Source organism: Carcharhinus amblyrhynchos, unplaced genomic scaffold (genome assembly GCF_965287045.1).
Source record: "Carcharhinus amblyrhynchos unplaced genomic scaffold, sCarAmb.v2.hapA scaffold_52, whole genome shotgun sequence".
NCBI lineage: Eukaryota > Metazoa > Chordata > Chondrichthyes > Carcharhiniformes > Carcharhinidae > Carcharhinus > Carcharhinus amblyrhynchos.
This window is the reverse complement of record NW_027649793.1, coordinates 2,164,536-2,233,577: the sequence shown is the minus strand read 5'-3', so window position 1 is coordinate 2,233,577 and position 69,042 is coordinate 2,164,536. Positions and strand designations below refer to the sequence as shown.

Sequence of the window (69,042 nt, the reverse complement as noted above, 5' to 3'; positions counted from 1 at the left end):
GAACTTTTTATTTAAGGTGCTCACTATACATTCTACCTCCACCTTCAGCCTTCCCAACTCTCAATTAAGCCATCTTTATTTATATTATTATTTTGTTAGTGTCAGAAGTAGGCTTACATTAACACTGCAATGAAGTTATTGTGAAAATCCCCGAGTTACCACACTCCGGTGCCTGTTCGGACACACCGAGGGAGAATTTAGCATGGCCAATTAATCTAACCTAACCTACAGCCTTCCGGACTGTGAGAGGAAACCGGAGCAACTGGAGGAAACCCACGGAGACACGGGGAGAATGTGCAGACTCCGCACTGACAGTGTCCCAAGCCAGGAATTGAACCCAGGTCCCTAGGGCTGTGAAGCAGCAGTGCTAACCTCAGTGCCACCTCGTGCTGGGGAATTTCAATAGGAGAGGAAGATGGGCAATGTTTAATAATTAACTTTACTGGAAATGAGCTTCTTTTGCCCAGATGGCAGAAAGTACTGAAGATTTTCTCATCAGCTTTCAGCCTGTTTCCATTTCACCTGTTTTGAGCAGGGGATTTCTCTTGACAGTAACATGATGTGAACAGGAGGTGGCAACATTTCCTTTGCCCTCCAGAGGATGGAAGGCCTCAAACCTGAGGAGATTTGGTGGTGGAATTTATTAAGCAGAAGATTTATCTAATGAATATTTTAATTGTTTCGTCTTCTACAGAAGAACAAGGTCAATTTCATGAATAATGTATTTCTTTTCCTAATTACTTATGTCACTCCCTTTCGAGACTCTAATTATCCTGAGCTAATAAAGACTAACAAAGGCCAAAGAACAGCACAGCTCAGGAACAGGCCCTTCGGCCCTTCAAGCCTGTGCTGATCACATTTACCTAGCTAACCAACCACCTATATTCCTCTACACAGTGGGTTAGAACATCTCCAGGGTCCTGGGTTCGATTCCCGGCTCGGGTCACCGTCTGTGTGGAGTTTGCACATTCTCCTCGTGTCTGCGTGGGTTTCCTCCGGGTGCTCCGGTTTCCTCCCACAGTCCAAAGATGTGCGGGTTAAGTTGATTGGCCGTGCTAAGAAATTGCCCCTTAGTATCCAGGGGTGCATAGGTTAGAGGGATTAATGGGTATAATATGTAAGGATATGGGGATAGGGCCTGGGTGGGATTGTGTTAGGTGCAGACTCAATGGGCCGAAGGGCCTCTTTCTGCACTGTAGGGTTCTATGATTCTATGCTCTATTCCCCATCATATAGCACCTTCAGATCAGGGTATGCTAAAGCGCGTTACAACAAATGAAGTTAAAGTGTAGCAATTTTTACAAAGTGCGCAGTAAGCGCCCACATTTAGCAGTGAGATAAAGACCTGCGCAGTAATTCTCCATCTGTTCTCCAGTCCTGCCTGCAGCGCACCACTATCCATGGGTTTCCCGCCAGCCTGGGGTGGGATTCCCATGGACAGGGACAAGACCAGAGAATCCCGCCGCTAGCAAATAACATGCCACCTCCCTGCCAGCAGGAAACACAGAGGCGGCAGGGAGGCTGGAGAATCTTGCTCCTGATCATCTGTTTCAGTGAGCTTGGTTGAGGAATAACGGTTCTCCGGTTCGTACACAGGATTCTTTTTTCACATCCATGGGAGAAATCACACAGGGGTCTCAGTTTAATAGGCATTACATTTGGCAGTGCAGCACTCCCTCAATGCTGCATTACAGCAGTTCCCAATCTATAATATGTCATGGCAAACCTATATTCTATAAAAAATATTATAGTATCGAGGTGTGCCTTGACAGATAAAAGGTTCCCTCTCTTCTTCCTAAAGTGGGAACTTGCTTTTAACTTCTCCCTGTCCTCTCCACTGTATTTTTTAACCTCTCCCTGTCTCCCTGTCTCTTGTGCTTCTTACCTGTAAAGACCCTCATTCCAAACTTTATCTTGTAAATTGAGTTTGTGTCTGTATAATGCCCTGTTTGTGAACACAGCTCCTCACTCATCTGAAGAAGAAGCAAGACTCCCAAAGCTTGTGTTTCCAAATAAACCTGGTGTTGTGAGACTTCTTACTGTGCTTTCGCCAGTCCAACGCCGGCATCTCTAGGTCTCTCGCTTCTCCCAGAATGTTCAGTTTTTTTGCTTTTTGTGCAGGTGGGCACGGACCTTTGTCTTCAGCGCCAAGTCCCGTTGGTCACAGGCATGGGTCTGACTGACATTAAAAATCTAAAGCACGCATTGGCAGCTCTTTTCCAGCCAGTGCGCGCTTAACAGGCCCAAAATTCATTGGGTCTTGGAGATGTTGACCACAGAGCTGCAGATGAAGGTTAGTTTTAGTTTAATTACATGAATTTTGAATCATTTCTTTTCGCAGGACACTTGGGGTGATTGGGAACAACTGCACTAGCATATTAGCTCATGCTAACATGGCGCGGTGGCACAGTGGTTAGCACTGCTGCCTCAAAGCGCCAGGGACTTGGGTTCAATTCCCAACTTGGGTCATTGTCTGTGTGGAGTCCGCACGTTCTGCCTGTGTCTGCGTGCGTTTCCTCCCACACTCCAAAGATGTGTGGGTTAGATGGATTGGCCACGCTGAACTGTTCCTCAGTGTCAGGGGGACTAGCTAGGGTTAATGCATATGGTTATGGGGATAGGGCCTGAGTGGGATTATGGTCGGTGCAGACTCGATGGGCAGAATGGCCTCCTTCTGCACTGCATGATTCTATGTGCTTGAGTGGCTGGAGTATGACTTTGAACTCACAACCTTCTGATTCAGGCATCAGGAATATCAGCACTGACATCAGTATTTCGTCCCACTTTCCAACCCAATCATGAGCTGCTTCAGAATTATTAACTTTTAATCGATGATTTTCAAATCAACCATTGAATAAACACAAAGGGAGATGAAATAAATCTGAAATAAAAATATAAGTGTTGGAAATTTTCAGCAAGTCTGACAGATTAAACGCTAATAGCATTGTGTTGCAAGGTGAAAGGGAATGGTAACGGGATAAGTTTAAGAAATAAAAGATATGTCTAGAGAAGTGAACGACAGTGATGGAACACATAGAAAGATAGGAACATAGGATTTATTGGATTTGTTATTGTCACAGATATTAATAAATAGTGAAAAGTATTATTTCTTGTGCACTAAATAGACAAAGCATACCACTCATAGAGAAGGAATGGGGAGGGTGCAGAATGTAATGTTACAGTCATAGGGTGTAGAAAAAGATCAACTTAATGCAGGGTAGGTCCATTCAAATGCCTGAAGGCAGCAGAGAAGAAGCTATTCTTGAGTTGGTCAATATGTGATCTCAGACTTTTATATCTTTTTTGCGAAGGAAGAAGGTGGAAGAGAGAGCGTCTGGGGTGCTGGCTGCTTTTCCGAGGTAGTGGGAAGTGTAGACGGAGTCAATGGATGGTTTGCACGATGGACTCGGCTACGTTCACAATCCTTTGTAGTTCTTTTGTAATCTTGGACAGAGGGCAGAAGTAGGTAATCCAGCCCTTCGAGCCTGCTCCACCATTCAATCAGATCATGGCTGATCTCTCCCTTCCCTCAAATCCACCTCCACACCTGTCCCCCACATCCCCATATCTGTTTTTTCAATCAGAAATATATCTATCTCCTTGAAACCATTCAATGATTCAGACTCCACCGCGCTATGGGGCAGTGAGTTCCACAAATTCACCCCCTCTGTGAGAAGTAGTTCCCCCTCAACTCAGTTTTAAATCTACCTCCTCTCAACCTATACCTGTGACCTCTTGTTCGAGATTGCCGCACAAGGAGAAACATTTGGTTTACATTTACTTTATCAATCCCTTTTAAAATTTTATATATCTCAATCAGATCCCCTCTTATCCTTCTAAACTCCAGAGAGTACAAGCCCCAAACTGTTTAATCTCTCCTCATACATCAACCCTTTCACTCCTGGAATCCAAAATCCTTCCAATAGTGAGGGCAAGGTGGAGGAATAAAGTGAGAAACACCTGGCAATTTTACTTGCAGACTGAATGGGGATGTTCTACAAAGTGATGACCCAGTTTGGGGGCCTCTGACAGTGAGAAGGGAGAGGCAGATGGGAGGTGCTGTGTCTCCTCTATGTGCGTAGAAAGCTGCCCAAGGGTGTTTGGGCTGGAGCAGGGTGTCAGGGAGGAAATGGTCACTTCAGAATGCTGAAAGGAGAGGAGGGGTGGTGGGGTTCAGGAAAATGGCAGAGGATGTTCTGTTGAATATAGAGGCTGACAATATCGAGAGGAATGGAAACCCTATCGTGGTTTTGGGAGGGAGGGAAAGAGATGAGATTGAGGAATTGGACGTGAAAGGTCCAGGACTCGGTTGAGGGAAAAGGAAGACCTATCAGATGTACAGAGAATCCCTACAGTGGGGAAGGAGGCCATTCAGCCCATTGAGTCTGCACCGATCACAACCCCACCCAGGTCCGATTCCTGTAACCCCACGTATTTACCCCACTGATTCCCCCCGACACTCAGGTCAATTTAGCACGGCCAATCCACCTAACCTGCACATCTTTGGACAGTGAGAGGAAACCGGAGCACCCAGAGGAAACCCATGCAGATACAGAGATAGTGTGCAAACACCACACAGACAGTGACCCAAGGCCAGAATCGAACCCGGGTCCCTGGCACAGTGAGGCATAGATCAAAGACTGCATCGTCAGATCCCATGCAATAGAGGTGGGAAAACCAGAGGAATGGAAGACACTCCTAACCGGAAGAAGATTGTGAAGAATTGTATGGCACAACCAGAAAACACTGGAAACTCCCAGCAAGTCTGACGGAAGCTGTGGAGAGAGAATAGAGCCAATGTTTCGAGTCTGAATGACCCTTCATCAGAGATCAAATTGTGAAGAATTGCCATTGAGATAGCTGTGGACATCAGTGGACTTGTCATAAATATTGATAGATGACCTATTTCCAGAAAATGGATTTAGAGAGGTCAAGGAAGGGAAAGGATCAGTCAGAGATAGACCATGAGAGAAGGGTGAAAATTTCAGGGCAAGAGCGGGAAACAACACTGATAGTCATTGACATACTGAATAAAGAGGTGAAGGAGGAGACCTGAGTAGGACAGGAACAAAGAACTTTCTACGTATCTCTCAAAATGCAGAAACAGCTAGGAGCCATGCAGATACCCATAGCAATTTCTTCCATTTGGAGGAAGTGAATGGAGTTGAAAGGGAAGTTGTTGAATGTGAAACAGGTTCAGTCAGGCAGAGGAAGAGAGTGGGAAATGGGACTGGTGGGGCCTCTGTTCAGAGGACGAGTGGAGAGCCCTCAGATTGTTCCGGGGGGGTGGGGGGGGGGGGCGGAGATAGTGGTAAAGATGGATTGGACATCCAAAGTGAAAAGGAGATGGTTAGGGTCAGGAAATTGGCAACTGCTGAAGTGACTAGAGATCATCTGAAGAATCATGGACATCGGTGGGAGAGACTTTCCATGAGCTGAAAATGTTAATGTTGAAATAGGGAGGCATCATTTCAGTGGGGCAAGAACTGACCAAAACCTTTGAATAATCTTCATTATCAATTATTTTATATGATTTGTTTGATTAAGAACATGAGAATATAAGGCCTAGGAGCAGGAGTGGGCCATCTGGTCCCTCAAGCCTGCTCCGCCATTCAATAAGATCACGGCTGATCTTTTTGTAAACTCAGCTCCACTTACCCGCCCACTCACCATAACCCTTAATTCCTTTACTGTTCAAAAATTTATTTATCCTTGTCTTAAGAACATTCAATGAGGTAGCTTTAATTGCTTCACTGGGCAGGGAATTCCACAAATTCACAACCCTTTGTGAGAAGAAGTTCCTCTTCAACTCAGTGCTAAATCTGCTTCCCTTTTTTGAGGCTATGCCCCCTAGTTCTAGTTTCACCCGTCAGTGAAACTTCCCTGCTTCTATTTTATCTATCCCCTTTATAACCTTAGATGTTTCTATAAGATCTCCTCTCATTCTTCTGAATTCCAATGAGTATAACCCCAGTCTGCTCAGTCTGTCCTCATGAGCCAACCCTCTCAACTCAGGAATCAACCTAGTGAATCTCCTCTGCACCCCCTCCAATGCCAGTATATCCTTTCTCAAGTAAGGAGACCAAAACTGTACACAGTACTCCAGGTGTGGCCTCACCAGCACCTTATAAACTGCAACATAACCTCGCTGTTTTTAAACTCCATCCCTGTAGCAATGAAGGACAAAATTCCATTTGCCGCCTTAATTACCTGCTGGACCTGCAAACCAATTCCTTGTGATTCCTGCACAAGGACACCCAGGTCCCTTTCCTCAGCATCATGCTGCAATTTTTTACCATTTAAATAATAGTCTATTCTGCTGTTATTCCCACCAAAATGGATGACCTCACATTTACCAACATCGTGCTCCATCTGCCAGACACTTGCCCACTCAGTTGGACTATCTGTATCCATTAACAGACTTTCAGTGTCCTCTTACACTTTGCTCTGCCACTCATCTTAGTGTCATCTGCGAATTTTGACACACCACACTTGATCCCAAACTCCAAATCATCTATATAAGTTGTAAAAGATTGCAATCCCAACACTGGTCCTTGAGTCACTGATCGCCAACCAGAAAAATACCCATTTACCCCCATTCTTTGCTTTTTGTTAGTTAACCAATCCTCTATCCATGCTAATACATTACCCGTAACAACATACACTTTTGTCTTATGTAGCAGTCTTTGATGCAGCACCTTGTCAAATGCCTTCTATAAATCCATATACACCACATCCACAGGTTCCCCACTGTCCACTGCACATGTGATGTTCTAAAAGAATTCCAACAAATTAGTCAAACATGACCTTTCCTTCATGAACCCATGCTGCGTCTTACTAATGGGACAATTTATATCCAGATGTCTCGCTATTTCTTCCTTGATGATAGATTCAAGCATTTAACCTATTACAAAGTTAAGCTAACTAGCCTATAGTCTACCTCCTTTTTGAAACAGTGGCATCACATTTGCTGTTTTCCAATCTGCGGGAACCACCCCAGAATCCAAGAATTTTGGTAAATTACCACTAGTGCATTTGCTATTTCTCCTGCCATCTCTTTTAGTACCCTGGGATGCATTCCATCAGGACCAGGAGACTTGTCTGCCTTTAGTCCCATTAACTTGCCCAGCATTACCTCTTTCCTGATAATGATAGTTTCTAGGTTCTCACCTGCCATAGCCTTCCTGTCATCAATTTCTGGTATATTATTTGTGTCTTCCACTGTGAAGACCGACACAAAGACCGACAGTTCAGTGCCTCAGCCATTTTCTCATTTCCAGTTATTACATCCCCCGTTCTCATCCTCTAAAGGACCAGTGTTTACTTTAGAACATAAGAACATCAGAAATGGGAGCAGGAGTAGGCCATCTAGCCCTTTGAGCCTGCCCCGCCATTCAATAAGATCATGGCTGATCTGTCGTGGCTCAGTTCCACATTCCCGCCCTCTCCCCATAACCCTTAATCCCCTCTCTTATCAAAAACCCATCAACCCGCGTCTTAAAAATATTTAGCGAGGCAGCCTCCACCACTTCAACGGGCAGAGAATTCCAGAGATTCACCACCCTTTGAGTGAAGAAGTTCTTCCTCAACTCCGTTCTAAACCGCACCCCCTTTATCTTGAGGCTGTGCCCCCTAGTCCTACTGTCCTTTCTGAGCGGGAAGAGTCTCTCCACCTCTATCCTATCCATCCCATTCATCATCTTATATGTCTCAATGAGATCTCCCCTCATTCTTCTAAACTCTAACGAGTACAAGCCTAGTTTATTCAGCCTCTCCTCATAGCTCAACCCCCTCAACTCCGGTGTCAGCCTAGCAAACCTCCTCTGCACTCCCTCCAAGGCCAAAATATCCTTGTGTAAGTACGGCGACCAAAACTGCACACAGTACTCCAGCTGCGGCCTCACCAATGCCCTATACAGCCGCAGCAAGACCTCCCTACTTTTATATTCAATCCCCCTCGCTATGAAGGCCAGCATCCCATTAGCCTTCCTGACCACCTGCTGCACCTGCAGGCTGGGCTTTTGCGACTCATGCACAAGGACCCCGAGGTCCCTCTGCACCGCCGCCTGCTGCAGTTTTTCGCCATGTAAGTAATAGTCCTTCCTACCATTATTCCTACCATCAGTCATAGTCATAGCCATTGTCAAAACTAAGAGTTTGATTATACATCCTAGGCAGAATGCTATGGGAATGGTATGCAGTTATATCATCCACTCCCTGGGATGCTCTGTACACTTGTACAAGTGGGAGATGCAATATTGCTAACAGGTTGGCCTCATAGAAAACTGAACATACTTGCCAGTGTATGACTACCACTTCCCTGGAGCTCACCCTCTGGAACTGGCGAATGCAATACCAGGAGGCACAGGTTTAAGGTGCAAGGAGTAAGGTTTAAAGGAGATATACGAGACGAGGTTTTTACACAGAGGGTGATGAGTGCCTGGAACTCACTGCTAGGGGAGTCGTGGAAGCAGATACGATTGTGACTTTTAAGAGGCGTCTTGACAAATACATGAATAGGATGGGAATGGAGCGATATGGTCCCCGGAAGGGTAGGGGGTTTTAATTCAGCTGGGCAGCATGGTCAGTGCAGGCTTGGAGGGGCCGAAGGGCCTGTTCTTTGGCCCTCAATTTTAATTTTATTTCCAGCTGAAGTCAACAGAAAAAAAGAATTGGGCATGGTACAAAATAAGCTTGCATTTGTGATAGTCCTTTGTGGTTATTCACTAAAGATTTATTTCATTCCAGTCGGATCTCACAGTGCAGCAAGAAGCTATTCAGGCCCTATACACCTTGCCAGTTCTCTAAAAGAACTCCATATTTAACCAAACCCCCTATATCTTTTCCTATACGTTTTTAAATTTCTTTCTGCTCTAATTATTTGTGTATCTCCCTTTACAAATGTATTCTGGATTCTTCTTCCACCACAGTTTTTGATTTGATTTATGTATTAGCATACGGAGAAAAGTATTGTTTCCTGCGCTATACAGACAAAGCATACCATTCATAGAGTACAAAGAGGGAAGGGAAAAGGAAAGGAGAGGGTGCAGAACATAGTGTTGTAGTTACAGATAGAGTGAAGAGAAAGATCAACTTAGTGTGGGGTAGGTCCATTCAAAAGTCTGATGACAGCAAGGGAGAAGCTATTCTTGAGTCTGTTGGTACGTGACCTCAGAGTTTTGCATTCCTGATGGCTGTTCCATGTCCGAATGATGGCACATGGATAACAGCGATCCTCAAACTTCCATCTCCTTCAGGTGACAGACTGTCAGAAAATCAAACCCACTGAAGGTTGGGTATCCTCATATGGAGCATATTGGCAGAGGGAGTATCTGAAGGAGATAGGTTCCATCAAATGTGCCCACATTGGTGTCTACTGCTGTGACATGATTGTCATGGTGGCACATGGCAGTCCACATGTGATGTCTCTCTCCTCTGGTTCAGGATTTCATGTCCCACCTCCAAGGGCCCACATTCGGGTACACTGAGGGAGAATTTAATATCTCTTTCGGAGTGTGGGAGGAAAGCAGAACACCCAGAGGGGATCCATACAGACACGGGGAGAACATGCAAACTCCACAGAGACAATGACCCGAGGCTGGAATTGAACCCGGGTCCCTGGCATTGTGAGGCAGCTGTGCTAACCACTGTACCACCGTGCTATTTGGGGACTTGGCCTTCTCTGAGTCAGGTTTGATGCCCAGTTTGGATCACTGTGCAGAGGCTGCATGTTCTCCTCTTGGATTTCCTCCAGCTGCTCAGTTGGGGTCAGTGTATCCGAACTGGCTCCAGAGTGCTAAACTCTCCCACAGTGTATCCAAACTGGCTCCAGAGTATGGCGACTAGGGGATTTTCACAGTAACGTCACTGCAGTGTTAATGTAAACCTGCTTGTAATTTATAAGTAAACTTTTAGCCATTTTTCGTTTTGATTAAGTCACCTCTTATTCTTCTAAACTCACATTGGAAAAAACATGCTGGTTATGTGCATTGGCCGTGTTAAATTCTCCCTGGGTGTACCCGAACAGGCGCCGGAGTGTGGCGGCTAGGGGATTTTCACAGTAACTTCATTAATGTCAGCTTCTTGTGTCACTAATAAATACATTTTAACGAGGTGTCCAGAGTGTGCTGCATGCAGATGAGAACTACATGGATGAGAGTGTTAAGACTATTACTGAAGTGCCTACCCATGGTTTAATTCTGTAATCCACTTTCTGTGTGAGCTGAATGGCCCGTTAAAAGGGGAACCTTTGATTGCATGCTGAGTTTCCTTTCTGCTTTGATTACAAAAGGGGTTGAGGACGAAGTTTTTTTGTGTGTCAGATGAGGCATTCTCCACCCCTCAATGGGCGGTCATACGACGTAATAATCCGGCCCCAGCACCAAGCAGTGTGGGGCTGGAGCGAGTGACGGCTCTGCGATAAAGCAGCGGCTCCCGGACACACTGGCAGTCATCGCCTTATGGGCACCGAGGAGCCGGGACATTGCAGCCGAGGCTGAGGATGGCCCCCCTGCTGCTGCTGCCGTCCCTGCCCTGCTGCCAGAGGAAGGGCTTGTCTCAGAGAGCTGCCTCTGCCTTCCAGCTGCATCTCCCCGGCCTCTTCCTGCTGCTCTTCTTCCTGCAGCCTGGCACTGCACTCCCTGCTCAGGTAACCCACACTGCAACATTTGGAGGTGGGGGGGGGGTGGTCCGAGGGGCTGGGAGGGTGCTTTGTCCTGGGAAGAAGAACTGGGGGAAGGTGAGGGGTAAGGCAGGAATTAGGGGCCTGGGCACTGAGAAGTTTAAAGTTTATTTATCACTGTCACAAATAAGCACAACACTTCAGTTAAGTTACTGTGAAAATCCCTGTGTTGCCACACTGGTTACTGTGAAAATCCCTGTGTTTGGGTATACCAAGGGAGAATTTACATGGCCAGTGCATGTCTCAGCACTGCTGCCACACAGTGCTGGGGTTCCAGGTTCAATTCCAGCCTCGGGTCACTGTCTGTGTCTGGAGTTTACACTTTCTCCCCCGTGTCTGCGTGGGGTTTGCTCCGGATCCTTCCACGCTCCAAAGATGCTTGGGCCGTTAAAAGGGGAACCTTTGCATGCTGAGTTTCCTTTCTGCTTTGGTTACAAAAGGGTTGATGCTTGGGTTAGGTTGATTTGGCCATGCTAAATTGATCCTTAGTGTCAGTGCGATTCAAGGGTAAATGTATGGGCTTATGGGAATAGGGCCTGTGTAGGATTGCGGTCGGTGCAGACTCCATGGGTCAAATGGCCTCCTTCTGCACTGTAGGGATTCTTTCAGACTGTGGGAGGAAAGCAGAATACCTGGAGGAAACCCATGCAGACATGGGGAGAATGTGCTGCCCAGAGTCTGGGGGAACAGTGATTGAAAAAACTGGGTAGAGGGTCTGGGACTGGGAGGTTTGAGAAACATCTGTGCTTGGCTATGAGTTTTGAATTGGCTGAAAGTTGGGGCTGTGGCTAACAGATGTATTCACAGCAACTGGGTGCAAAAAATGTGGCTTCTGTAGCTCTGGTGAAGCCGGATATAATAATATTGCTGGCTTTTGTTTTGCACTGCTCCAGATACCTGTGAGGAAAACGTGGCGAAAAACTGCAGCATGCGACGGTGCAGAGGGACCTCGGGGTCCTTGTGCATGAGTCACAGAAACCCAGCTTGCAGGTGCAGCAGGTGGTCAGGAAGGCAAATGGGATGCTGGCCTTCATAGCGAGGGGGATTGAATATAAAAGTAGGGAGGTCTTGCTGCGGCTGTATAGGGCATTGGTGAGGCCGCAGCTGGAGTACTGTGTGCAGTTTTGGGCGCCGTACTTACACAAGAATATTTTGGCCTTGGAGGGAGTGCAGAGGAGGTTTACTAGGCTGATGCCGGAGTTGAAGGGGTTGAGCTATGAGGAGAGGCTGAATAAACTAGGCTTGTACTCGTTAGAGTTTAGAAGAATGAGGGGAGATCTCATTGAGACATACAAGATGATGAATGGGATGGATAGGATAGAGGTGGAGAGACTCTTCCCGCTCAGGACAGTAGGACTAGGGGGCACAGCCTCAAGATAAAGGGGGGGGCGGTTTAGAACGGAGTTGAGGAAGAACTTCTTCACTCAAAGGATGGTGAATCTCTGGAATTCTCTGCCCGTTGAAGTGGTGGAGGCTACCTCGCTAAATATTTTTAAGACGCGGGTTGATGGGTTTTTGATAAGCAAGGGGATTAAGGGTTATGGGGAGAGGGCGGGAATGTGGAACTGAGACACGACAGATCAGCCATGATCTTATTGAATGGCGGGGCAGGCTCGAAGGGCTAGATGGCCTACTCCTGCTCCTATTTCTTATGTTCTTATGTTCTTATGAAACTTTAAGTGCCCCATGATTATCCTTCCACTCAATTGGTTAAAGTCCATGACGAGATGGGAGTTCTTAAATGGACATCTCCAGTCTCTGCCACTGGGTGTTGGTGGACCACATCTGGAATGCTGTGTACAGATTCTTCCTTATTTAAGGAAAGATAGAAGTGTGTCAGAAGCAATTGAGTGAAGGTTCATCCAGAGGGTGGTGAATGTGTGGAATTCACTACCACAGAAAGTAACTGAGGCCAAAACGTTGTGTGATTTCAAGGAGAAATTAGATATAGCTCTTGGGGCTAAAGGGATCGAAAGATATGGGGGAAGCGGGGAATCAGGATATTGAATTCGATGATCAGCCATGATCAGAATGAATGGCGGAGTAGGCTCGAAGGGCCGAATGGCCGATTCCTGCTTTTGTATTTCTATGAAGGTTCACTCAACTGATTCCTGGGTTGTGGAGTGGGTTATTTGATGAGCAAAGTTCAAACAAGCTGATCCTGTACTCACTGGAGTTTAGAAGATTGAGAGTTGACATTATTGGTACACAAATGGTGGGATGGTGGCACAGTGGTTAGGGCAGCACATTGGCACAGTGGTTAGCACTGCTGCCTCACAGCTCCAGGGACCTGGGTTCGCTTCCTGGCTTGAGTAACTCTCTGTGTGGAGTTTGCATATTCTCCCCATGTCTGCGTGGGTTTTGTCCGGGTGCTCCAGTTTCCTCCCACAGTCCAAAGATGTGCGGGTTAGGTGCATTGGCCTTGCTAAATTGCTCCTCAGTGTCCTGGGATGTGTAGGTAGGTTAGAGGGATTTGCAGGGTAAATATGTGGGGTTATACGAGGATAGGGCCTGGATAGGATTGTTGTCGGTACAGACTTGATGGGTCGATTGGTCTCCTTCTGCCCTGTAGAGATTCTATGATTCTATAAAAGCTCCTGAGAGGATGTGACAGAGTGGATACTGAAATGATCTTTTCCCCCTCATGAGAAAGACTAAAACTAGGCGGCACAGTTTAAAAATAAGAGGCCTCCTATTCAATTATGTGGAGACATTTTTAATGATAGGTTTTGTGTGCTTACCAGGAAAGTGAACAGTTGAAACTGTGGAGTTTCAATTCTGTAGGTAGTAAAGCTGGAGTTGCTAAATTTAAAATATTAAATAATTCTGTGCCTTTTTCCCCCTCCTCTCTTCATCCAATCTTTCATTTCATCTTTTTATTCCTCTCTCTGCCTAATTTGACTCAAATTCAGCTGCCTTCCTTCTCAGTTATTTGTACTATTTCTTCCCCTGTCCATAAGTTTAATTGTTTTAAGGCATTTGAATACCAAACATAACTACCAAAATTGTTTAAATACCAAACATAACTTTCTGCGGCAAGTTCAGTTCCTATTTATTGTGATATCTTGAAGCTCGAGGGGGTTGGGGTGGGGTTGGGAGGAGGATAATGAAGTGGGGGGATGGGTGTTGACAGCAAGTTCTGGTGTCCATGATGTTAATGGCGGAGTCATGCGACTTGTCAAGCAATTTATGCCGATTTGCAGCTCACGGCAATTATCGTCCTCACCACCGTTCTGTGGTTGTGGGAACATGTATACGAATCAGGAATGTGCCATTCAACGCCTCAAGCCCATTCCATGGCTGATCTGATTGTGGCCCCAACTTCCCATCCTTGTTTTTCCCTTTAACCTGCTCACTGAGCTCCTGGGTGTCCTGTTATCCACGTTACACCATAATTATACCATACTTCCAGCAAGTTGCAACACAAAACATTCTGCGGTAAAGGAGGGGAAGGAAACTAATGGCAGAATGAAACCACGACTCCAGCAAGATCTGGTCCATTAATGTCCCAGCTTTTGCAGAGAAGTTTTCTGACCTTGAATAAGTCTTTGCTGAGAGATCTAGTGATCTTTGTCACGGGAACTCTATCTTTTGACATGTAATTGATGATAGCATTAATGGGGACTTCCCAAAGTGATATAGGGCCTGGGTGGGATTGTGGTCGGTGCACACTCAGTGGGCCGAATAGCCTCACTCTGCGCTGTAGAGATTCAATGATATTATCCAGCAGCCAAAGACATTAACTTGTTCTCGTAGACAATCCCAACCAGTCGGCAGTGAAAAGACTTCATAATCAAGTCACCTTTACAGAGCAAAATAAAGAATGAGGCATACAATTGGGCTATTAGCTTCACAAACACCAGCACTTGCTTTCAACCTCCCTGTGAGCTTCAAGATACTGTTGCATTGAAAGTTGAAATATCTCAAAACTCACCGAATCAAAATGGAAATGTTTTAACAACATTCCACAAGGGTGTTTTTTTTTTAAATGCCTGACCTGGTACTCAGCACTAACTACGCAGATCACGATTAAAAACTCACAGAACAAGGTTTCACTTTTCCTGAGGTTTCTAACAGTGATATGAGAGTGGAAAGGAGTGTGAATTTTGATTCGATTCATTATCGTCACATGGATTAGTATACAGTGAAAAGTATTGTTTCTTGCGCACTATACAAACAAAGCATACCTTTCATAGAGAAAGAAACAGAGTGCAGAATGTAGTGTTACAGTCATAGCTAGGGCAAAGAGAAAGATCAACTTAGTGCAAGGTAAGTCCATTTCTTGAGTCAGTCAGTACGTGCCTCAGACTTTTGTATCTTTTTCCTGATGGAAGAAGGTGGAAGAGAGAATATCCAGGGTGCGTGGGGGTCCTTAATTATGCTGGCTGCTTTGCCGAGGCAGTGGGAAGTGTAGACAGAGTCAATGGATGGGAGATTGGTTTGCATGATGGATTGAACAAAAAACAAAATCAGCCCGGGAAACAGGCCCTTCGGCCCAACAAGCCCACGCCGCCATCTCAACACCACCAGTCCCCCTCTCCACCCACGACCCCTGTCAAATGTTTTATGGCCATCCAGATTGAGGGAAACTGATTTAGGGACAATTTATTCCTGCCAATCAGCCTAACAGCACATCTTTGGGGTGTGGGAGGAAACCGGAGCACCCGGAGAAAACCCACGCAAGCACGGGGAGAATGCGCAAACTCCCACAGACACCGGCCCAAATCCATGTGTCTGCACAGCAATCAGCGATAGTCACCGAGCTGTCGTCTTGCCCAGTATCTTGTCCAGTTTAGGCACACACTAACGACATGGGTATACTATAGGCCACCCAACAGCCTGAGGTCAGTGGAGGAAGGCATTTGCAGGGGCATTTTGGATAGGTGCGGGAAGAACAGGGTGGTTGTAGTGGGTGACTTTAATCTTCCTGGAGTGGATTGGAGGGGGCCTCGAGCTGGGGGTACGGAGGGAGAGGAGTTTGTAAAATGTGTTTTGGAAGGGTCTCTAGAGCAGTATGTAACTAGCCCGACTAGGGAAGGGGCTATACTGGATTTAGTGTTGGGTAATGAGCCGGGGCAGGTGGTTGAGGTAGAGGTAGGCGAACATGTGGCTAACAGTGACCACAAGTCCGTCTACTTTAGGATAAAAATGGAAAGGGATGAGTGCCGGCCAAACGGGAGTGTGCTGAACTGGGGAAAAGCGAGCTATAGCCGGATTAGGAGGGAGCTGCAGGACACTGATTGGGAGGGACTGTTAGCTGGCAAGTCCACGGTTGGCAAGTGGGAGGCTTTTAAGGGCAAAATGAAAATGTTGCAGGAGAGGTATGTTCCGGTTAAGCGGAAGGATGGGAAAGGTAGGATTAGAGAGCCGTGGATTACAGGGGGTATCGAAGACTTGGTCAGGAAGAAGAGGGAAGCGTATGTTAGGTCGAAACAACTGGGTGCGGAGAGTGCGCTGGAGGAATATAGAGAGAGTAGGAGGGAGCTAAAAAGGGGAATTAGAAGGGCGAAAAGAAGGCATGAAATGGCTTTGGCTGGTAGGATTAAGGAAAATCCAAAGGCATTTTATTCCTATATTAGGAGCAAGAGAGTAGTTAGAGGGAAAATTGGTCCTCTTAGGGACAAAAGTGGGGAGTTATGTATTGAGTCGGAGGAAATGGGGGAGCTCCTGAATGAATACTTTGCGTTGGTATTCACGAAGGAGAGGAGTTTGGTGTCGTGCGGTGTCTTGGAGGGAGCTGTGGATCAGTTGCAGGAAATATCTATTACGAGGGAGGAAGTGCTAGGGCTTTTAGGTAGTGTAAGGACGGATAAAGCTCCGGGGCCTGATGGTATTTATCCCAGGCTGCCTAGGGAGGTGAAAGATGAAATTGCTGGGCCTCTGGCGCAAATCTTTGTCTCTTCTTTGGACAGAAAACTGGAGGGTAGCAAATGTGGTACCGCTGTTTAAAAAAGGTAGTAGGGATAACCCTGGAAATTATAGACTGGTGAGTTTGACATTGGTGGTAGGGAAATTAATGGAAAAAATACTTAGGGGTAGGATGTATGAGCATTTGGAGCGTTGCAATCTGATTAGGGATACGCAACATGGCTTTGTTAGAGGGAGGTCTTGCCTTACGAATCTGGTAGAATTCTTTGAGGAGGTGACAAAACGGTTGACGATGGGAGATCCGTTGATGTCATCTATATGGATTTCAGTAAGGCGTTTGACAAAGTCCCTCATGGTAGGCTGGTAGAAAAGGTTAAGGCGCATGGGATACGAGGTCAGGTAGCTAGGTGGATTGAGAACTGGCTGGGCAATAGGAGACAGAGGGTAGTTGTGGAGGGGACCTTTTCGGGCTGGAGGCCAGTGACCAGTGGTGTGCCACAGGGCTCAGTACTGGGACCTCTCCTCTTTGTCGTATACATAAACGACTTGGAACAGAGAGTAAGTGGTGTGATCAGCAAGTTTGCGGATGACACCAAGATGGCAGGGTTGGCGGATACTGAAGTGGAATGTGAGGTGATACAACAGGATATAGATAGGTTGGTACATTGGGCAGATAGGTGGCAGATGGAATTTAATCCTGACAAATGCGAGGTGACAAATGGAGAAACTGGGACTTTTCTCCTTGGAAAGACGGAGATTGAGGGGGGACATGATAGAGGTATATAAGATACTGAAGGGAATAGATAGAGTCAATAGTGAGAGACTGCTCCCTAGACTGGGTACAATTACGAGAGGTCATGATCTAAGGGTGAGGGGGGAGAGGTATAATTTGGATGTGAGAGGAAGGTTCTTCACGCAGATGGTCGTGGGGGTATGGAACGCGCTACCGAGTAGGGTGGTGGAGGCAGGAACGTTGGACTTGTTTAAGGTTCACTTAGACAGACACATGAGCGAAACGAGGATGGAGGGTTACAGTAGGGGGTATTAAATAAGGTCAGAGCCTCGGGAGACACCGGAAATGCAGACTTGTATGTTAACGTTTTTGTCTTTTATTCCGCAGGTGGAGGTCCACCTTGTTGTCAAACAAGGGGCATGCACACGGTGGGTCGTGCGTGGGCTGCTCTTGGAGATTCCGGGAGTGGCCTAGTACTTCGTGTCGGTGTGTGTGCTTGATCCTGGACCGGTAGACGGGCGCCGCAACAGCTCAGTGACTAGCACTGCTAGCTGTGCAGATACATGGATTTGGGCCTGTGTCTGTGGGAGTTTGTGCATTCTCCCTGTGGTTGCGTGGGTTTCCTCCGGGCGCTCCGGTTTCCTCCCACACCCCAAAGATGTGCTCTTAGGCTGATTGGTTTACCAAATTGACACTATTCTCCCCGGAATCTGGCTAAGTTAGGGGTAAAAAGTCTGACAACACCAGGTTTTAGTCCAACCTATTTATTTGATAATAGACTCGCAAGCTTTCGGGGTTAGTCCCTTCGTCAGGTGAATGGAGAGTTCTGGCCTCAGACAGAGCATATAAAGCACAGACAGTTTAGAGATTACTGATTAGAATGCGAATCCTTACACCTAACCTGCTGTTCAAGACCTGAAGTGGCTGATAATGTGAGTGGAAGGAGCACTGATCACAGTTTAAAGAGATGTGTATTGTCTCCAGACAGTACAGTAAGTGAGGTTTTGCAAACCCAGGCAAGTCATGGGGGTTACAGATAGTGCGACATGAACCCAAGATCCCTGTTGAGACCGGAACTTCCGCACACATGAGGACAGTCTCAACAGGGATCTTGGGTTCATGTCGCACTATCTGTAACCCCCGTGACTTGCCTGGGTTTGCAAAACCTCACTTACTGTACTGTCTGGAGACAATACACATCTCTTTAAACTGTGATCAGTGCTCCTTCCACTCACATTATCAGCCACTTCAGGTCTTGAACAGCAGGTTAGGTGTAAGGATTCGCATTCTAATCAGTAATCTCTAAACTGTCTGTGCTTTTTATGCTCTGTCTGAGGCCAGAACTCTCCATTCACCTGACGAAGGGACTAACCCCGAAAGCTTGCGAGTATATTATCAAATAAATAGGTTGGACTAAAACCTGGTGTTGTCAGACTTTTTACTGTGTTTACGCCAGTCCAACGCCGGCATACCCACATCATAAGTTAGGGGTTCCATTCGTAGACACGCAGGGTAGAATAGGTGTAGGATGATGCGGCGGCGTGGGCTCGTTGGGCCGAAGGGCCTGTTTCCCGTGCTGGGTTGTTCTTTGTTCTTCTTTGTTCTATGAAGCACTAGGCCAATCTCGAACAACCAAGAGCAGCCCCAGTGCGACTCATCGTGTGTATGCCCCTCGTTGGACACGAGGTGGACCGATTTAAAACCTGTGAATGAAAAGAGATTGGGCTAAATTCACAACCTTTTGTCGATCCTTGCGGTTTTGGACAGAGCAGGAGCCATACCAAGCTGTAATACATCCAGAAAGAATGCTTTCTCCAGTGCATCTGTAAAAGTTGGTGACAGTCCTAGTTCACAAGCTAAATTTCCTTAGTCTTCTGAGAAAGTAGAGGCATTGGTGGGCTTTCTTAACTATAATGTCGGCATGGGGGGAACCAGGACAGGTTGTTGGTGATCTGGAAACTAAAAACTTGAAGCTCTCAACCCTTTCTACTTTGTCCCCATTGATGTAGAAAGGGGCATGTTCTTCTTTACACTTCCTGAAGTCAGTGATAATCTCCTTTTGTTTTGTTGCCGTTCAAGGAGAGATTATTGTTGCTGCACCAGATTCTCTCTCTCATTCCTGTACTCTGCCTCATCAGTGTTTGAGATCCGACTCACTACAGTGGTGTCATCAGCAAACTTGAAAATCGAATTGGAGGGGAATTTGGCCACACAGTCATAAGTATATGAGGAATTTATTACATTCACGTGTGTATTGTAAAATGGACTGTTCGCAATGTGACCACACATTATCAGATTTGGTTTAGAGCCATTTCTCCTCCCATTCCCCTGTTATGATGTGGAGATGTCGGCGTGAGACTGGGGAACAGTACGAAGTTTCACAGCGCCAGCAGGTCTATTTGGAATAGGAGCAGCGTTGCCAAAGTTCGTGATTCCAAATAAACCTGTTGATCTTTAACCTGGTGTACTGTGCATTCTCCGTACTGTGCATTCTCCGTACTGTGCATTCTCCGTACTGTGCATTCTCCGTACTGTACATTCCCCTGTTAAGCAGCCTGTTGTTTCATTAAATGATTAACTATTTTAACCAGATTAAAACATCTCCATCCTTAATGCTGATTAGGTTCCTGTAGAAGTGGGTAGTAGTAGATAAGGCACAGATATAAGCCATAACGAACATAGAGGGGGGACCTGGAGTTCATGTCTCTTCTGAAAGGTGCACCACTGACACTGTAGCATTCCCTGTGGGCTGTCAGCCAAGATTATGTTTTTAAAGTATGTGTTGAAGCAACAACTTCTGAGTCAGAGGCAATAGTGCAGCATTGAGTCAAAGTCCAGCTTGTAGCTTGCTATGTGCAGCGTACTTTGAGAGAAGGGGGGAAAGGTGGAGCTTTTAAATTTTGAGAAACCTCTTGGAATTAACCCTGTGTCCTTTTCAACAGTCTACATGCCTGAAATGTTAACACCTCTTGTATTACCATGGATGATTCCTGACTTACTGAGTATTTCCAATATTGTCCGTTGTTACTGGTTCCTTTGTTAAGACTGGGGAGAATTCAACAGACTGTGAAATGGCATCAGTGTAAAACCACTGTACTCTACAAGAGTACATTATTACAGAATGTACCATGAAGGATTAATGAGAAATAATCCTGATGGATAATTTTGCAATGTTGAGCACTGAAGCATTTATAACAGTTGGACAAGCAGAATTTTTTTTAAATGTTGATGTTTAGAGAGATACGTGTGCAGTCATACAAGAATCATTTAAAGTTAGGTAGAACATGCTGTTATGAAGGCAAATAGCATTTTAGCGTTAATTGCAAGCAGATTAGAGTACAAAAATAAGAAGATATATTACAGTTGCTGAGCTTTTCTGAAACTCCATGGTAGTGCGGTGCTTGGTACTGCTGCCTCACAGTACCAGGGTCCCAGGTTCGATTCCTGGCTTTGGTCACTGTCTGTGTGGAGTTTGCATTTCTCCCCTTGTCTGCATAGGTTTCCTCCAGGTACTCCAGTTTCTTCCCACAGTCGGAAAGACGTGCCAGTTAGGTGCATTGGCCACGCTAAATTCTCCCTCTTGTACCCGAACAGACGCCGGAGTGAGGCGACTCGGGGATTTTTCACAGGAACTATATTGTCGTATTAATATAAGTCTACTTATGACAATAAATAAACTTTAACTTTAAAACTTAAAAAAAACTGTAGCTGAAATACCGTGTGCAGTTTTGGTCTCCATGTCTAACTTTCCTTTGAGATGGTATAGCAGAGGTTCACTAGATTGGTTCTGGGATGAAGTGGTTGTCTATGATGGGCGGTAAATTGGGCCTAGGATATCTGGAGTTTAGAGGGTTTCGGTAACTGAGCTTGTTTCATAAGAACACAAGAACATAAGAAGTAGGAGCAGGAGTAGGCCATCTAGCCCTTTGAGCCTGCCCCGCCATTCAATAAGATCGTGGCTGATCTGTCATGCTCAGTTCCACATTCCTGCCCTCTCCCCATAACCCTTAATCCCCTCGCTTATCAAAAACCCATCAACCCGCGTCTTAAAAATATTTAGCGAGGCAGCCTCCACCACTTCAACGGGCAGAGAATTCCAGAGATTCACCACCCTTTGAGTGAAGAAGTTCCTCCTCAACTCCGTTCTAAACCGCCCCCCCTTTATCTTGAGGCTGTGCCCCCTAGTCCTACTGTCCTTTCTGAGCGGGAAGAGTCTCTCCACCTCTATCCTATCCATCCCATTCATCATCTTATGTGTCTCAATGAGATCTCCCCTCATTCTTCTAAACTCTAACGAGTACAAGCCTAGTTTATTCAGCCTCTCCTCATAGCTCAACCCCCTCAACTCCGGTATCAGCCTAGTAAACCTCCTCTGCACTCCCTCCAAGGCCAAAATATCCTTGCGTAAGTGCGGCGACCAAAACTGCACACATTACTCCAGCTGCGGCCTCACCAATGCCTTATACAGCTGCAGCAAGACCTCCCTACTTTTATATTCAATCCCCCTCGCTATGAAGGCCAGCATCCCATTAGCCTTCCTGACCACCAGCTGCACCTGCAGGCTGGGTTTTTACGACTCATGCACAAGGACCCCGAGGTCCCTCTGCACCGTCACCTGCTGCAGTTTTTCGCCACGTAAGTAATAGTCCTTCCTACCATTATTCCTACCAAAGTGGACTACCTCGCACTTGCCAGCATTAAATTCCATTTGCCATTTCCTGGCCCATTCGCCCAGCCTATCTAGATCCTTCTGCAGACTCTCCACACCCTCCGCGCAATTTGCCGTTCCACCAATCTTGGTGTCATCAGCAAATTTCAACACCATACTCTCGGTTCCCTCCTCCAGATCATCTATACAAATGGTAAATAGCTGAGGCCCCAGCACCGACCCCTGGGGCACTCCACTAGTCACCAACCGCCAATCCGAATAGCACCCATTAACCCCCACTCTCTGCCTCCTATTTGACAACCAATCCTCTATCCACGCTAACACCCTACCCCCAACTCCATGCCCCCTTACCTTCTGCAATAACCTCTTGTGAGGTACCTTGTCAAACGCCTTCTGAAAATCAAGAAAGACCACATCCACCGGCTCTCCTCTATCCACCGCCCTAGACACATCCTCATAGAACTCCAATAAATTTGTCAGACGCGACTTCCCCTTAACAAAACCGTGCTGCGTCTGCTATATCAAGCAATTCCCCTCAAGATGCCTCCCCTGTTTCCCCTGGGTGGGAATTATAGAATACAACCTCTGGAGAAGGGGAAGATCATTTTGGACTGGGATGAGGAGAAGTTTCTTCACCCAAAGGTGGGTGTGGATTACCCATCATTTGGTATAGTCAAGACTGAAATCTATTGATTTCCAGAGAGATCCAAAATCTAGGGATGGGATGCAGGCAGGAAAGTGGGGTAAAGGTATGATCTTTTATTCACAATGTTGGAGCAGCTTCAGAGGGCTATATATTTATGTTCCTTTATATGTTTCTTACTGCTGCTCTTGTTTTGTATGTTCTTGGGTGGAATTTTACCAGCGTGACCGCCCAAGGTTCGTACGATCTCACTCGAGGCCAACAGAGAATGAAGTTCTCCGAGCCTCACCTGCCCCCAGAATCGAGGCAAGCATATTGGTAAAGTTCCAGACCTTGTGTTCTTACTATCGTCATCTTTTTGCATTTTAAATTCAAAACTCTTTTAAAGTTTATAATTAGTGTTGCAAGTGTTTCCATTAACACTGCAATGAAGTTACGGTAAAAATCCCCTAGTTGCCACCCTCCGGCGCCTGTTCAGGTACACTGAAGGAGAATTTAGCTCGGTCAATCCACCTAACTAGCACGTCTTTTGGACTGTGAAACCGGGGAAACCCACGCAGACATGGGGAGAACATGCAGACTCTACACTGACAGTGACCCAAGCCGGGAATTGAACCCAGGTCCCTGGCGCTGTGAGGCAGCAGTGCTAACCACTGTGCCATGCCAAACTCCATAAAATGAGCATCAATATTTAACTGGTGCAGTTGCCTGGAATAGCTGTGTGATGTCCGGTTGGTTAAGCACAAAGTGAAACTTTTTCTTTATTTGCTAATTTTTTTCTAATACTTCCCTAGCCAACCACCCACACTCTAACCCCTCTAAACTTGAACTCATTCAGATTTCTGCAGTCCTTGCCCTAACTCACACCTAGTCCCGTTCACCCTTTAAAATTCTCAGGCTTGTGTTGAGCTCCATGTGCTGCCTCAGCCCTCCCTCTGCCTGTAATCTTCCCCAGCTCCACAACCACCTAAGATTCCGATGTTCCTCAAACGTTGACCTCCTATGCGTCCCACTTTTCCTTCAGCCTACGGCTGCATCTTCAGTTGACTAAGCTCTGGGATTTCCTCACAAAGTCTTTCCTATGTTACTTACGTGGCGAAAAACTGCAGCAGGCGACAGTGCAGAGGGACCTCGGGGTCCTTGTGCATGAGTCGCAAAAACCCAGCCTGCAGGTGCAGCGGGTGGTCAGGAAGGCGAATGGGATGCTGGCCTTCATAGCGAGGGGGATTGAATATAAAAGTAGGGAGGTCTTGCTGCGGCTGTATATGGCATTGGTGAGGCCGCAGCTGGAGTACTGTGTGCAGTTTTGGTCGCCATACTTACGCAAGGATATTTTGGCCTTGGAGGGAGTGCAGAGGAGGTTTACTAGGCTGATGCCGGAGTTGAAGGGGTTGAGCTATGAGGAGAGGCTGAATAAACTAGGCTTGTACTTGTCAGAGTTTAGAAGAATGAGGGGAGATCTCATTGAGACGTATAAGATGATGAATGGGATGGATAGGATAGAGGTGGAGAGACTCTTCCCGCTCAGAAAGGACAGTAGGACTAGGGGGCACAGCCTCAAGAGAAAGGGGGGGGCGGTTTAGAACGGAGTTGAGGAAGAACTTCTTCACTCAAAGGGTGGTGAATCTCTGGAATTCTCTGCCCGTTGAGGTGGTGGAGGCTGCCTCGCTAAATATTTTTAAGACACGGGTTGATGGGTTTTTGATAAGCGAGGGGATTAAGGGTTATGGGGAGAGGGCGGGAATGTGGAACTGAGCCATGACAGATCAGCCATGATCTTATTGAATGGCGGGGCAGGCTTGAAGGGCTAGATGGCCTACTCCTGCTCCTATTTCTTATGTTCTTATGTTCTCTTTGTAATTACTGTTTAGAGTCACAGAGGTTTACAGCATGGAAAGAGGCCCTTCAGCCCAACTTGTCCATGCCGCCCAGTTTTTAACCCCGAAGCTAGTCCCCAAATGCACATTTTGCCCACATCCCTCTATACCCATCTTACCCATGTAACTGTCTAAATGGTTTTTAAAAGACAAAATTGTACCTGCCTCTGGCAGCTCATTCCAGACACTCACCACCCTCTGGGTGAAAGAATTGCCCCTCTGAACCCTTTTGCATTCCTCCCCTCTCACCTTAAACCTAACCCGCACATCCTTGGACTATGGGAGGAAACCAGAGCACCCAGAGGAAACCCACGCAGACATGGGGAGAATGTGCAAACTCCACACAGACAGTGACCCAAGTTGGGAATTGAACCCGGGTCCCTGGTGCTGTGAGGCAGCAGTGCTAACCACTGTGCCACCTACTGCCCCCGTTTCATGGGTAATGATTTGTGGGATTTAGCTGCGATGGTTAATCAAACCCCATCTGTCTCCTCATTTAAACGGACAGTAAAGATGATGTGCAATATGTGAAGGTGTTCAAAGAGTTGTCCCAATATTTAGATGTGTTGATAACTACCTTATAATTCTGGAAACCAAATTAACACATTTCTCTCCCATTCTGAATATTACTAATCCCTCCTGGAATTCAGTTTTACAATTACCAGCTCGCCTCTCGATAGCTACGTAAGTAATTGCTTCCCCTGTGCTGATACGTTCACTCCCATTTCAGCAACACCATGATTTTAAAAACTCCCCGGTGGTCTTTTCGAGAACCTCCGTGGTCTCACTTCCGCCTGTCTCTGCAATCAATCCTGCAGTAATGGTCAGAGATCCACTCTGATGTTGATTTAATCGTAGAACATTTTGCTTCCAGTCTTGTGGGGCTAACAATTGAAGCATTGAGAAATAATTGTCATCATGTCGATCACTTCAACAGATATAAAATTCAGTCATGGTGGAACAACATTTGCCAGTAAACCCATGCAACAGAAAGCCTTTATGTGGGAGATTCCAGAGCTTAGGGACGAGATAAGAATCTGCGCAAGTAATTGCATCACAGCCAACTTATGGCCATTAACCCAACATGTGACATCTTCAAAACTTGGCTCTTCTGAAATAACGATCGCTGAAATCTTCATGCTGACTCTGCACTGATAATATTACTGTTTATTCTGACTCTTGGCTATAGAATATGTGAAGAAGATTAAAGATAACTGATTTGTCAATTTTATAAACTGCTATCTAACAGAGATTGGTTTTAATAATGGTGAACATTTTTGCCTAACTTTACCCTTTTGGAACCTGGTAGGATTGAGTGCATCAATAGCAAATTGTATTCTCCATGAGTATTTATATAAGGCGTATAAGATTTTGAGAGTTATTGATCAAGTGGATAGTTAGAGGCTTTTTCCCAGGGCTGAAATGGTTGCCACAAGAGGACACAGGTTTAAGGTGCTGGGGAGTAGGTACAGAGGAGATGTCAGGGGTAAGTTTTTCACTCAGAGGGTGGTGGGTGCATGGAATGGGCTGCCAGCAACGGTGGTGGAGGTGGATTTGACAGGGTCTTTTAAGAGACTTTTAGATAAGTACATGGAACTGAGTAAGATCGAGGGTTATAGGTAAGCCTAGTAATCTCTAAGGTAGGGACATGTTTGGCACAAGTTCATGGGCCGAAGGGCCTGTATTGTGCTGTAGTTTTTCTATGTTTCTAGTATTTGTAGAGAGTATTTTTTGGAAGGGGGTGTAAAGCCAGCATTCCACCAGATCCCCTGGGATTTCCGTTTAGCCAGTTACATTAAAAATTACCCACCCCTTGGGCTGATATTCCCGCACTTTCTGTTTAACATAGTTAATGAGAAAGTGCTGTAAAATATTCAGCAGGTCAGGCACCACTTAAGGAATCCAGCCTCAATATTTAGGTTGGCAGGAGCAGTTAGGGTGTGAAAGTGACATTTAAACTTTCCCCATCTCAAGTGGGAAAGGCAAGGGGGGGGGAGCGCCTTACTCTTGAAGGCCCCCTCAAAATTGGACCCCCAATCCTGCAGGACATTGGAGCTCTGAAATACCCCCATTCCTTGCTGCCAATACCACGATTACCACCGTCTCGATTTCCTCCCAGGGTGGCCTCTATCCTCCCACCCCCTGGATCCCCCAGGCCTTTAATTTCAGACAGAGCTTTCCCGGCTGGATTGGAGAGCTGTCGGCCAATCTGATTGGCCAATCCAAGAGCGGAAGGAAGTATTGTCCACTGCCAACCAACGCTCAAGCGAGTGATGAACGGCAGTGGGAGTTGGAGAGGCAGCGATTGCATGTTAAGCACTGGCTCTCGGGATGACTAGCGCTGACTGCTTGCCAACCTTAAAATCCCATCCAAGGTTTCAGAACTCTGGTGAAAGGCCATTCACCTGAAATGCTAGCCTGTGCCAGAAACCTCCAACCTAGTCTGCAACTGCAATTCTCTGGTGCCACTGCACTGAATGAAGGTTTGGCTGACCGCCAAATTCTCACTGGCAGTGGGGCAGGAACGGACAAAATGAGACAATACCACTCCCCTCCGTCTCTCTGTCCACAAATACCCTCTGACCTGCTGAATGTTTGTGGCATTTTCCCTTTACCTGTTTCAGATTTACAGCATCTGTAGTCTGACGTTTTAGCCCATAGTTAGTGAATTGTTTCCTTCTAGCGTGTGATTCTGTGCATTTTATTTAGATAGTAACTTTTACAGTAGTGGAGCTTCTGCAAAGTAATTGAATCAATTAGTGCTCTGTTTCTGGTGGGTTTCTTTTCATGGCAATGAATTTAAATATGAGAGAGTGGTTTGTTTTTTAATCAAGATTAGAAAATTTTGCACGAATTTGTTGGACTTGGTCCAATTTTGGTTGGAGAAGGAAAGGCTGCTTTCCACTCTAACCAAATCGTAAAGTTAGCCAAATTTTGTTCTATCGTTGTCAACGATCCGTCTCATGAGATGATGGTTTGCCCTTTGGTTGTCAACTCTTGTGTTAATCAGCAGTCCAGCGTGACCCACTCCAGCACGGCGGTCTGAAGACGGTGGTAAAGGATTTGTTGGCCTGTTTCCTCTGAGCCTTTATTTTGCCTAGCTGGACTTTCCCCTTCTCCTCACCTCTCCCAGCGCTCCTCCAAACACTCAGCTACTTGAGATCAAGGCCGTCAGCATCTATCTCGCCATTGCCAGTGCCAGAGATTGCCATCTTCATATCTCACTTGCAGGTGTCATAGAAAATAGGTGCAGGAGTAGGCCATTCAGCCCTTCAAGCCTGCACCACCTTTCAATGTGACCATGGCTGATTCATGCACTTTCTAATGCATTACTACATCCTTCCTCAAATAACAGGAACAAAACTGTATGCAGTACTCCAGGTGTGGCCTCACCAATGCCTGTATAGTTGCAGCAACACTTCCTTACTTTTATACTTTATTTCTTTAGCTATGAATGCCAAAATTTCATTTGCTTTCCTTATCTGCTGTATCTGCACACCAGATTTCTGTGATTCATGCGTGAGGACACCCAAATCCCTCTGCACCAAAACACCCTGAAGTCTCTCTCCATTTAGATAATAAGTTGCCTTTCCGTTTTACTGGCCAGAAAATAGATAACCTCACACTTATCCATGTTAAACTCCATCTGCCACATTTTAGTCTATTCACCTAATCTATCCATATCCATTTGTAACTTTTTTAAATTTCCTCATTGCCACTTATTATCTACACCTATTTTAATATCATCTGCAAATTCGACTGTAGTACCAAGACAGAAGGAGGCCATTTGGCCCATTATGCCTATGTTGTTCCTTTTGAAGAATTACCCATTCTCTATTTTTTCTCTAAGGATCTGCAAATGTTTGCCTTCAAGTATTTATCAAGTTTCCTTTTTAAAGTTATTTATTGCATCTGTTTGCCCAGTCCTTTCAAACAGCATTTTTTATGTGGCTAAGAGATGGAAATCTTCATTTCTAAGTTTTTGGGTGTGCTATTGAACAACCTAAATTGCAATAAAATGCAGTCCTTCAAACTATTCCAATCCCCCATGTTTGTATGTAAATACTCTTTTAATACCAGTAAACCAGTTTAGATTCTTCTGATGTCAACTCAGATTTTTTCAGATTTCAGAAACTGAATTCTAAAGCTGACTACAAACTTTGAATCCCCTCTTCCCTCTTTTCCCTATTTTACCTGTCCCCACCACCGCCCACCCCCCTCCCCCCACACCTTCATCTGTCACAGTTTACCCTCTGATTTTAGCTTCTCCACCATTTGGCCATTCGCACCTTCTATTCTCTATGGACTGCCATTAGCAGCCTTTCCCCTTGTTTTTGTGACTATGACTCACCTTTCATTACCTCCCCCTGCAGTATACATATCATGCACTTTCTCTGCCTTTTAGCTTTGACAAAGGGTCATCTGGACTCAACGTTAGCTCTTTTCTCTCCTTACAAGTGCTGCCAGACCTGCTGAGATTTTCCAGCATTTTCTCTTTTGAGAGAATTTTCAATACAATTTTTTTGAAAAGAAATGGAGATTTGAAAAGAATTCCTACTCTGGATTCTCCCACAAGCGGGAAGAGTGAATCTTGATCTATCCTATCAAATCCTTCTGTTAGGTCACCCCCTAATTTGCCGAACTTGGGGCAATAAAACCCCAGTCTACTCAGCATGTCCTCATAACTTTAACCATTTGATTCCTCCATTGAAGGAGGTCACATGGGATGACTAAAAAGTGACACATTGTATAATGCATTCCATCCTTTTTTTGTCTCTCTCTAGATCGAGCCATTGGTTGAAAGTGAACAGTTGCTGTGGATAAGTGGCATCGTTGGTCATGTTGACACCTTCAGGATCCCCATCATTGCACTCACCCCCCACAATAACCTCATTGCTGTGGCAGAAGCCCGAAAGCACTCATCGGCAGATATTGGCGCTAAGTTCATTGCTGTCCGCACCTCGACTGACAAAGGTGATTGAGTAACGTTAGCTTCATAAAGGGCAAAAGGGACTGAAACCAAAAGAGAAAATGCTGGAAAATCTCAGCAGGTCTGGCAGCATCTGCAAGGAGAGAAAGGAGCTGATGTTTCAAGTCCAGGTGACCCTTTGTCAAAACTAAAAGACACAGAAAGCGGGAGATATTTATACTGCAGGGTGAGGGAATGAAAGATGAGTCATAGCCACAGAAACAAGGGGAAAGGCTGCTAATGGCAGCCCATGGAGAGAATAAAAGGTGTGAATGGCTGCCCAGCAGTATAAATATCTCCCACTTTCTATGCCTTTAGTTTTGACAAAGGTCATCTGGACTCGAAACATCAGCACTTTTCTCTCCATACTGATGCTGCCAGACATGCTGCAATTTTCCAGCATTTTCTCTTTTGATTTCAGTTTCCAGCATCCGCAGTAACTTACTTTTATTAGAACGAAGGAGATGCTTATGAATCTTAGATTTGTGACATCAGGGGAGCTCCTTAACTCTGCTCCACAATTCTCTGCCAATCCTTCGTCCTGACAGTTGAACTATTCAGATACTGAAGAGAATTAGCATATAATCATATTTGAAGCCGGAAATGTGGTTGACCAAAGAAACTGGGTGAAATTTCCAGTCCTGTAGCATACAGAATTATTTCCCACAGGACAATCAAATGCTCCTGCCTCTGAGAATGGGCCACTTGTAAAGCAACCATTATCTGACCTGATCCTGATTTACAGCCAAACCATTGGACATGTGCTCTGGGAAAACAAAGAGTTTAAAACTCTGCTTTGAAACTCCCTGCTGAATCTGATTTATTTTTAATGGTGTAGTACTGAAACAAGTTGCTGATCAAGGTATTCCGAGGAAGTAAGAAGATGAATGAACTGTGAAAGGTAAAATCCTGACCTTCGTTGCACTGACCAAGCTCACACTATTGTAAATCTTGGCCACTGTAAACTCTTCTGTCTTGTGTGGGGGGGGTGAAAAGCTTTTTCTTCTCCGATTTGCTTAGTAAACTGCTTAAACAGCAGGCAAACTGCCAATAAAACAATAGTGCAGATTACACTTTGATATTCTGCAAAGAAAAAAGCTCATTTTCACTTTGCCAGTTGTAAAGTTAAAAATGGCTGCATTAACCCTTTCCTTCCCCTCCCCCTGCGCCATACATGAAGTTTACAATTTGTGCATTGACTTTGTTCTAGTAAAGTTATTTAGATTCAGGTTGTATACACCTGCTCTGACCAAACCTGTTGGTCCTTACTCTCTGGGTTACTATAGGGATTATGGAAAGCTCTGGTGTGAAATGCCGTAATGTTTTCTAAACTTGTGAGGGACAAACTAGCAACTGCCTTCTAATTTCAGATGTCAACAGAAGGAGGTAAATTCAGCCCTTCGAGCCTGATCTGCCATTTAATCAGATCATGGCTGATCTCTCCCTGGTCTCAAATCCACCTTCTGTCTCCTTCTTAAGATCATTTAATGATTCAGACTCCACCGCGCTATGAGGCAGCAAGTTCCACAAATTCACCACCCTCTGTGAGATGTAGTTCCTCCTCATCTCGGTTTTAAGTTTACCGCCCCTCAACCTATACTCTGTGACCTCTTGTTCTAGTCTGCCCCACAAGAGGAAAACACTTACTCTATTAATCACTTCTAGTATTTCATATACCTCGATCAGATTCCGCCCCCCCCCATCCTTCTAAACTCCAGCGAGTATCAGCAAAAACTGTTTAATCTCTCCTCATAAGTCAACGCCTTTATCCCTGGAATCAATTTGGTGAACTTCCTCTGAACTGCTTCCAATGTCACCATATCCTTCCTCAAAAAAAAAATCAAAACTGGACACAATACTCCAAATGTAGTCTCACCAATACCCTATACAATTGCAAATACCTTCTTCTATTTTTATACTCCAGTCCCTTTGCAATAAATGCTAACATCCCATTTGCCTTTTTTATTACATGCTGCACCTGCAGAGTGACTTTTTCAATGGTTCACTATCTCAGTAATTTCAGGTGCCTGCTTCAGAGAGAGAATGACCCTTACATAAGAACATAAGAAATAGGAGCAGGAGTAGGCCATCTAGCCCCTCGAGCCTGCCCCGCCATTCAATAAGATCATGGCTGATCTGTCGTGGCTCAGTTCCACATTCCCGCCCTCTCCCCATAACCCTTAATCCCCTCTCTTATCAAAAACCCATCAACCCGCGTCTTAAAAATATTTAGTGAGGCAGCCTCCACCACTTCAACGGGCAGAGAATTCCAGAGATTCACCACCCTTTGAGTGAAGAAGTTCCTCCTCAACTCCGTTCTAAACCGCTCCCCCCTTTATCTTGAGGCTGTGCCCCCTAGTCCTACTGTCCTTTCTGAGCGGGAAGAGTCTCTCCACCTCTATCCTATCCATCCCATTCATCATCTTATACGTCTCAATGAGATCTCCCCTCATTCTTCTAAACTCTAACAAGTACAAGCCTAGTTTATTCAGCCTCTCCTCATAGCTCAACCCCCTCAACTCCGGTATCAGCCTAGTAAACCTCCTCTGCACTCCTTCCAAGGCCAAAATATCCTTGCGTAAGTACAGCGACCAAAACTGCACACAGTGCTCCAGCTGCGGCCTCACCAATGCCCTATACAGCTGCAGCAAGACCTCCCTACTTTTATATTCAATCCCCCTCGCTATGAAGGCCAGCATCCCATTAGCCTTCCTGACCACCTGCTGCACCTGCAGGCTGGGTTTTTGCGACTCATGCAAAGGACCCCGAGGTCCCTCTGCACCGTCGCCTGCTGCAGTTTTTCGCCACGTAAGTAATAGTCCTTCCTACCATTATTCCTACCAAAGTGGACCACCTCGCACTTACCAACATTAAATTCCATTTGCCATTTCCTGGCCCATTCACCCAGCCTATCTAGATCCTTTTGCAGACTCTCCACACCCTCCACGCAATTTGCCGTTTCACCAATCTTGGTGTCATCAGCAAATTTCGACACCATACACTCGGTTCCCTCCTCCAGATCATCTATATAAATGGTAAATAGCTGAGGCCTTGCATCGATTATAGCCTCGGAATGTGCCGATGCACTTTGATGTATGGTCACTGATGTAATATTGGAAATGTGGCAGCCCATTTGCAAACAGCAAGCTTCCAGTTGCTGTGAGGTGTAAATATAAGGCAGGGCACCAGAAAGAACTCCCAGGCAGGTGGTAGGGAAGGCAGGCTATAAGGAGGATATAACTAGTTTACAGAGAGATATGGACAGGTTAAATGGGTGGGCAGAAAATTGGCAAATGGATTTGAACGGAGAAAAATGTGAGATAGTTCAGTTTGGAAGAAGGAATGAGAAGGCGGATTATTATTTAAATGGAGAGAGACTGCAGAAAACTGTAATACAAGGGAACTTGAGGGTCCTTGCTCCTGAAACGCAGAAAGCTAGCATACAGCTGCAGAAGATAATAGGAAGGCAAATGAAATGCTGGCTTTTATTTCAAAGTGGCTGGAGGTGGCACAGTGGCACGTTGGTTAGCACAGCTGCCTCACAGCGCCAGGGGCCCAGGTTCAATTCCAGCCTCAGGTGACTGTGTGAGAAGTTTGTACATTCTCCCCGTGCCTGCGTGGATTTGCTCCGGGTGCTCCAGTTTCCTCCCATTACTCCAAAGATGTGCGGATTAAATTGCCCCTAAGTTTCAGGGAGACTAGCAGGGTAAATACGAGGGCTTACGGGGATGCGACCAGGATGGCATTGTTGTCAGTACAGACTCAATGGACCAAATGGTCTCTTCAGCGCTGTAGGATTCTGTGATAAAACTGTACAAGTTACTGGTGAGGCCTCACGGTGCCAAGGACCCAGGTTCAATTCCAGCCTCGGGTGACTGTCTGTGTGAGGAGTTTGCATGTTCTCCCCATGTCTGTGTGCATTTCCTCTGGGTGCTCCGAATTCCTTCCACACTCCAAAGATGTGCAGGGTTAGGGGGTTAACCATACTAAATTGCCCCTTAGTGTCCCAAGATGTATAGGTTAGGGGGATTAGCAGGGTAAATATTTGGGGTTATGGGGAACAGGCCTGGGTGAGATTTGCCTGGGTGGGAATGTTGTTGGTGCAGACTCGATGGGCTGAATGGCCTTCTTCTGCACTGCAATGATTCTATGATCTTGAAAACCGTGTACAGTTTTGGTCCTCCTATTTAAGGAAAAATGTATTATCATTGGAGGCAGTATAGGGGAGACTGATCCTGGTTATGGAGGGACTGCCACATGAAGAAAGATTAAATAGTCTATACGCCTTGGAATTCAGTAGAATGACAGGTATTACGATTAAAACATACGATTCTTAGGGGGTTAGACAGAGGTAATACCGAGAGGATGTTTCCACTCATGGGAGACTGTAGGACCAGAGGGCATAGTCTCAGAAAAGGGGTGCTCATTTAAGATGGATTTGCAGAAGAATTTCTTCTTTCAAAGAGTAATGAATCTTTGGAATTCTTTGCCCAGGAAGCTGTGGACGCTGAGTCCTTGACCATCCTCATGGCTGAGATCGATAGATTTTTAATTAGCCAGGAAATTAAGAGTAATGGAGATAAGGCAGGAAAGTGGACTTGGTGAGTGTTAGATCAGCCATGATCTTAATACATAGCAGAAGGCTCAAAGGGCTGAATGGCCTCACTCCTGTTCCTATTTCTTATGGTCACAGAATCTTGTACATCCAGCAGAGATGACAGACAAGGGACAAAGCTACAGAATCGGCAAATGGCAATTGCATATACGCCTCATTGCTTTTGCACTACTTACGTGCAACAAAATGTCTTTCCTCACCTTAGTATTACTTTCCCTAGCTGTGCTGAACATTAATCCTAAAGTCACCATCTAGTACCATAGTTAGATCTCTTGCCTGGTAACCAAATACCTTTGATAGAGTCAGATGCTCTTAAATCAATTTAGCACTATAGAAAGAATCAGTAACTGAAATGGCCGAGGCTTCCAGTGCACAGTTGCTAAATGGTCCATTATGGAACTGAGCCAAGCAGACTAAGGATTTTCACCAAACATGACAGAAACCAGGATTGTGTAAGTACAGTTATTTGCATTTAGCCAGAACAGGGATCGAACCCACAATGTTAGCATTATTAGCAATACCCTTCAGCCATCTGAGCTAACTAGGATGATCCAAGGTTCAGATTCCCCAAATTGTGCTGGAATGGCTAAGGACTGAATTGCAAATTGCTATCCATTGACCCACTCCCAGTTCCTCGCAAGAACCTCCATGTTAGGATCACTGTGGATTAAGGTTTCCTCTGCTGTTCTTTGCAAAGCAAAGACCTGCTGGCAGGTTAATTGGAAACAGACTACCGAGAAACTCTCCTCCCTTATCGTACACACTGCCATGAGAATTATCAAATTATTCCCATTCCCCCTGCCTTTTCCACTCAGCACTGCAAAACTTTCTGTTTAATATTTACCCAGTTTCCTTTTGGAGGTTACTATTGAATCTGCTTCCATTGCTCTTTCAACAACACATTGCAGGTGTGAGTTTTTAAGATGTGGGGCAGCACTGTGGCTCAGTGGTTATCACTGCTGCCTCACAGCGCCAGGGACCTAGGTTTGATTCCCAGCTTGGGTCCCTGTCTGTGTGGAGTATGCATGTTCTCCCCATGTCTGTGTGGGTTTCTTCCAGGTGCTCTGGTTCCTTCCCATAGTCTGAGAGATGTGCTGGTTTCGGTGCATTGGCCATGCTAAATTCTCCCTCAGTGCCCAAACAGGCACCGGAGTCTGGTGACTAGGGGATTTTCACAGTAACTTCATTGCAGTGTTAATGTAAGTCTACTTGTGACTAACAAAAAAACTTTAAAGTGAATCTTTGCTTCTCTGTGATGGGGTGCCCAGTAGATGATTGCAATTAAGCTCATCCAATTCAGGTGCAGTCTTTCAAACTCTTGTATTCTCCTGTATTTGTGAATAAATGTAATGGGTGATGAGAAAGTTATGAATGAACATTGTGTAATATCACCTTGGGTGAATGGCATTTTGATGCATTAAGAAGTAGTAAGTTTTCTTATCCATTCTGCTGGGTTAGGTGAAATGCCATACATGTTTTTACAGCCAGCGGCTGGACTGTGCTAACCACAGTGGCACAGTGGTTAGCACTGCTCCCTCACAGCACCAGTGAGCCGAGTTTGATTCTCACCTTGGGTCACTGCTTGTGCAGAGTTTGCACGTCCCCACTGTAGCTGCATGTGTTTCCTCCAGCTGCTCTGGCTCTTTTCCACTGTCTGAAAGACATGCTGGTTTAGGGGCATTGGCCGTGCTAAATTCTCCCTCAGTGTACCTGAACAGGCCCCAGAGAGTGGAACTGGGGATTTTCACATTAACTTTATTGCAGTGTTAATGTGAGCCTACTTGTGACACCTTAAAAACTCGAAACCTTAAAAACTCTAATTGAAAAGTGAGTTATTTATTGTTAGGACTGCAGTAAGTAAAGAAAATTGAAGTTGAATTTAGCTATTTCCTGTATGTTATTTCTGAGACCCGATGTGACCATCTCAGTTGATACGTGCTTACAGAAGCATAAATCACCAGTTCACACATGTGCTTGTAACAGTTGCTAATGTGGAGAGTGAAAATGTCACCTTGATGGAGAAGGCGGCTCAAGGTTAAGGTGTGATATCAAACATTGGCAATAGTAAACATGATGTGGTATGCTTGGAACGAGTGTATTTCACGCTGATATTTATCAGCCAGCTTTACAATTGTCTTCCTTTAGGTGATACCTGGAGCCCCACCACCTTCATTGACAATGATGGTTCACAAGTTGATGGTTTAAATTTGGGGGTAATATTGGTGGACGAAGAGGAGAATCTTATTTTTATCATCTACACAACGTGTGCCCACCACTACCACTGTAACGTTTCCAGCACACTCCTGATTGAGAGTCAGGATGATGGACGAACCTGGAGCCAACCGAGAAACCTCTCCAAAATGATTGGCACCAAGATGTTTGCACCAGGCCCCGGATCTGGAATCCAGGTCAGTGAAGTGGGAGGGGGAGAAATGAAAAGCTTTCAAATACTTTGAATTAGAATGAGAACTGGCAGACATCCTGGATAAGACCAGAAGACAAAGCTTTCACTTTGAACTTGGACAAGCAATTCAATGCAACGATACAGTTGTGCTACTTGGATTACATTTCAAACCCCCACTAAAATGTATTTTCATCATCTCAAAGGTGAAATCTTCCATGAGCCAGTGATTTGATTTGATTTATTATTGTCACGTGTATTGGTACACAGTGAAAAGTATTGTTTCTTGCGCGCTATACAGACAAAGCATACATTCATAGAGAAGGAAAGGAGAGGGTGCAGAATGTAGTCTTTCAGTCATAGCTAGGATGTAGAGAAAGATCAACTTAATATGAGGTAGGTCCATTCAAAAGTTTGACGGCAACAGGGAAGAAGCTGTTCTTGAGTTGGTTGGTACATGTCCTCAGACTTTTGTATCTTTTTCCCGACGGAAGAAGGTGGAAGAGAGAATGTCTGGGTATATGGGGTCCTTAATTATGCTGGTTGCTTTGCCGAGGCAGCAGAAAGTGTAGACTGGGTCAGTGGATGGGAGGCTGGATGGTCCATTCTTGGGCAGCTGTGTCAACAGTTCTTCCAAGATAATCCATTTAACTTTTTCCTTACTAAGATGGCTCTTCTTATTGGTGCTGGTGGAAAACAAAATTGGTTTGACTGCAGAGTCTTAGCAAATATTTTGCTTTGGATCCTGTGAGAAGTTGAGCTTCGCATTCTGTCATAGTCCTATAAGGTTTTATGTAGAACATAGAACATTACAGCCCCTTCTGCCCTCGATGTTGTGCCGACCTGTGGAACCAATCTAAAGCCCATCTAACCTACACTTTTCCAATATCATCCATATCCATAAGTTATGTAGCTCTATCTCTCATATCTTGGACATGCACCTTTATTATCCTGCTTTCTCCCAATCTCTAAAATATCCTTTCGCCTCTTGTATCTTTGGAGGCGCTGAAATAGTCCGAGCTAACTGCTTCGGTGCCCTCTTGACTCTTTCTGTATGTACGTAGAATCATAAAATCCCTACAGATGGAGACCATTTGGTCTATCATGTCTGTACCGACAACAATCCCACCCTATCCCCGTAACCCCACATATTTACCCTACTAATACCCCTGACACTAAGGGTCAATTTAACATGGCCAATCAACCTAGTCTGCACATCTTTGGGAGGAAACCACACAAACAAGAGGAGAATGTGCAAACTCCACCCAAGCCTGGAATTGAACCCGGGTTACTGGTACTGCAAGGCGGTAGTGCTAACCACTGTGCTACCATGCCACCCCAAATATGGAAAAAATGATTCTGCTGTAGTGTACTACACCCTGAGGATGTGTTGATTGACTGTAAAATGGGGAAAACTTCAATGAAAATATATTTTAAAAAGTAATTTCAGGTTGGTAGGCTCCATTTAGTGGTGTACTGCAAAGTTTTTAAGCCTCAGCTATTTATAATCTATATCAATGGATTGGATAAAGAGGTAAGTTTTGATACATCGAGGAGTTAGGTGGGAAGGTAAAGAATGAGGAGGACACAAAAATTTTGCAAACGCATGGAGAGGGATAGATTAAATGAGTGGGTATGAATGCGTTGATATTTGAGGATACCTGGATGTCCTTGTGTATGAATCACAAAATTTAACCCAGAACCTAATCTGGGCAAATTGAATCTTGAAGCAGGGTCAAACATTGCAGGAAACAATGCAAGTTGTTTTGTATGTGACTTGCTTAAAAATTTAAAATTCTCCCAAGTGCTCCTGCTATTTCCTTCCTGATTGTTCTCTGATATAACTAGCAGAGATAAAGAGAAACTCAGCCTGACTTCCCTTTAACCTTAACTGGATTAGAACTTGGTGCTAACTGCCAATTGTCAAGATGCTAAAATAATTGAACCCGACCCAATAAATTAGCGAGCTGCAAGATCTTTGCAGAGGAGTAAGAATTCTGGTACAGGAAATGAAACCGTTCACACAACTGTCCATTTGTGTGTACTGGGTAAGAGCAGAGAGAGTACTGTTTGGGTTTATAATGTGCTAAATTTTGAAAGGTGGTCCTTTGCATACTACTCGTATTCCTCAATGATTGAGTACAGCTGAAAGACAAGTTACGATGCTAGTTAAGATGGGGAGGCGATGGCCCAGTGATATTATCACTAGACTATTATTCCTGAAATTCAGCTAGTGTTCTGGGGAACCAGGTTTAAATCCCACAACGGCAGATGTTGGAATTTGAATTCAATAAAAAATATCTGGAATTGAGAATCTACTTATGGCCACGAAACCATTGTCGATTGTCGGAAAAACCCATCAGGTTCACTCATATCCTTTAGGGAAAGATTTCTGCTGTCCTTACCCAGTCTGGCCTACATGTGACTCCAGAAGCTTTATCCCATGGTGGAAGAGTCAATTACTAGGGTCATAGGTTTAAGATGTGAGGGCAAGGTTTAAAGGAGATGTACGAGGTAAGTTTTTTTACACAGAGGGTGCCTGAAACTCGCCAACAGGGGAAGTGGTGGAAGTAGATATGATGGTGAGTTTTAAGGGGCATCTGGACAAATACATGAATAGGATGGGAATAGAGGGATATGGTCCCCGGAAGGGTAGGGAGTTTTAGTTCAGTCGGGCAGCATGGTCGGTGCAGGCTTGGAGGGCCGAAGGGCCTGTTCCTGTGCTGTAATTTTCTTTGTTCTTTGTTCAATGTGGTTGACTCAACTGCACTGTAAGGACAATTAGGAATGGGCAATAAATGCTGGCACCCATGTTCCGCAAATGAATAGCGTAGAAATAATAAGGGATGATAGCAGATTAAGAAACATCCAAATGCGTTGTGTTTATTTACCAGTAGTCCCCATGTTAAATAGGTGGGACAGAAATTCATCTTGGAGATTGGGAGGGCAAGATAGGTAGTTGAGCAATATAGTATTGAATACCAGTTATACAAGCTGATCGATATTTGGTTTCATTGCAACCTTTTCATAGAAGTCAGTGCTACCTGTGCCCAGGACTAATTCCTGTCCCAGTGAACAAAGCTTGCGTATGCCTGAAGTTCCGGTCATTTTCTCATGATAACAGAGACTGTTTTCCATAGAAAAAGTACAATCCGCAGAAAGGCCGTTTGATCGCCTGTGGGCACGGGACAATTGAGGAAGATGGGATCTTCTGCCTTTTGAGTGATGACCATGGTAAGACCTGGAGGAATGGAGGCAGTCTGAAAGGAATTCCGTACAATCAGCCAAAAAAATTCTTTGACTTCAATCCAGACGAGAACCAGGTAATAATTTCCTTTCAATTGGCCAAGAGTTTCTTGTAAGGATAGAGTGGGAGAGCAGGAAGAGATCAATGTGTGTGAAAGCCCAGGAAAATACAGCCCCAGAGTAAAGGGGGAATCTAGAACCAGAGGGCATAGTTTCAGAATAAGGGGTCACCTCTTTAAGATGGAGATGAGGAGAAATTTCTTCTTTCAGAAGATGATTAGCCTTTGGGATTCTCTATCTCAGAGAGCAGTGAACTCATTCCAGGCTGAAATAGGTAACCCGTTGATCTACAAGAGAATCAGGGTTATGAAGGCTGACAGGAAAAGTAGAATTGAATCCAAGATCAGATCAGCCATGTATTGCATGGTGGAGCAGGCTCAAGGGTTTGCATAGCCTACTGATCATGCTCTTCTGATCGACAATTACTCAGTTTCTCAATACGGGATTAATTGGACCCTGCTCTCCTTTCGATGGCGATCATGTAATTATCTTCAGAAGCAGAAGTCCTTTCACCAAAATCCCTTTATTTATAAACTCTAACAGCAGTACACAGAGTGCTATCAGTTAGCAGTCTATCTCCAGGGGTGCCAGAGGAACTGACACTCCTGGTTATGTACAAGGCAAAGACTCCTTGATTGGCCCATCAATTGGATCCTTAATCAAAGAACTCTTTTTTTTTTGTCCAACCAAATAAACAAAACAAAATTAACTTAGGGACAATGCAAAAGGGGCAGCTCCCTAAAGGGAGAGGAACCTGCAACAAAAGACAAAGCGGAAAGGAAACTTAAAACATCAAATTAAAATGTGATTAATGGGGTCAATAATACACCTCCTTCCTTGCGGTGCCCAGCAAGCATGGAAGGCATCAATGTTGCCCTCGGACACCCAAGCTCCCTTTCCACGGACAGCCGGCCATGAATGTAGCTACGGTAGACAACCCCCTCGATTGCCCGCTGCCTGGACCTATAGATGGCATGCCTTGCCAGGCCCTGGAGCAGATTCACGAGGAGGTCCTCCTCCTTCCTTGCCCTTCCCCTCCACACCAGGTGCCCATAGATCAGGAGCGTGGGGCTGAAGTGCAAACAAAACTTCAATAAAGAGTTTTTGATGAAACTGAAAAGGTTGTGCAGCCTATGACATAGAAGATCCTTAATCAGAGAGTTCATACTCCAATAGGCCAACCTCAATGGCCTGATTGAAGTCGTTACAGATCATTTATTGAATTTTCTTCCACTTTAATTAAATCTCATATGTGTATATGCTCTTTTTAAAGCCCTATGAATTATCGGATGGTTCTGTGGTGATTAACGCAAGGAATCAGAATTTCTACCACTGCCACTGCAGAATAATAGTGAAGAGCTATGATGCGTGCGAGTCCCTGCCAATAGAAAACGTGAGCTTTGATGAAACTCTGGTGGACCCGGCTGTAGCCGCTGGAGCTTTAGTCAAAGACAACATTGTTTTCTTCAGTAATCCTGCAAACCCATCCAAACGTGAGTTTGATACTTCTCACCGTCGGGAGATTTAATTTTATGGATGCAATTCCTTGTGTATGTCCTCATGGGGCTAGGTACATCCTAGTGTATGTCCAAAGCACACAGATCCAGTCCAGTTGAATGGGATAAAGGATCCCTTGTCTCATGACTGAAATTAAATTGAATGATTTCCCCCTTGTGACCTTTCTTGCTTGTGTCCCTGTGCAATCCTCCAACGTTTTGACAATGAATCAAGGAAACATCTGTCAAAGTGAAGCCATATGTGAATAATCATTAAGCTGCTCCAATTCATAGGCAAGTGAACTTGGAGAGCCACAATCGCAATTAGATTCACTCAATCCAGTTACTGCAACTTCTTATCACATTATCATACAAATTAATGAACATTCTACGCTTCTCTACATCAGTGCAAAGGAAAGAACTTACATTTCTCTAGAGTGAGGAGGGATCTACTAGAAACTTATAAAATTCTAACAGGATCAGGTCAGGCACAGTAGATTCAGAAAGAATGTTCCTGATTTTGGAGGGGCAGGGTGTCCAGAACTAGGGATCATAGTTCGCAGATAAGAGGTAAACATTTTAGGATGGGTGGCTTGGTGGTTAGTACTCCTGCCTCACAGCTCCAGGTACCCAGGTTCGATTGCCGATTTTGGGTCACTGGCTCTGTTGAGTTTCCATATTCTCCCTGTGTCTGCATGGGCTTCCTCCGACACTCCCGGTTTCCTCCCCGCAATCCAAAGATGTGCAAGTTAGGTGGATTGACCATGCTAAATTGCCCCTTAGTTTCAGGGGGGACTAACTACAGTAAATGCATGGGGAAAGGGCCTGGTGGGATTGTGGTCGGTGCAGACTCACCGATTGTGGTCAGTGCCGAGTGGCACTGTAGGATTTATGATTGAGACGAGGAGAAATTTCTTCACTCAGAGGGTAGTGAATGAATGGAATTCGCGACCACAGAAAGTAGTTGAGACCAAAATGTTGTGTGATTTCACAAAGAAATTAGATACAGCTTTGGGGCTAAAGGGATCAAGGGACATGGGGGGGAAGGGACATTCAGGATATTGAATTTGATGATCAGCCATGATCAAAATGAATGGCAGAGCAGGCCCGAAGGGCCAAATGGCTCCTCCTGCTTCTATTTTTTTTCTACCTCAAGACATTGCAAAGCCTTTTCACAGCCAATGATGCACTGTTGAAATGGAATCACTGTTGTAATATAGGAAACACACAGTGGGATGCAGCAAACAATGAGATTGATACACGATTTTTAGGGACATTGGTTGAGAAGAGCTAAATCTAAATAGTAAAGCACCATTCCTAGAAGTAGTAAATTGTTCTTTAGCTTCAAATAAGTTTCTTCTTGCTCCACTTTTCTGTCTGTTTTCATACTTTTTGTCAATCCTATCTTTCTTGTTCCTTTTTGTACCTGATTTCACTCTATTTCACCCTATTTCTTTCTCTCTTTCCTTACTTTTCTCCCTATCCTTCAATCTAATTTATAAGGGGATAGTCTGGTGGTCCCATCATTCGGACAAGGTTCCAATGCCCATTACCCTCCACTCACCATTAGTTACATTACTCACATTTCCAACAACTTGGAAGGGAAATGTTTTTTGAGTGGGGGAGAAAGATTTACAGAAGCATGCTGTTCTAGCAAAATCTAGGAAATATTGTAGCTTGATTGCAATTACAAGAAGAAGTCTTACAACACCAGGTTAAAATCCTACAGGTTATTTGGTTGACCTGATGAAAGAGCAGCACTCCAAAAGCTCATGCGGCCAAATAACCTGTTGGACTTTAACCTGGTGTTGTGAGACTTCTTACTGTGCCCACCTCAATCCAATGCCAGCATCTCCACGTCGTAATTACAAGATGCACACTTTTGAATTCATTTTAACTTTTTCCTCTTCTTTTAATCCCTAGGTATAAATCTGACACTTAGATGGAGCTATGACGAAGGGAAATCATGGGTAAAGGATAACGTAATGATCTGGCAGGGCCCAAGTGGTTATTCCTCCATGACTACCTCCAAAAACTCAAGCAACGACCAATACATCTACTTGGTTTATGAGAAGGGTCTTGTAGACATAACAGAATCCATATCATTTGTGAAGATTGCTATCAAATAAAAGCCTGATTCAGTTGCTTCTCACCTGAGGGCCTCCGTAGACAATGGGTGTGTGATCCACCCAAGTCTTAATGACCCACAGGCTCCAACGTATTGGGAAAAAGAAGTGGTTTTTCACACCACTATGCAATTTCCTAGTTTTCCATGACTTAAGATAGGTTTTAAGTTGAAATCAACGTGTTAAAACTCCAAATTGTTCTATGATCCTCTCAACTGTGTGACAAGTGCATTTATTTCTCGTTCACTTAATGGTGAGCCTGAGACACATGGACTTGGCATCATCGGCAATGGTTTTGCAGCATGAAATGTTTCAACTTGTGGCCAGCCCTCGTCTTGGGCAGGTTTTCAAAATCTGCCAATTTTTGTTACATCACTTTCAGGACCATATTGAAGCTGCTGTGAAATCTGCATTTTTTAAAAAAATATTTTCAATGAAGTTTGTAAGAATTGCATTTAGCTGGGTGAACATGGCAGTCTGGCAGAATCTGAGACAGGTGTGGATGTGTGTGTGAGAGAGAGAGAGAACTTCATTGACTTGATGAGAATGAGGTTCCCTACTTGGATCTTTACCACTGAGAGTGAACCCAGGTCAGGTTGTGAGCAAATGACTGACAGGAGAGATCTTTTGGAAGAAAATGTTTGGATTTTGTGGTCTTAAGGCAATCCTTTCAAGTTGAGTAGGAGAAGGATCAAAGTGCAAGGTTGCATTGTCAGATTCTTTAATAACCAATTCAGCTGGATGGATCAAGTGGCCATTTCTCATCTCCCCATTGTTGTGGCCTATTGACGTGAGGCTGGGCTCCTTGAGTGAAGTCCGCTGAGCAGGCTGACTCCTCAGAATATAACTTGTATATTACAAATCTCAGAGATTCAAGCTAGTGACTGTCCTCTTAGCTCCATGTGGGGAAGGGACATTTGGTAAAGAGTGCGGGTGTATTTTTGCACATCCTGTATATGTGATAGAGGAAATACTTGAACAAACTGAGTTCCAGGGCAATGGTTAGACGTTCTATAATTGCCAGTAGAGCACCCAGAACTAGCAAGAGATGCAAGGCATGGTATCTTTCCTGACTGCTGGCCAGTAGTTCTTGCCTAACGTGTACAGAGACTGAATGATAGCAGGGTGAGGTTTGGCTGTGTTTGCCTCAATTTTATATGCATACTGACATTGCCGTCTTGTTCTGAGTAACTGTTTTGGTATCAGAACGTTGCCAGTGCAGAGACACCATACCTCCAGTATCAGTGCATTCAGGAAAGGCCAATATTTAAATAAAGGCGGTGGGGTGGGGGGCGGGGTGGAGGGAAAGAGAGGAGGAGGAGCAGGAGGGGGTGGTGGTCAGAAAACATAACCCATAAGGAAAAGTGACAAGTTTTATTTGACTAGGTTGTTCAGATTTTTATATTTAATCAGAGGGCAATATTTTTAACATGTCCGCTGAAAAGATTTATATTATTGTTCCAGATATATTGTTCCACATAGGAACACATTCTCAATATTGATATCGGAACAGGGAAATAGGTCCCACTTAAAAGACTAAGGACCCTGCCCAGATCTAAGCTCAGATACCCTCTGTGCAAATATAAATTAGTTTCAATCTACCTTTCACTTCTGCATTCTGTTTACAGTAGCCAGCAAGTACTGTCAGTGTAACACTCTACAGAGATAACCCTTGGTCAAAATCTGTAAATGAAGGAACTAAGCCAGACACTAACCAGAATAATTTACATTTGACATTTTTGGATTGGATTTTTAATGTTTGCCGAGCTATCTGATTATTTGTACAATAAAATTTCACAACTTTTCTATACCGTGTCCTGCAGTTGCTTGTAGCCTGCACACTAATGGTGTCTCTTCATTGTAATGTTGCTAAGCACAAAAGGTGCAGCTGCACCTTGAGCTTCTGATCTCCTGTCCTAGTGTACTACTGGGTGGCTCCAAATCCTATTTCTGTTGAAGTACCTATATTGTGCAGTGACCTGAGTGAAGAATCATCATGTCTAGCAGAGGAAAGGAGGTAAAGGTAGAGCAAAGTGGCATCATAATGCCCAGGGCACTACAGCCAGCAATCTGCCACTGCCTGGCTTTGTGATAGTGTCAAATGGATCTCCGGTTTGACCTACGAGGAGACCCACAGGATGCTGAAGGTTTTCCTGGAGAATGTGATCAAGGATGCAGTCACCTGCACTAAACACAAGACGGTGACTGCCATGGATGTGGTGTACGCTCTGAAATGCCAAGGCCACACACTCTATAGATTCAGTAACTGAACAAATCGACCAAACACACTGCGAGACAGTTTGTCACATTGAAGGAGCTATATAATGCCAAATTGTTGTTGAAACTTATCTCTTTGACCAAACTCAGGTGGGGACAAATGCCAGTCTTGCAAGAGATGCCCGACTCCCCAGAATGCAATATTTAAAAAGTTAAGATAAATTTCAGCCAACGTGAGAAGTTTCACAAGGCTAGCTCGGCTAGATGGTAAAATATCCATGTTTAGGAAGAGGGGAGAAGGTAAGGCACTCGATTCATTGTTCATTCAGACAGCTGGTACAGACATGGTGAGTGACGAGAGCTTCAAGTCTTTCAGTGCTCAGATCACCAACAACCTGCTGGTCTCCCCCCCCCCCCCCCCCCCCCCCCGCCCCCCATGCAGATACTATAGTTAAGAAAGCCCATCAATGCCTCTACTTTCTCCGAAGACCAAGGAAATTTAGCATGTCAACTACCTCTCTCTCCAATTTTTACGGATGCACCATAGAAAGCATTCTTCTGGCAGTATCACAGCTTGGTACAGCTCCTGCTTTGCCCAAGACCGCATGGAACTACAAAAGGTCATGAACGTAGCCCAATCCAGCCTCCCATCCATTGATTCTGTCTACACTTCCCACTGCCTTGGCAAAGCAGCCAGCATAATTAAAGACCCCACACACCCCAGACATTCTCTCTTCCACATTCTTCCGTTGGGAAAAAGATACAAAAGTCTGAGGTCACGTACTCAAGAGCAGCTTCTTCCCTGCTGCTGTCAGACTTTTGAACGGACCTAACTCGCATTAAGTTGATCTTTCTCCGCACCCTAGCGATGACTGTAAAACTACATTCTGCACTCTCATTTCCTTCTCTATGAGCAGTATACGCTGTCTGTATAGCGCACAAGAAATAGTATTTTTCACTCTGTACTAATACATGTGGCAATAATAAATAAAATCAAATCAACAATTCTGTGATTACTGGAACAATGTAACACAAAGTGAAATAGAAGAGTGCACAGTAAGTTGCCAGAATATATAATATTGTGCATTTTCTTTCTTTCCAGAGTATTCCCTAATTTTTTTTCTCTAGAGCATAGGAGACTTAGGGATGATCTTATAGAGGTCTATAAAATAATGAGGGATTAGATCAGCTAAATAGTCAATATCTTTTCCCAAAGGTAGGGCATAGGTTTCAAGTGAGAGGAGAGAGATACAAAAGTGTCCAGACTGGCAATTTTTTCACACAGAGGGTGGTGAGTGTCTGGAACAAGTTGCCAGAGATAGTAGTAGAGGCTGGTACAATTTTGTCTTTTAAAAGCATTTAGACAGTTACAAGGGTAAGATGGGTATAGAGAGATCTGGGCCAAACGCGGGCACCTGGGACTAGTTTAAGGTTTTAAAACAAAGGGTGGCATGGACAAGTTGGGCCGAATTAATTTTATGATTTCTAAAGGGCAGATTGTGCCTGATTTAAATTCTGAGGATGTTTAGACAATGGAAATGGAATAGACACAATATGGATACTTATGAAATAAAGGATTAACGTGTGGGCCTGTGACTGACGGACCCATCCAAATATGGGGTCTCGAGATGTGATGGGTTTTAAATTCATTTGCAGGCTGTGGGTGACGCTGGCTAGGCCATCATTTGTTACCCAACCCTAATTTCCCTCCATTTCAGAGGACATTTGAGTCAACCACACTGCTGTGGCACTGGAGTAAGGTGCTGACTGGGTAAGGATGGCAGATTTCTTTCCCTCAAGGGACATTAGTGAACCAGATGTGTTTTTACAATAATTGACAATGGTGCCGCAGTCATCAGTAGAATCTTAATCCCAGATTTTTATTGAATTAAAGTTTCACCATCTGCTGTCCCCAGATCTTGGATTACTTGGATCTCTGGATTACTATTCCAGTGGCAATACCATTATACCACCACCTCTCCTTCGGAAGAGTGCTGCGAGAGGGAAGCAAAAGGAAATAAGAAACCTGGGGCTATGAAGAGGAAACAAAATCTGGAAAATCCCTGACCACTCACTCAGGAAATAGAGACCAGTCAATATATTAACCATGCCAGTGTTAGCTGTTAAATCACTACCCTCTCTTTATAAGATGATCCCTCCCTCAGGCACTTCCCATTTGAAGGTATGCACAATGTACAAGTTAATACTCCAGTAGAGCATAGAAATAGCAGTAGACTATTCAGTCCCTCAGGTTTGGTCCACCATTCAATAAATCTGTATCTTAACTCTGTTTATCCTCCTTGGTGTTGTAGCCCTCAGCTTCTCAGCCTTTTGGCTGAGATCAACATAGAAACATAAAAGATAGGAGCAGGAGGAGGCCTTTTGACCCTTCGAGCCTGCTCCACCATTCATTAAGATCATGGCTGATCATCCAACTCAATAGCCTAATCCTGCTTTTTCCCCATAACCTTTGATCTTATTTGCCCCAAGTGCTATATCCAGCTGCCTCTTGAATGCATTCAATGTTTTAGCATCAACTACTCCCAGTGGTAATGAATTCCACAGGCTCACCACTTCTTGGGTGAAGAAATGTCTCTCACTTCCTTCCTAAATGGTCTACTCTGAATCCTCAGACCCCTGGTTTCTGGACTCCCCCACCATTGGGAATATGCTCCCTGCATCTACCCTGTCTAGTCCTGTTAGAATTTTATAAGTTTCTATGAGATCCATCCTCCCCCCCCGCCTCATTTGTCTGAACTCCAGTGAAACAATCCTAACCTAGTCAATCTCTCCTCGTACATCAGTCCCGCCATCCCTGGAATCAACCTGCTAAACCTTCGCTGCACTCCCTCAACAGACGAAAACTGCACACAATCAAGCATCAGATCTAGCCCAAGCTGGCATGCAATGTTTCATCTTGTCAGCTTGGATCTTGTTTGTCTTCCTTTTTATGGGAACATTGAATTGGATTCAACTGGAGTTTGAATTGGTTTTCGGAACGAGTGAGCAAAGGATGGATTTAGGTTTGCCCGGTCCATTCTGAGCATTGGCTTTGTAACTTTAAGGGTAGAGTAAAAAATAATATCCTTACCTCTCAAAAAAAATCTATCAATTCCAGCAAATTTAAAGTTGGTCTCCAGTATCAATAACATTCGGGAAAGAGTCTCAGATTTCCAATATTCTTTGCATTTTCCCAGAGTAGAAGAGTCAGTTACTAGGGGGCAGAGATTTAAGGGGCATGGTTAAAGGAGATGCATGAGGCAAGACTTTTACATAGAGGATGGTGGGTACCTGGAACTCGTTGCTGGGGGACGGAGTGGAAGCAGATACAGTAGTGACTTTTAAGGGGCATTTTGACAAATACACGAATAGGATTGGAATGGAGGGATATGGTCCTCGGAAGGAAGGGGGTTTTAGTTCAGTTGGGGCAGGCTTAGAGGGTCGAAGATCCTGTTCCTGTGCTGTAATTTTCTTTGTTCTTTGAAAAAGTGGTTCCTGACATCAGCCATCAACAACCTTTTTCTATTAAGATTTACCACCTTGTTCAGGATTCTCCTTGCACCCCTTTTCTATCCAGCAGAAGAAAGAATTTCTCCCTATTAAATCCTTTAATCACCTTAAAAAGCTGTCAGTTCTTGACAATCTTTTTACAAAGGAATATACAACCACAGTGTTAAATTGATTAAATGGTGACATTCCTTTGCATATCACAGTACAATACAGGAATTTCACAGGGGAAAAATAGCATGTGATCTGCCTTTTGCAATCTGTAGCAGCCTGATGTCTTAGCAAGCACTAGGACCCTGAAGAACCTTTCTTTCCAGCTCATCTGGTACCTGATCCAGGAGGAGAGGCAGAGGAGCAGAGAGGAAATAAAATGGCTAGCCAGTCACAAGGAATACAGCAGCTTCTCCATGCTGAGAAGAGGGCTGCAGAGAAGGTTGCTGAAGCCAGGAAACGTAAGATTTTTTTTGATTGTACTGTCTAATTATTTGAAATGCAAGACAATTTCAAAATGGCATCTATTTTGTGGTTTTCTAATGCCTTCTTTAGGTCTTAGCCATGGATGTCTGCTGCTATCTCACATCACACAATGAAAGACTTGGGTTTTCCTTTTGCATTTAGCATAGGACAGATTAATAATTCTAACAGCATTACACATAAAATGGATTTGAAAATAACCGTTTTCCATCTGAAATAATATGAATTTATTGAAACTAACTAGTTTCTATGTCTCAGATACAGTGTCATCTAGCATATAAACCAGAATTAATGAAGTATGGATTATGTATGAAAATGAACCTTAGAAAACTGTGCAGTGAGAACCTTCCACCCAGGAAATAAAAGGATTAAAAGATTTTTGCTCTACAGGAAACCTGCCAGAAATGTGAACTGACATACTATCAAGACAGAGAAAATATGGAGCTTGCTTTAAATTATATACCCTAATATTTAATTTGTTATCTCTCTCCATTGTTTTAGATTTCTCCAATCCTGCATATTTCTCCACTCAAAGGGTGGTGAATCTCTGGAATTCTCTGCCTGTTAAAGTGGTGGAGGCTGCCTCGCTAAGTATATTTAAGACGCGGGTAGATAGGTTTTTGATCGGCAAGGGGATTAAGGGTTATGGGGAGAAGGCGGGAAAGTGGAACTGAGCCACGTCAGATCAGCCATGATCTTATTGAATGGCGGGGCAGGCTCGAGGGGCTAGATGGCCTACTCCTGCTCCTATTTCTTATGTTCTTATACTGTCTACTGTTCCGAGATCAAAGTGGCAGGCAGTCAGGCAAACCTCTTGGCCTGTATTACTCTGTAATTAGCCAGCAGGTAGTGTCCAAGGGCACCTTTTTGAGTCTTTTCTGATTCTTTCATAGGGATGCGGGCATTGCTGGCAGGACCATCCCTGAGGACATTTGAGAGTTAACCACATTGCTGTGGCTCTGCAGTCACATGTAGGCTAGACCATGTTAAGAACAGCAGATTTCCTTCCCTAAACGAACATCTGTGAACCAGATAGGTTTTTACAACAACTGACATGGTCATCATTAGACTTTTAATTCCAGAGTTTTATTGAATTCAAATTTGGCCAACTACCATGGTGGGAATTAACCCAAGTCTCTGGACTCCAGCTACACCACTACACCACTGCCCCAGCCTTTGTCATCCTTCCTAACATTGAGACCTTTGGCTTGCCATTACAACATTCCCAATTTACACCAGTGACTATACTTCAAAAGTATTTAATTGACCGTGAAACAGTTGGTTCACGCTGATGACAAGGGATGATGTATAAATGCAAGTCTTCATTTCAAGGAGCATGGGAGTTATTATCAATGTGAATAAAGACTTGCTTTTATACCAGCTGGTGCGGGCGGGGTGCAAGGATTTAGATTTTTGGATAATTGGGATCTCTTCTGGGGAAGGGGTGACCTGTTCAAGAGGGTAAGGGTTACACCTGAACTGGAGGGTGTTCTAATATCCTGGCGAGGAGGGTTTAAACTAGTTTGGTAGGTCAGTGTGGGACCCAAAGCAGTAGGGAGACAGAAGAGAAGGTTAACAACAGCCCATAAGTTAAGAGAGCACATTAAATAGTAAAGGCAGCGTCAGTAATTCTAGTACTAGACAGGCCAGGCAAAAGCAGTACAGACAGCAAGGGAAGTCCAGATTAAACTGTATTTATTTCAATGCAGGAGGCCTGTTGGGCAAGGCAGATGAACTCAAGACATGGATAGGTTAATGGGACTGGGATATTATAGCAATTACTGAAACATGGCTAAGGGAGGGACAGGACTGGCAGCTCAATGTTCCAGGGTACAGATGCTATAGGAAAGGTAAAACAGGTGGTAAGAGAGGAGGGGGAGTTGCACTTTTGATCAAGGAAAGCATCACAGCAGTACCGAAAGGGGATTTATCCGAAGGTTTGCCCACTGAGTCTTTATGGGTAGAACTGAATAATAAGAAGGGGCAAATCATTTTGATAGGGTTGTAGTATCAGCGGGAAATTGAGAGTTCCCTAGCAGAGATAATTGAATCATCGATAGTCACGGGTGAGGTGCCTGAGGATTGGAAGGTGGTAAATGTTGTGCCTTTGTTTAAGAAGGGCTGCAGGGAAAAGCCTGGGAACTACAGGCCAGTGAACCTCCCATCTGTGGTGGGTAAGTTGTTGGAAGGTATTTTGAGAGACAGGATCTACAGGCATTTAGAGACACATGGATCGATTAGGGATAGTCAGCATGGCTTTGTGAATGGAAAATCATGTCTCACAAATTTGACTGAGTTTTTTGAAGGGGTAATCAAGAAGGTAGATGAGAGCAGTGCAGTTGATGTTGTCTACATGGACTTTAGCAAGGTCTTTGACAAAGTAACACGTGATAAGTTGTTGCATAAGGTTAAATCTCATGGGATCCAGGGTGAGGTAGTCAAATTAATGCAAAACTGGCTTGATGACAGAAGACAGCAGGTGACTGTAGAGGGTTGTTTTTCAAGCTGGAGGCCTGTGACCAGCAGTGTGCCTTAGGGATTGGTCCTGCGTCACTGTTGTTTGTCATTTATGTTAAAGATTTGGATGACAATTTAGCAGGCATAGTTAGTAAGTTTGTAGATGGTGCCAAGATTAGTAGCACAGAGGACAGTGAAGAAGGTTATCTAGGATTGCAATGGGATCTTGATAAATTGGGCCATTGGGCTGACGAATGGCAGATGGAGTTTAATTTTGATTAATGCGAGGTGATGCATTTTGGTAGATTGAACCAGGACAACACTTACTCAGTTAATGGTAGGGCATTGGGGAGAGATACAGAACAAAAAGATCTAGGGTACATGTTCATTGCTCCTTGAAAATGGACAGAGTGGTGAAGAAGGCATTTGGCACACTTGGTTTCATCGGTCAGAACATTGAATACAGGAGTTTGGACGTCTTGTTGAAGTTGTACAAGACATTGGTAAGGCCACACTTGGAATACTGTGTGCAGTTCTGGCTATCCTATTATAGAAAGAATATTATTGAATTAGAAAGAGTGCAGAATAAATTTACTGGGATGCTACCGGGTCTTGCTGGTTTGGGTTATAAGGAGAGGCTGGATAGACTGGAATTTTTTTTATCTGGAGCGTAGGAGACTGAGGAGTGATCTTATAGAGGTCCATAAAAAAATGTGTGGCATAGTCAGTATCTTTTCCCTAAGATAAGGGAGTCTAAAACTGGAGGGGAGAGATACAAAAGAGTCCAAGGAGTAATTATTTCACTCAGAGGGTGGTGAGTGTATAGAACAAGCTGCCAGAGGTAGTGGTGGAGGTAGGTGCAATTTTCTCTTTTAAAAGAGAAGGTAGGAAGAATGGTAGGAAGGACTATTACTTACGTGGCGAAAAACTGCAGCAGGCGACGGTGCAGAGGGACCTCGGGGTCCTTGTGCATGAGTCGCAAAAACCCAGCTTGCAGGTGCAGCAGGTGGTCAGGAAGGCGAATGGGATGCTGGCCTTCATAGCGAGGGGGATTGAATATAAAAGTAGGGAGGTCTTGCTGCAGCTGTATAGGGCATTGGTGAGGCCGCAGCTGGAGTACTGTGTGCAGTTTTGGGCGCCGCACCTGCGCAAGGATATTTTGGCCCTGGAGGGAGTGCAGAGGAGGTTTACTAGGCTGATACCGGAGTTGAGGGGATTGAGCTATGAGGAGAGGATGAATAAACTAGGCTTGTACTCGTTAGAGTTTAGAAGAATGAGGGGAGATCTCATTGAGACGTATAAGATGATGAATGGGATGGATAGGATAGAGGTGGAGAGACTCTTCCCGCTCAAAAAAGACAGTAGGACTAGGGGGCACAGCCTCAAGATAAAGGGGAGGCGGTTTAGAACGGAGTTGAGGAGGAACTTCTTCACTCAAAGGGTGGTGAATCTCTGGAATTCTCTGCCCGTTGAAGTGGTGGAGGCTGCCTCGCTAAATATTTTTAAGAAGCGGGTTGATGGGTTCTTGATAAGAGAGGGGATTAAGGGTTATGGGGAGAGGGCGGGAAAGTGGAACTGAGCCACAACAGATCAGCCATGATCTTATTGAATGGCGGGGCAGGCTCGAAGGGCTAGATGGCCTACTCCTGCTCCTATTTCTTATGTTCTTATGTTCTAAAAAGCATTTAGACAGTTACATGGGTACGATCGGTATAAAAGGATTTGGGCCAAACGCGGGCAATTGGGACTAGCTTAGAAGTTAAAAAAAGAGCAGCATGGACAAGTAGGGCCGAAGGGCCTGCTTCCATGATGTAACCCTGTATGACTCAGTGTCTGATTCCACTATTTAAATTCACGAAAGCCAGCTAATCTGGATTATAATCACACTGTTGTTTATAGGAATTTACTATGCAAAAATTAACTGCTGCATTTCCTACCATACGGTGGTCATGATGTAGAGACGCCAGCGTTAGACTGGGGTAAATGCAGTAAGAAGTTTCACAACATCAGGTTAAAGTCCAACAGGTTTATTTGGTAGTAAACGCCACTAACTTTCGGGGTTTGCCCCTTTGTCAGGTGACGAACTCACCTGACAAAGGACCAGTGCTCCGAAAGCAAGTTGCTTATACTACCAAATAAACCTGTTGGACTTTAACCTGGTGTTGTGAGACTTCTTACTGTGTTTCCTACCGTACAACAGTGACTGCACTTCACCAGCTGTAGAGTGCTTTGCGACACCTTGTGGTCACGAAAAGCACTACAGCATATAAATAGAAGTCTTTCATAGAAACATCGAAAATAGAAGCAGGAGACCGTTCGGCCCTTCAAGACTACTCCAGCAGTCATTTTGATAATGGCTGATTCAATATCCTCATCCCATATCCCTTGATCGCTTTAGCCCCAAGAGCTATATCTAATTTCTTTGTGAAATCACACAGTGTTTTGGCCTCAACTGCTTTCTGTGGGAGTGAATTCCACACATTCACCACCATCTAGGAGAAGAAATTTCTCCTCACCTCAGTTCTAAAAGTTTTACCCCTTATTCTCAAACTATGACCCCTCATTCTGGACTCCCCCACCATCAGGAACATTCTTTCTGAATCTACCCTGTCTAATCCTGTTAGAATTTTATAAGTTTCTATGAGATCCTCCCCCTCACTCTTCTAAACTTCAATGCATACAATCCTAACAGAAATCCTAAGCAGAAATTTATTCCGATGGTTAAAAAGGATCGTAGGAGGAGAGATAATCAGCCATGGATAACGAAGGAGGTGAAGGAAAGTGTTAAATTAAAAGCGGATGCGTTTAGAGTAGCAAAGAGTAGTGGGCAAGAAGAGGATTGGGAGAGGTTTAAATGTCAACAAAGATTGACAAAGAAGTTGATAAAGAAGGGTAGAATAAACTATGAAGCTGGGCTAGCGCTTAATATAAAAAAGGATAGCAAGAGTTTTTATAAATATATAAAAAGGAAGAGGCTGGCTAGGGTGAACGTTGGACCCTTAGAGGATGAGAGGGGGGACTTAGTGGTAGGGGATGGGGAAATGGTGAGGCCTTGAATAACTTTTTTGTTTCGGTCTTCACGGAGGAGGACGTGAATAATTTGCCGGGTGTTAGCGATGGAAAGGTGGTAGGAGTGGAGGGTCTGAATGACATTATTGTTACTAGAGAGGCAGTGCTCGACAGACTGGAGGGACTGATTGTGGACAAGTCCCCAGGACCGGATGGAATGCATCCAAGGGTTCTGAAAGAAATGGCGGAGGTGATAGTGGATGCCTTGGTGGTTATTTTCCAAACCTCGCTGGATTCCGGGGAAGTGCCGGAAGATTGGAAAACGGCTAATGTTACGCCGTTGTTTAAGAAGGGTGGCAGGCAAAAGGCAGGGAATTATAGGCCGGTTAGTTTAACGTCTGTTGCAGGTAAAATGTTAGAATCCGTGATCAAGAAGAAAATAGCGAGGCATCTTGAGGAGAATTTTTGATAGAGCAGACGCAGCACGGTTTTGCTAAGGGGAAGTCGTGTCTGGCAAATTTATTGGAGTTCTATGAGGATGTGCCTAGGGCGGTGGATAGAGGAGAGCCGGTGGATGTGGTGTTTCTTGATTTTCAGAAGGCGTTTGACAAGGTGCCTCACAAGAGGTTATTACAGAAGGTCAGGGGGCATGGAGTTGGGGGTAGGGTGTTAGCGTGGATAGAGGATTGGCTGTCAAATAGGAGGCAGAGAGTGGGGGTCAATGGGTTCTATTCGGATTGGCGGTTGGTGACTAGTGGAGTGCCCCAGGGGTCGGTGCTGGGGCCTCAGCTATTTACCATTTATATAGATGATCTGGAGGAGGGAACCAAGTGTATGGTGTCAAAATTTGCTGATGACAGCAAGATTGGTGGAACGGCAAATTGTGCGGAGGGTGTGGAGAGTCTGCAGAAGGATCTAGATAGGCTGGGCGAATGGGCCAGGAACTGGCAAATGGAATTTAATGTTGGCAAATATGAGGTTGTCCACTTTGGTAGGAATAATGGTAGGAAGGACTGTTACTTACATGGCGAAAAACTGCAGCAGGCGACGGTGCAGAGGGACCTCGGGGTCCTTGTGCATGAGTCGCAAAAACCCAGCCTACAGGTGCAGCAGGTGGTCAGGAAGGCAAATGGGATGCTGGCCTTCATAGCGAGGGGGATTGAATATAAAAGTAGGGAGGTCTTACTGCAGCTGTATAGGGCACTGGTGAGGCCGCAGCTGGAGTACTATGTGCAGTTTTGGTCGCCGCACTTACGCAAGGATATTTTGGCCTTGGAGGGAGTGCAGAGGAGGTTTACTAGTCTGATACCGGAGTTGAGGGGGTTGAGCTATGAGGAGAGGCTGGATAAACTAGCCTTGTACTCGTTAGAGTTTAGAAGAATGAGGGGAGATCTCATTGAGACATATAAGATGATGAATGGGATGGATAGGATAGAGGTGGAGAGGCTCTTCCCGCTCAGAAAGGACAGTAGGACTAGAGGGCACAGCCTCAAGATAAAGGGGGGGCGGTTTAGAACGGAGTTGAGGAGGATCTTCACTCAAAGGGTGGTGAATCTCTGGAATTCTCTGCCCGTTGAAGTGGTGGAGGCTGCCTCGCTAAATATTTTTAAGACGCGGGTTGATAGGTTTTTGTTAGGCAAGGGGATTAAGGGTTATGGAGAGAGGGCGGGAATGTGGAACTGAGACATGACAGATCAGCCATGATCTTATTGAATGGCGGGGCAGGCTTGAGGGGCTAGATGGCCTACTCCTGCTCCTATTTCTTATGTTCTTATGTTCTAACCAACTCAGTCTCTCCTCATATGACAGACCTGCCATCCCAGGAATCAGCCTGGTAAATCTTTGCTGCACTCCCTTTATAGCAAGGGCATCCTTCGTCAGATAAGGACACCAAAACTGCACACAATATTCCAAGTATGGCCTCACCAAAGCCCTGTACAATTGCAGTAAAACATCTATATTCCTATATCAAATCCTCTTGCCATGAAAGCCAACATACCATTTGCCTTTTACCTGCCTGCTGTATCTGCGCTTACTTTCAGCGACTAGTGTACAAGGACACCAAGGTCTCGCGGAGTGTCCAACTCTCTCAATTTACGCCCATTCAAATAATAATCTGCCTTCCTACTTTTGCTACTGAAGTGGATAACCTCACAATTATTCACATTATACAGCATCTGTCATGCACATGCCCACTCACTCAGCCAAGTTGCCGATCACTCATCTTGATATGAATTAATCAGAAATACTATTTCTTACATCTGACTTTCCAATTCAGCACATCTGGATACCAGATTCACCACACCTGCCGAGTTCCTGATGTTATTTCTCAACCCTGATAGGACCCTGATTCACATTGCTCACACCCCACCCTCCACTGAAACGGGTGCATTCAACTGACACCGGATACTTACAACCCATGCCTTGGCATCTCTGGACCATGAGGTTCTGTACAATCGGTAGAATCTCATCAAAATAGTCCATCTTGACAAACCTACTTGGATCAAATAAGAGACTCCAAAAGCAGAGACTGTATTCACTGGTGTATACCTGAATTTGGGGAGCTAAAAGAAATACTCTGGTTTTTGAGGGTGAACAATTTCCACTGGTCAATAGAGCAGTGAAAAAGATGATGTAATGCAAATGGCTCCCAGACTCAAGTCAATCATGATATTTAAGAGAAAAGTATTAGAGCATAGCGGTTAAAAAGTGGAGAAATTGAATTAGAACTAGGCAAATGAGGGGACCGAAGTTAGAAGTGAGGGGTGGGAGGTTTAGGGGGGATCTGAGGAAAACCTTTTTTACCCAGAAGGTGGTGATGGTCTGGAATGCACTGCCTGGGAGGGTGGTGGAGACGGGATGCCTCACATCCTTTAAAAAGTATCTGGATGAGTACTTGGCACACCGTAACATTCAAGGCAATAGACCAAATGCTGGCAAGTGGTATAAAGTAGGCAGGTCAGGGCCTTTCATGCATCACTGCAGACTCGATGGGCCAAAGGGCCTCTTCTGCACTGTAGTATTCTGTGGTTCTGATTCTGTTAAAAGCTAATTTTTGATTTGATTTATTATTGTCACATGTGTTAAAAAGTATTGTTTCTTGCGTGCTATACAGACAAACCATACCATTCATAGAGACGAAAAGGAGAGAGTGCAGAATGTGGTGTTACAGTCATTGCTAGGGTGTAGTGAAAGATCAACTTAATCCAAGGTAGGCCCATTCAAAAGTCTGATTGCAGCAGCAGGAAAGAAGTTGTTCTTGAGAACCTATTTCTTATGTTCTTATGAGTCAGTTAGTAGGCGACTTCAGACCTTTGTATCTTTTTCCCGACAGAAGAAGATGGAAGAGAGAATGTCCAGGGTGCACGGCGTTCTTGGTTATGCTAGCTGCTTTTCCGAGCCAGTGGGAAGTGTACACAGGGTCAGTGGGTGAGAAGCTGGTTTGCATGATGGATTGGGCTACATTCACAGCCTTTTGTAGTTTCTTGCAGTCTTGGGCAGAGCACGAGCCCATACCAAGCTGCAGGTGCTGGAATCTGAAACAAAAACAGAAAATGCTGGAAAATCTCAGCAGCTCTGACAGCATCTGTGGAGAGAGAATAGAGTCAACGTTTCATCCAGCTCTGTTCTCTCTCCATAGACGCTGTCAGACCTGCTGAGATTTTCCAGCATTTGCTGTTGAAGTGAGAAGTTTGAAAAATAATGGAACCCTAGGGACTACTTGTGTAGCAGTGGTTAGTGTTCCTGTCCCTGAGCCAGAAGCCCGAGGTGTGAGTCCCGACTCATGACTTGGTAGCTGAGGAAGGTGCATTTGTAACTCCGTCAAACATGTTGAGTATCAACCCGCAGGCAGTAAAAATAGGAGGAATTCCTGGTCAGCCACATGATAAAAGAACCGTGGCACAGTGGTTAGCTCTGTTGCCTCACAGCACCAGGGACCCGGGTTCGATTCCAGACCCGGGTGACTGTGTGGAGTTTGCACATTGTCCCCACGTCTGCATGGGAATCGTCTGGGGGCTCCAGTTTCTTCCCACACTCCAAAGATGTACAGATTAGGTTGATTGGATATAGAAACATAAAAACATTGAAGATAGGAGCAGGAAGAGGCTAAATTGCTCCTTGGTTTCAGGGGGACTAGCAGGGTAAATATGTGGGGTGATGGGGATAGGGTCTGGGTGGGATTGTGGTCAGTGCAGACTTGATGAGCCAAATGGCCCCTTTCTGTTCTGTAGGAATTCTATGATTGAACACTGGAGCGTCTACCATCATCATCCATAGCTTAGACTATAACATGCATGTAAAAAGTACAGCAAATCATTCTCCCTGAGTCGACTGTAAGACACCAGCACCAGTGATTACTGTAGTCTAGAATCAGATAAATGAGAAATCACTTTTTCAAAGAATTAGACAATTTTGTAAGTTGCTGTATGGAGAATAAATGGAAGGTTTCTATACTCAGACCACTGCAAATGAGAGGTTACTACTTTGGAATATCAGTTAAATAACAGATTGCATACTTCAAATGTATGTAAATGAGAGGTTACAGCACTTCAGATTCATGTGAATGAAAGGTTAATGAGATTTAATCCACGTGAACAGCTTCTATTCTTGTTTTAGGGAAGGCACGGAGGCTGAGACAAGCTAAGGAGGAAGCACAGGGTGAGATTGAACAGTACCGCCTGGAGAGAGAGAAGGACTTCAGACATAAACAAGATGCGGTGAGCAATGGGCAAGAGAAAGGCCTGGGCTCATAATTATGTTCAAATCCCACATTAGTATTTGAGAATTTGAATTCAGTTTTAAGAATATCTTGAGCGAAAATGCTGATGCCGGCAAGAGTGATTACGAAGCTTTCAGATTATTGCAAAAACCCACCAGATCCATGAATGCTCCTACAGAACAAAATCATAGAATCCCGACGGGGCAGAAGGAGGCCATTCAGCCCATTGAGTCTGCATTGACTCTCCTACAGAGCATCTTACTGGGCCCTCTCCCCCTAAGCCCCTCACACTTATCCCCCTGTCGGGACACTAAATAGAAATTGAACATGGCCAATCCACCTAACCTGCACATCTTTGGAGTGTGGGAGGAAACCGAGGCACCCAGAGGAAACCCACACAGTCACAGGGATCACACGCAAACTCCACACAGACAGTCACCCAAGGCTGGAATTGTAACCGGGTCCCTGGTGTTATGAGGCAGCAGTGCTAATCACTGTGCCATCGTGCCACCCATAAAATTTGCTATCCTTACCTGGTCTGACGTACATGTGACCCCAGGCCCACACCAATGTGGTTGACTCCCCACTTTTCCTCTGGGCAGTTAAGGTAATCCTGCTAGCCAGGCCCAGATCATCAGAATGATCAAAAGAATTACACTGCTTTGATTCCCTCAATGCATACTGAAGCATCAATGTGTTGTAGTTGATTGCTGCGGTATACGGTGGCACAGTGGTTAACACTGCTGCCACACAGTGCAAGGGACTGGGGTTCCGTTCCCGGCTTAGTTCACCGTCTGTGTGGAATTTGCATGTTCTCCCTGTGTCTGAGTGGGTTTCCTCCCACACTCCAAAGATGTGCAGGTTAGGTGGACTGGCCATGCTAAATTACCCCTCAGTGTCCCAAGATGTGTAAGTTAGGGGGATTAACAGGGTAAATACTTGGAGTTATGGGGAACAGGTCTGGGTGGGATTTCCCCTTAGTGTCAGGGATTATGTGGTTCTATAAGGATAGGGCCTGGGTGGAAGTGACTCTGCATGGTCCAAAAGACGTGCTGATTAGATGCATTGGCCATGCTAAATTCTCCCCCCGTGTACCTGAACAGGTGTTGGAGTGTGGCGACTCACAATAACTTCATTGCAGTGTTAACGTAAGCCTATTTGTGACATGAATAAATATAACTGGAATGCTTCAAGCAGCCTTGGAGATCAATGAGTTCACGCTGAGTAAGTGACCTAATGCACTGGCTTTATCTCCACTTTGTGCTTAGTTATAGCAAACTGGAACTGTGATAAAGGTATTGCAATTGACTGAAATGTGCTGAGGATAAGGAGGCAACTGTTAACTTCCTGATAGTAGTCCAGTGACTGCTGTTGAAACTGCATTTGTCTATGTCAGCTGACAAACATCTCTAAAAGGCAAAAGCAAACCCCACAAATACTGGAAACAAGTATTTGGTCAGTCTGCATCTGCAGAGAACAGATAACACTGTGGACATTTCTATTATGTTATATACATATATTAACATCATTCTCGGTTCTGACAAAGAGTTACGCTTGGAACATTGATTTGGCTCTTCCCACATTGACCCAAAAAGAGAATTGAGCTTGATTACGATGCTTCACCAGTCAAATAGATTGCCTGTCTCAGTCGCAAGACACATACATGAGTAACAATCTGTCAGATGTGGTAGCTTAGAGCAAATAGATGCCTACAAGACAGGAAAGCAATACTTTCATTAAGAAGGGGTGAAAATTAACATTAATTGTTTTAGTAATGAGGCAAGTTGAGTATTTGAAAGCACTGAGGGAAACAACAATTGAGAAAATTTGAGTTTCAACACTCTTTTAGGAATTGCACCAAGGTCTTGTCTGATTTTCTCCCTTTTCCCTTCTATTGTGACGCAGGTCATGGGGTCCCAAGGTAACTTGGCAGCTGAGGTGGAGCAACAGACACGTCAGAAGATCCAGGCAATGCAGGCCAACCATCACCGCAACAAGGAGAAGGTCCTTCGCCAACTGTTGACGCTGGTGTGTGACATCAAGCCCGAAATTCATCACAACTATCGCATTAAGATGTAGGTGAGCATCGGATGTGACAATCCACCATTACCAGGGCCTCATTGATAATGATATATTCTCTCGTCAAAGCAATCAAACTCCTTCTGGGTTAAGTCATGATTGACTGGAGCATTCCTTCCCTGCCCCATTTGTCGTGTACCCCCTTGTACATTATAAATGATTGTGTCTCTTCCAGTTATTCCATGGTAACAATTCAGAATGCACAAAGATATGTAAAATATGTAGAGAGCCAGTGTCAATAGGGAAACATTCGTCACCACTGCTAGATCCAACATTCAATTCCTTATGTCCAATTCTTGAGAATTACAGAAGATTGTTGCCATTTTAGGAGTTTTCCTATCATTTCTTGCAGAAAGAATTGCAGATTTTTTGTTTTTCAGTTGATTATTAAACACCCACTTCTCCATTCACACAGCTGTTCTTCATGCTCTCACCAGCAAATCACACTATCGCTAAGAATCGTAGCATCATTATGGCTCAGAAGGAGACCATTCGGTCCACTGAGTCCATGCCTAGTTCCTACTCGAACCATTCTTCCCTGTCCCAGTTCACATTCGTATGTTCCCTTCATTCTCCCGTCAGGTTTAAGTTGCAACTTTTCTCTTTTATTGATGGCCTGCAGCCTCCTTTCTGACTTTCCTTTCTCTCTGGAGACACAGCTGAGGTTAGTAACTTAGCATGTGAAGCATCACAGGTGTAGTAACATTCTGTGGTGCAGGAAGCTGGTGTGGTACTAGCCAGCTATACAGACCAAGCCTATTCTAATAATCCGGCTAATGGACATAGAAGATATTGATGATTTTAAATCATGAATATAATCCCGTATTAGATGCCGTAAATACTGATAGAACTCAAGTCTCCAAGGTGATGCAATCTTGCCTCATCACAAGATCCAATCAACTTATACATACAGACCCAAGGGGAGGTGATAGTCTTGTGATATTATCGTTAGATTATTAATCCAAAAATTCAGTTAATGTTTTGGGGACCTGGATTTGAATCCTGCCATGGCAGATGGTGGAATTTGAATTTAATTTTTTTTAAAATCTGGAATTAAGAATCTACTGGTGAAACCATTTTCGATTGTCTTAAAACCCATCTGGTTCCCTTTAGGGAAGGAAATCTGCCGTCCGTACCCTGTCTGGCCTACATGTGACTCCAGAGCCACAGCAATGTGGTTGATTCTCAACTGTCCTTGGCCAACTAGGAATAGGCAATGAATGCTGGCTAGCCAGCGACGCCCATGTCCCACAAATGAGTAAGAAGAACTAACAAAGGATCTCCTCATTTGTTACAGTTCATTCCTTACAATCACAACTAATATACTTACAAGATATTTGTTCCTACTGACTTGGGCCTCCATTCTTCGTTTGAGTTAGACACTGTGAATGTTGAGTGATGAGCAACGATCAAATTGTGATATGCAGATGCTGCTGTCAGGAGAATATATTAAAAAGGAACACTATCAGCATGTGCCATAAGCAAGAACAAGTATTACACAGTCGTAAGATATAAGAGAATAAGAACATAAGAACATAAGAAATAGGAGCAGGAGTAGGCCATCTAGCCCTTCGAGCCTGCCCCGCCATTCAATAAGATCATGGCTGATCTGTCGTGGCTCAGTTCCACTTTCCTGCCCTCTCCCCATAACCCTTAATCCCCTCTCTTATCAAGAACCCATCAACCTGCTTCTTAAAAATATTTAGCGAGGCAGCCTCCACCACTTCAACGGGCAGAGAATTCCAGAGATTCACCACCCTTTGAGTGAAGAAGTTCCTCCTCAACTCCGTTCTAAACCGCCTCCCCTTTATCTTGAGGCTGTGCCCCCTAGTCCTACTGTCTTTTTTGAGCGGGAAGAGTCTCTCCACCTCTATCCTATCCATCCCATTCATCATCTTATACGTCTCAATGAGATCTCCCCTCATTCTTCTAAACTCTAACGAGTACAAGCCTAGTTTATTCAGCCTCTCCTCATAGCTCAATCCCCTCAACTCCGGTATCAGCCTAGTAAACCTCCTCTGCACTCCCTCCAGGGCCAAAATATCCTTGCGCAGGTGCGGCGCCCAAAACTGCACACAGTACTCCAGCTGCGGCCTCACCAATGCCCTATACAGCTGCAGCAAGACCTCCCTACTTTTATATTCAATCCCCCTCGCTATGAAGGCCAGCATCCCATTCGCCTTCCTGACCACCTGCTGCACCTGCAAGCTGGGTTTTTGCGACTCATGCACAAGGACCCCGAGGTCCCTCTGCACCGTCGCCTGCTGCAGTTTTTCGCCACGTAAGTAATAGTCCTTCCTACCATTCTTCCTACCAAAGTACTACCTACCAAAGTAAAATACTTTGTATATAATGTGCTTGGAAGGAAGGAGATGGCATGATAATCGAACAATATAACCTTGTTTATTACATATTTAATCAGTAATGCAATGAAGGGCAAATGATTGGCTACACACTCAAGTCTGTAACAAGATTGGCAATATCAGAAACTAAAAGAACAAACTAAATCTCTTTTAAATCACCAAGGGCCATGCTCGATTCCCAAATGAATTAGTCTTACATGCCTGCCACCTATAAACATACGCTTCTGGCACTGACATCATAGTTGCCATTACTAATTTCCCTTGCCACTGTCAACCGAAGCCAAAATGTTGTCTGATCTCAAGAAGAAATTAGAATTTAGCTCTTGGGGCTAAAGGGATCAAGGGATATGGTGGTGGGGGGGATGAATGGCAGAGCAGGCTCAAAAGGCCGAATGGCCTACTCCTGCTTCTCCTTCCTGTGTAACTGCTGCAGTTTTATTTCTTAATGTTTGCATTTTGGCAGAAAGAACGTTTTTAGTTTACACATCAAAGTATGTTTTGCCAGCCAAAGGAAAATAATAAAGCTCTCTTTCATTGTGTTTCTTCTAAGTAATGGCATGTTACTTATTTCACAATGGCAGTGTTACCTTCTGAAATGTTACAACAAATGTTTTACACATAAGATGCTGTTTTAGTCATTCTTTCGTCTGTTTCTATGCAGTGTATGTAGATGCAGTTACAGTCATTTTGGTGTACAGTGTGTTAATATGGAGAGGATTGTATTCAGTAATTCCTCAAACCACCCTGTCAGTCTCTCGAGACACCAGTTATTGTGAATAAACGTTAAATGGATGACAATTATTTGACTGGTTTCTGAACGCACCCACAGCTTTGCAATGCATTATGGAGGTGGTTTTGCTGTTTGTCTCGTGTTTTGGGTGGCTTGCCCAGAGCGGACTCTGCTGTGACCCACTACGTGACCAATGCCATGGCTGGGGTATCACACACACAGTGGGAAGTTGTCGACATTGTCATGAGGTTCTCGGAACTGGAGGATCAACAAAGACAGCTCAAGGCAAGTTCCTGATTAGTCAGTGCTGTCTCAGAGGTTTTCAAACTTTGGGGTGGGGGGGGGTGCGATTGGGCCGCCATATGATACAAAATATATGCAAAGACGCTTAAAACAGACTAAAGAGGATGAACTGGGATTGAGGAACAGGACTAAGCAATAGTGCAATCGCAGCAGCTCCGACCAAGAATATTTTTAGTAATAGCAACCACACCACATGAAGTTCTGGCGAAGCAACTGAAATATTCCAACGTGCTTTCACTTCCTTCAATGGATGTCTCTTTATCAAGTACTTTCATGGCACCTAGGCAAGTCTTTTCTTTTCGCAACGTTGAGGATTGTATTTCCTGCGGGATTTTCCATCTATTTCTGACGAGGCCAGGGATTGAGTCATACAAAAAATGCTGGAAAATCTCAGCAGGTCTGACAGCAGTTGTGGGGAGAGAATAGAACTGATATTTCAAGTCTAGATGACCCGTTGAAGCTCTCAGCTCTGATGAAGGGTCATCGAAATGTTTGGTTCTATTCTCTACCGAAGATGCCGTCAGACCTGCTGAGATTTTACAGCATTTTTTGTTTGTGTTTCAGATTCTAGCACCTGCAGTATTTTGCTTTTATTGAGTCATAAAGTCTGGAGCCACATACTCAGCCGAATAGATAGCTGCAGGGTCTGAATGTTCATCTAAGATCTCATGTATGACGAGAGACCTCAATTCCCCAGATTACGATGACCGGAGAGCACTGGACAAGTCCTGTCCTGGGTAGAGCAGGTGTGGGAACGGAAGGAGAGTTTAGGGCGTTTCTCTATTAATGCTTGTGACTCATGCCAGTTATAGTTCGAATAAAGATCAAACAGGCCAGTCCAATAAACAAAGTGAGGTGGAGCGAGGGAGAAGAGATTTAACCAACTGATTCGGAATTCCACCTGCCTTTCAAAAGGGAATTAGATTTTTTTAAAATTTCTTCATGGGGCATGGCCCTCACTGGCTGGCCAGCATTTAATGCCCATCCCTTGTTGCCTTTAGAGGGTAGTTGAGAGTCAACCACATTGATGTAGCTCTGGAGCCAGACCAGGTAAGGACGGCAGATTTCCTTCCCTAAAGGAAATTAGTCAACCAAATGGGTTTTTTCGACAATCAGCAATAGTTTCATGGTCATAAGTAGATTCTTAATTCCAGATATTTTTATTGAAGTCAAATTCCACCATCGGCAGCATTCGAATGCGGGTCCCCAGAAAATTTACTGAGTTTTTGCATCGATAACCTAGCGATAATATTACTGGGCCATTGCCTCCCCATTAACCAAAATGAGAGAATTTGTGGGTGGATGGCATTGGGCGAATCGCTCTGGCAGACAGAACCAGCCCAGAGACGATGGGCGGAGTGGCCTCCTTCTGCACTGTGACCATTCTGTGATCTTCCCTCTGATCTTCAGTTATTGATTAAATATAAAATATTGAAGGTCATCCTGATTCAATTCTGGTCAGCTTGTTTCTTATTCCAGCTCTGATGAAGGACCACCATCCTGAGACAAGACCACTCTGTCCCTCTCTGCTGTCCCAGCCCCTTCTACTGAACTCTGCCTCCACTCCCCTCCCCCCGCTCCACCCGCTGTTCCCGCCTCGAGCGAAAACCGTTAATTAACTGCCAGCCCCGCCCCTCCCTGTTGACGGACATCTGCCTCCACCAATCGGGCCGGCTGTCAATCCCGCGCGGTGTCCCGCCCTCTCTCGGCATCTCAGCCAATCGGGTGGCGCAGCCGCGGCCGTCCGCCTGCCGTCTCCCCCCCCCCCGCGGTCCAGAACTCCTGTCCCGCCCTCTCACTGTTACTGACGGCCCTGTTGACCTATCAGATTTCGGGACGGACTGTCACTCGGACGCGGCATCCCGGTCATTCTCGGCGTATCAGCCAATCCGGCGGCGAAACCGCGCGCCGTCCGCCCGACGCCGTGCCCCTCATCTGTTCTCCTGCTCCGCCCCCTCATTATAACTGACGGCTCTGTTAGCCTATCAGCTATCGCGATCAGCTGTCGGTCCCGCGCAACGTCCCGCCCACTCCCGGCATATCAGCCAGTCCGACGGCGCACCCGTGTGCCGCCCGCCTCGCGCTCTATCCCTCTTATCCGGCTCTCACGTCACGCTCTCGTCTTGATTGACGGCTTCTTTAGCCTATCAGATATCGAAATAATATGGGCGGTGTGCCGTTCCTCCCAGTTGATAAGCCAATCGCGACGCGCTTTCCCCTCTAAACCCCGCCTCCTGAGGATGGCCCCGCCCCTTATCCTCTCCTTGTCTTCTGTCCAATCAGCCGTTCCACGTCCCGGCTGGCTTAACCAATGAGATGCAGGGACGGCCCGTCAATCAGGCGGGGAGCGCCGCCCCCAGCCGGGCGGAGGGACCAATGGGGAGACGGCAGGGAGGCGGGCTCTGTGGGACAGTGCGGTCTTGGCTGTCTCAGGGTGAAGGAAATGGGGGAGAGATTTGAGTGAAAATATTGGAGCAAATGATGTGGTGAAAATGGTGGTGGGGGGGGTAAGTGTTAAATTAAATCATGATTTTGATTCTAGTGATGGGGAGAGGGGGGATTGGAACTTTATTTCACCCTGCGCTGCAGTAGAGAACCGTTAGCTCCCTGTCTGCATGTCCTGGACACCAGGGTGATGCCCCTCAAATGGTCACCCAGGCTTATAACATGGTCCAGGCTGTCAGCAATGTGACCTTGTCCCTGTCAGAGAGTAAGTACCCTCTATACAGCCCCTTACATGGCCTTCTGGGCTCTCAGATCACACTTCTCAGCCAATGCTGGAACCAGTTTGTCCCTAGGAAGCTCCTGCAACGAGCCCAGGACTCGATCCCCTTAATCAAACATCATCGGGATGAGTCTGAGTGTTGGACAAGATTTGATTTGATTTATTATTGTCACATGTATTACTATACAGTGCAAAGTATTGTTTCTTGTACGCTATACGGACAAAGCATACTGTTCATAGAGATGGAAAGTAGAAGGAAAGTAGAATGTGGTGTTACAGTCATAGCTAGGGTGTAGAGAAAGATCAACTTAATGCGAGGTAGGTCCATTCAAAAGTCTGACAGCAGCAGAGGGTAAGGGAGAATTGTGCCTGCGTTCTCGAAAATAGTGTGTCTTTTATGCCCACCCCGGGTATCCAGTCAGGGAGGCATGGTAGCACAGTGGCATGCACACTGCCTCACCGCACCAGGGATCTGTAATGACTTAAATCAGGCCATTGAGGTTGGCCTTTTGGAGTGTGAATTCCCTGATCCAGAATCCAATTGATGGCCAATTAAGGACTTTTTGTCATGTACTTAACCAGGAGTGTCAGTTCCTCTGACACCTCCTCTGGAGATAGACTGCTGACTGCTAGCACTCTGTGTACTGCTGTTAGAGTTTGTAAATAAAGAGATTTTGGTGAAGGGACTTCTGCCTGTGTAACCTTATTATAGGACCCGGGTTTGATTCTTGGCCTGAATCACTGTTCTGTGCAGAGTCTGCATGTTCTCCTGTGTCTGCGTGGGTTTCCTCCGGGTGTTCAAGATTCCTCCCACAGTTGGAAAGACATGCTGGTAGGTGCACTGGCAAAAATTCCCCCTCAGTGTACTCAAACAGGCATTGGAGTATGGCGACTAGGGGATCTTCACGGTAACTTCATTGCATTGTTAATGTAAGCCTACTTGTGACAGTAATAAATAAACAAACAATGTCTCACCCTGAAGTGTGGCACTGCCTCAGTGCTCCTCTTATTAGGTGGTCTCTCGACAAGAAGGATGATAATTCCCTGTTCCAAGCGGATGGGTTCTGAGATGGC

The 69,042-nt window shown here is 44.9% G+C and overlaps 2 protein-coding genes across 2 annotated transcripts; both read left to right on the top strand.

Annotated features, from left to right (window-relative positions):
• The first annotated feature begins 10,376 nt into the window (after positions 1 to 10,376).
• neu1 (neuraminidase 1) lies at positions 10,377 to 44,668 on the top strand. The gene is made up of 6 exons (XM_080182320.1): positions 10,377 to 10,648; positions 29,256 to 29,445; positions 36,201 to 36,463; positions 39,597 to 39,779; positions 41,036 to 41,255; positions 43,182 to 44,668. Exons 1-6 carry the CDS (start codon positions 10,502 to 10,504, stop codon positions 43,385 to 43,387), a joined length of 1,209 nt encoding a protein of 402 aa, XP_080038446.1. The 5' UTR covers positions 10,377 to 10,501; the 3' UTR covers positions 43,388 to 44,668.
• Positions 44,669 to 49,442: 4,774 nt separating this feature from the next.
• LOC145337535 (V-type proton ATPase subunit G 2-like) lies at positions 49,443 to 63,575 on the top strand. Its single transcript, XM_080182327.1, has 3 exons — positions 49,443 to 49,560; positions 59,666 to 59,766; positions 61,674 to 63,575. The coding sequence occupies exons 1-3, from the start codon at positions 49,479 to 49,481 to the stop codon at positions 61,845 to 61,847; spliced, it is 357 nt and encodes a 118-aa protein (XP_080038453.1). The 5' UTR covers positions 49,443 to 49,478; the 3' UTR covers positions 61,848 to 63,575.
• Positions 63,576 to 69,042: the final 5,467 nt, after the last annotated feature.

Bases quoted from the DNA above. Each gene is read 5' to 3' on its own strand.
- neu1 (XM_080182320.1), top strand. From the start codon at position 10,502: ATGGCCCCCCTGCTGCTGCTGCCGTCCCTGCCCTGCTGCCAGAGGAAG. The intron at 29,446-36,200 runs GTGATTGAGTAA...GTCTTCCTTTAG, and splicing joins CCGCACCTCGACTGACAAAG to GTGATACCTGGAGCCCCACC. The intron at 36,464-39,596 runs GTCAGTGAAGTG...TGTTTTCCATAG, and splicing joins GCCCCGGATCTGGAATCCAG to AAAAAGTACAATCCGCAGAA.
- LOC145337535 (XM_080182327.1), top strand. From the start codon at position 49,479: ATGGCTAGCCAGTCACAAGGAATACAGCAGCTTCTCCATGCTGAGAAG. The intron at 49,561-59,665 runs GTAAGATTTTTT...TTCTTGTTTTAG, and splicing joins GGTTGCTGAAGCCAGGAAAC to GGAAGGCACGGAGGCTGAGA. The intron at 59,767-61,673 runs GTGAGCAATGGG...ATTGTGACGCAG, and splicing joins TCAGACATAAACAAGATGCG to GTCATGGGGTCCCAAGGTAA.